This window comes from Rosa rugosa, chromosome 1 (assembly GCF_958449725.1).
Source record: "Rosa rugosa chromosome 1, drRosRugo1.1, whole genome shotgun sequence".
Lineage (NCBI taxonomy): Eukaryota > Viridiplantae > Streptophyta > Magnoliopsida > Rosales > Rosaceae > Rosa > Rosa rugosa.
The window spans coordinates 26,892,277-26,953,224 of record NC_084820.1 but is presented as its reverse complement, the minus strand read 5'-3'; the positions used below and the strand labels follow the sequence as shown (position 1 = coordinate 26,953,224).

General features: G+C 41.2%; 4 protein-coding genes and 7 non-coding genes across 14 annotated transcripts; 10 read left to right on the top strand and 1 right to left on the bottom strand.

Moving 5' to 3' along the window:
• Positions 1-19,969: 19,969 nt before the first annotated feature.
• Positions 19,970-22,270, top strand: LOC133724468 (ethylene-responsive transcription factor ERF110-like). Its single transcript, XM_062151220.1, has 2 exons — positions 19,970-20,997; positions 21,435-22,270. The coding sequence occupies exons 1-2, from the start codon at positions 20,511-20,513 to the stop codon at positions 22,121-22,123; spliced, it is 1,176 nt and encodes a 391-aa protein (XP_062007204.1). The 5' UTR covers positions 19,970-20,510; the 3' UTR covers positions 22,124-22,270.
• A 4,172-nt stretch (positions 22,271-26,442) lies between these two features.
• On the bottom strand, positions 26,443-34,510 carry LOC133724467 (26S proteasome non-ATPase regulatory subunit 12 homolog A-like). Its single transcript, XM_062151219.1, has 12 exons — positions 34,353-34,510; positions 33,810-33,871; positions 33,507-33,701; positions 31,160-31,267; positions 30,969-31,073; positions 30,821-30,877; positions 30,517-30,713; positions 29,076-29,175; positions 28,186-28,298; positions 27,909-28,062; positions 27,737-27,814; positions 26,443-26,951 (listed from the first exon to the last, which is right to left on the bottom strand). Exons 2-12 carry the CDS (start codon positions 33,810-33,812, stop codon positions 26,733-26,735), a joined length of 1,329 nt encoding a protein of 442 aa, XP_062007203.1. The 5' UTR covers positions 33,813-33,871; positions 34,353-34,510; the 3' UTR covers positions 26,443-26,732.
• A 1,908-nt stretch (positions 34,511-36,418) lies between these two features.
• On the top strand, positions 36,419-36,543 carry LOC133727590 (small nucleolar RNA SNORD14). Its single transcript, XR_009855271.1, has one exon. It is a non-coding gene; the product is annotated as a small nucleolar RNA SNORD14 (small nucleolar RNA).
• Positions 36,544-36,659: 116 nt separating this feature from the next.
• On the top strand, positions 36,660-36,767 carry LOC133727594 (small nucleolar RNA snoR99). The gene has a single exon (XR_009855275.1). It is a non-coding gene; the product is annotated as a small nucleolar RNA snoR99 (small nucleolar RNA).
• An 86-nt stretch (positions 36,768-36,853) lies between these two features.
• LOC133727601 (small nucleolar RNA SNORD14) lies at positions 36,854-36,978 on the top strand. Its single transcript, XR_009855282.1, has one exon. It is a non-coding gene; the product is annotated as a small nucleolar RNA SNORD14 (small nucleolar RNA).
• Positions 36,979-37,102: 124 nt separating this feature from the next.
• LOC133727649 (small nucleolar RNA Z103) lies at positions 37,103-37,202 on the top strand. The gene has a single exon (XR_009855326.1). It is a non-coding gene; the product is annotated as a small nucleolar RNA Z103 (small nucleolar RNA).
• Positions 37,203-37,305: 103 nt separating this feature from the next.
• On the top strand, positions 37,306-37,429 carry LOC133727579 (small nucleolar RNA SNORD14). The gene has a single exon (XR_009855260.1). It is a non-coding gene; the product is annotated as a small nucleolar RNA SNORD14 (small nucleolar RNA).
• A 68-nt stretch (positions 37,430-37,497) lies between these two features.
• LOC133727650 (small nucleolar RNA Z103) lies at positions 37,498-37,600 on the top strand. The gene has a single exon (XR_009855327.1). It is a non-coding gene; the product is annotated as a small nucleolar RNA Z103 (small nucleolar RNA).
• Positions 37,601-37,677: 77 nt separating this feature from the next.
• On the top strand, positions 37,678-37,800 carry LOC133727613 (small nucleolar RNA SNORD14). Its single transcript, XR_009855292.1, has one exon. It is a non-coding gene; the product is annotated as a small nucleolar RNA SNORD14 (small nucleolar RNA).
• A 10,309-nt stretch (positions 37,801-48,109) lies between these two features.
• On the top strand, positions 48,110-52,842 carry LOC133724466 (uncharacterized). Of its 2 annotated transcripts, XM_062151217.1 has the most exons (9): positions 48,111-48,422; positions 48,515-48,616; positions 48,693-48,852; positions 48,947-49,126; positions 49,274-49,408; positions 49,653-49,735; positions 50,924-51,017; positions 51,155-51,254; positions 52,704-52,842. In XM_062151217.1, exons 1-8 carry the CDS (start codon positions 48,154-48,156, stop codon positions 51,242-51,244), a joined length of 1,113 nt encoding a protein of 370 aa, XP_062007201.1. In that variant the 5' UTR covers positions 48,111-48,153; the 3' UTR covers positions 51,245-51,254; positions 52,704-52,842. The 2 variants fall into 2 exon arrangements, with proteins under 2 accessions (XP_062007202.1, XP_062007201.1); XM_062151218.1 differs by lacking the exons at positions 50,924-51,017; positions 51,155-51,254; positions 52,704-52,842 and adding an exon at positions 50,050-50,886 and having other exon boundaries at positions 48,110-48,422.
• Positions 52,843-53,566: 724 nt separating this feature from the next.
• On the top strand, positions 53,567-57,348 carry LOC133724465 (bifunctional 3-dehydroquinate dehydratase/shikimate dehydrogenase, chloroplastic-like). 3 transcript variants are annotated; one of them, XM_062151216.1, is made up of 10 exons: positions 53,567-53,711; positions 53,918-54,023; positions 54,285-54,503; positions 54,697-55,043; positions 55,175-55,238; positions 55,327-55,435; positions 55,553-55,699; positions 56,103-56,251; positions 56,615-56,777; positions 56,891-57,348. In XM_062151216.1, exons 2-10 carry the CDS (start codon positions 53,985-53,987, stop codon positions 56,932-56,934), a joined length of 1,281 nt encoding a protein of 426 aa, XP_062007200.1. In that variant the 5' UTR covers positions 53,567-53,711; positions 53,918-53,984; the 3' UTR covers positions 56,935-57,348. The 3 variants fall into 3 exon arrangements, 2 of the variants coding, with proteins under 2 accessions (XP_062007200.1, XP_062007199.1); XR_009853708.1 differs by having other exon boundaries at positions 53,633-53,851; positions 56,674-56,777; XM_062151215.1 differs by having other exon boundaries at positions 53,633-53,851.
• Positions 57,349-60,948: the final 3,600 nt, after the last annotated feature.

Genomic DNA, 60,948 nt, shown 5'->3' with positions numbered 1-60,948 from the left:
AAAATTGAGTTGGTTTCTATGCGTTTATGTTTTTGTAGATACAAAGGTTTAGAAATTGATTCTTTGTTTGGAAATGGGTTCTTCGTTTGATTGTGATGAGAACAAATCTATAACATGGGGTTTGATATGTAATGGACTTCTTATGTTACTTGCTGATGCAAATTTTCGTGAAAATCCTTTGAAGCTTAGTGAATGTGTTGTGAAGATTAGTTGGTGATGAGGACTTTTGAAGATTAGTGAATGTCTTGTTTAATTACTGAATTAAGAAAAATGTGAATTATGAATGTTTGGGCTTAAAAATACATCTAAAACCAGAAATATGTAACACGAAACCAGAAAATGGGCCTTGAAAATGTCCCAAAATGAGAATTTTTGGGCCTTAAAAATAAACCGAAACCGAAGTTGGCCGACCTGAAATTTTGGCCCAGTCCTTTTTAATTCAGTGGTCGCTTTGGATTTGGGCCCAACCGACTACTTCGGGTTAGAAACGGTTTGGGTCTCAAACCGAATCGACTCATCATATTCCCAGCCCTAAGGTTCATGGTGAACTTCATTTACCCAAGTCAAGTGGCTCAAGACCATGGAGCGCGTTTGCAAAGAGGTTGAAACGCTCACTAAAGTGACTACTTGATTGGGAAGGGATAAGTGAATGCCCTCGCGTTTCTATGGCAAGTCCGGATTCTATCGCGGTTCATGTTGGAGACATGATCTTCATTGGAAGTTCTTAAAGAGTTAAGGGAAACCGTTGAACACTTGAATTCTGAGTTTGAGATGAAGGATCTTGGGAGAACACGATTATGTCTCGGTTTGGAACTTGAGCAACGTGTTGATAGATGCTTAGGCGTTTTGATAAGGTCAAGCCTTCAAGCACCCCCATGATCGTCCGTAGTCTTGATCCTGAAAATGTTCCTCTTCGTCAGAAGGATGATGACGAAGTTGTGCTAGAGGCAAAGGTGCCCTACTTGAGTACAATAGGGGCATTATTGTACTTAGCTCAATGCACAAGATCAGACATCTCATTTGCTGTGAACTTGTTAGCTAGGTATAGCTCTGCGCCAACATGACGTCATTGCATTGGTGTAAAAGATATCTTTCGATACTTGAGATGTACGATTGATATGGGCATGTTCTATGCCTATAGAGAGATGATGGATTTGGACCCATCACACACCAAAAACGCCGCCAACACTGGCCTACGTCCTTTATCCCCATCCCAAAACAACATTGGAGTTTTGGATGGTTTTGCTGATACTGGGTATCTCTCTGACCCACACAATGGTCGTCCCAAAACTGGTTATGTTAATGTCTAAGATTGGGCGGTAGCCTAATCTTGGTTAACGCGGGTCCGATGGGCTGACCGCTACTTGTGGTATTCTCGGAGCTTCCGCTATCTGTCAAATAAAATACAAAGTGGCGTCAGAAGGAGACCGTGCTGGGCGGTCTTCTCTTCTCTGATGCCTAAGTTAGTCAATGTATTTATGTTAACAGAATAACCGTAGGTAAGTAGTAAATGCGTAATTAATGAGGAGAGAGGAGTGAACCTTTTATAGGTGGGGAAGAGGTTGACCTCTTCCTTGTTTTTGATGTGGGACTGACATGCTTCAGTTCCCAGTTTGTAGAGCTTCTGATGATGTTTTGGCGCGGCGCGTCAGCGGTGATCTGGGGGTGAGCCGGGGCTCAGGCGGTAGCCTGCTTGGCTGTGTTTCCGTAGGTCACCCCGTTGGTGGTAGTTGGTACCGCTGGCGGTAGCATGAGCGTGGCTCATTATAGCTAATTATGCTTGGCAAATGCTCATGTAAGTACAAGTCCCCCAAGTCCCCAGTCAAGGAGGGCAATCTTGGTTGGGTTATTGCCTAGCGGTTCGAAGCGTTACTTCTGCTAGACTTGCGACAGTATAATTAGCGTCATTGCGGTTTTAATGGTGGATTTACTTAACGAACGCTTTATACCCTTTCGGGTGGGCCCCTGCTAGGCCCCCCAGGGAGTCCCCCACTCCCCTGCTAAGATGGGCCTCCGTTTGGCCGACATTGTTTGATGAGGGGGATCTGTACTGAACAGAGGGTGTTGGGTAGCGAGCCCAATCTTTGATACCCAAGTGTCGGGGGTCAACGTGCCTGATCAGGGCCGTCGAAGACTGTTGATATGTCCCCTTACTTGGCCCGGAGGGACGTAGCTCGACTGTAACGCCGCGTGGCGGCCGTTGTCAGAATGAGGCGTTGCCTCGGGAATCATCGTTGGCAGAAGTCCCTCCGCTGATAAAAAGTGGTAAGAAGCGTTGCGGGGACCTTCTGGCTTCAAGCTCGGCGAGCGGTGTTAAGCTCGGCGAGCGGTGTTACGCTCAGCGAAGGCTGTTGCAAGATGAAGTGAGACATTCCGCTAGCGGTGTTGCGCCTAGCGGATACTGTCACTTGCAAGATTTAAAGGGAGAAGTTCCGCTAGCGGTGTTGCGCTTAGCGGAGACTCTCGCTTGCCAGATGAAAAGGGAGAAGTTCTGCTAGTGGTGTTGCACTTAGCGGAGACTCTCGCTTGCAAGATGAAAAGGGAGAAGTCCCACTAGCGGTGTTGCGCTTAGCGGAGACTCGCTTGCAAGATGAAAATGGAGAAGTTCCGCTAGAGGTGTTGCGCTTAGCGGAGACTCACTTGCAAGATGAAAATGGAGAAGTTCCGCTAGTGGTGCGCTTAGCGGAGATTGTCTCGACGATTGGTATGTTTGCCCTTTTGACGGTTACTTCGGGTAGACACTTCGTCTGACATCTCCCTACACGTGGCCATCATGCATTGGGTTGGCGTGTGAGTGCACGTCGCCTCAGCACGCCCGTCTATTCGCCATTAATGCGAGTAATTATCGACTTTGTAACCGAGGTGATGCCTCTGTTAATCCGGAGAGGCAGTGCGATCGTGGGGAACGTGTATGGCAGTCGTGTGATGTCATTTTTCAGCTGACGGCCTAGATGTGTTTGATGTTGACATAAAAGATAGGGAAACTCAACAGGGTTTTGACATCTTCTAAACTTCAAACTGAACTCGTCGTCTTCAAGCTTTGTGCTCTGAGAGGTAGGGAGGACGTTCTGCAAATCGCGTGAGTGTTGCCATTTGTGGAGGGAGATTCGTCGAAGCAAAAACGAGCATCTCCAAGCGCACAAGGGTTCCCATATTCCAGGTTGGTAATCCGAGTCCCGTCCCTGTTTCATTGATTCTGGTTTCGGTCAGTTTCTAGTTTTGCTATTTGAAGTGATTTCTGCCCTTTCCCGGTGTATCTGAGGGTCTAGAATGATTTTTGAGGATGGGTTTAGGTGCTTGGCAGAGAGTTGAGGTTTACGAATTTGCTAGATGGTCGAATTTGGGTTTTGAGTGTATATGCATTGTGTTCTTGTTTTGGTGTTTTCTTGGTAACTGTTCTTGATGTTCTTGGATGAAAACTGCTGCCAAGTACTCCTTCAAGCTTTGGAACGCCTCCTCACAATCTGGGGTCCAGTCAATTACCTTCTTGTGGGTCCTCTTTAGACCCTTGAAGAATGGGAGACATCTGTCGGTGAGCCTGGAGATGAACCGAGAAAGGGTGGTCAGTTTGCCCTGTAGGCTCTGAACGTGCACCTTCCATTTCGGGGACTTCATGTTAAGGATGGCTTGCACCTTGTCAGGGTTAGCCTCTATGCCTCGTTTACTGACGATGTATCCCAAGAACTTGCTGGTGGTGACGCCAAAGAAACATTTTTTTTGGTTGAGGCGCATACCATAGGCCAAGAGAATGGCGAATATGATGGGGAGATTTGCCACGTGTCCACTAGCCCTGATGCTCTTGACTAGCATATCGTCCACGTAGACCTCTATTATTTTGCCAAGGTGTTCTGCGAATATGGCATTCATCAACCGCTGGTATGTTGCCCCAGCGTTCTTCAAACCGAAAGGCATGACATTGTAACAGTATAGGCCCTTGTCGGTTATGAAGGTAGTGCATTCCTGGTCACCGGGTTACATCTTGATTTGGTTGTATCCTGAGAAGGCATCCATCATACTGAGCAACTCATGTCCCGCTGTAGCGTCAACCAGTTGGTCGATGCGCGATAGCGGGAAGCTATCCTTGAGGCATGCCTTGTTGAGACCCTTGAAGTCTACACACATCCGCCACTTTCCGTTAGGTTTCTTAACCATGACCAAGTTGGAAATCCACTGAGGATAGTTGACTTGGCGGATTAACCCAATGCCCTAGAGCTTGGCGACTTCCTCCCCTATTGCACGATATTTCTCTTCATCGAAGGCCCTTCGCCGCTGCTTGACCGGATAGAAGGATGGTTTGATGCTCAACTTGTGCGTGATGATCTCAAGGGAGATGCCCGGCATATCACCGTAGGACCATACAAAGACGGCGACGTTGTCTCGTAGAAACTGAGTGAGTTCTGCCGCTTTCTCTGGGGCTAGCTGAGCGCCGATGCGGACCGTCCGCTCAGGGTGCTCGTCGAAGATGCTGATAACCCTCAAGGATGTTTCCGGGTTGACAGGCTCCTTTTTTACATATTTCTCCTCGTCATCCCTTGTAAAAGGGAGAATTTCCGCTAGCGGTGTTGCGCTGAGCGGAGACTTTCGCTTGCAAGAAGAAAATGGAGAAGTTCCGCTAGCGGTGTTGCGCTTAGCGGAGACTCTCGCTTGCAAGAAGAAAAGGAAGAATTTCCACTAGCGGTGTTGCGCTGAGCGGAGACTATCGCTTGCAAGAAGAAAAGGGAGAAGTTCCGCTAGCGGTGTTGCGCTTAGCGGAGACTCTCGCTTGCAAGAAGAAAAGGAAGAATTTCCACTAGCGGTGTTGCACTGAGTGGAGACTTTCGCTTGCAAGAAGAAAAGGGAGAAGTTCAGCTAGCGGTGTTGCGCTTAGCGGAGACTCTCGCTTGCAAGAAGAAAAGGAAGAATTTCCACTAGAGGTGTTGCGCTGAGCGGAGATTTTCGCTTGCAAGAAGAAAAGGGAGAAGTTCCGCTAGCGGTGTTGCGCTTAGCAGAGACTCTCGCTTGCAAGAAGAAATGGAGAATTTCCGCTAGCGGTGTTGCGCTGAGCGGAGACTTTCGCTTGCAAGAAGAAAAGGGAGAAGTTCCGCTAGCGGTGTTGCGCTTAGCGGAGACTCTCGCTTGCAAGAAGAAAAGGAAGAATTTCCGCTAGCGGTGTCGCGCTGAGCGGAGACTCTTGCTTGACGGTTTGTGCACCTTCTTTGTGGACGGTTACTTCGGATAGACGCTTCGTTTGACAACGCTCAACACGTGGCCATTGTGCATTAGGTTAACGTGTGGGATAACGTCTCCTCAGCACGCCCGCATCCTCGCCATTAATGCGAGTAATTATGGATTTTGTAACCGAGGCGACGCCTCGGTTAATCCGGAGAGTAAGTGTGATCGTGGGGCATGTGTACGGCTGTCGTGCGATGTCGTTTTGTAGCGGACAGCCTACATTTGTTTGATGTTGACATAAAAGGGAGGTAAACTGAGTGGTTCAACACTTTGCATCTTGAACCAATGTCGTCGTCTTCAAGCTTTGCTCTGAGATCCAAGAAGAAGATTCTGCGATTCCGTGAAGTTATCAATCCGTGGGGGACGAAAACCTCTTGAAGCGAAGACAAGCACCCTCGAGCACACCAGAGCTTCCATCTCTGAGGTTGGTAGCCTGACTCTCGTCCCTGTTTCATTGGATTTTTTGTTGTTTCTGTCAGTTTCTGGTTTTGTGGTTTCGAAGTGGTTTCTGCCATTTCCTGGTGTATATAAGGGTCTAGGATTGTGTTTGGGGGTGGGTTTTAGGTGTTTGACAGAGGGTTGGGGTTTTTCACCTTGCTAGATGGTCGAATCTGGGTTTTAGTGTGGATGCGTTTTGTTCTTGTTTTGGCATTTTCTGGGTTTTCTGGGAATGGGTGTTCTTGATGTTCTTGGCTGCAATCTGACATAGGCACAGTTTAGATCGTTGTTGAACTAACGTACCTGGGTTTTAGGGTTTGTGATGGCTAGCGTCGTAGAGATCTCGAGCAGTGAGGATTCTGGGTCTGACGTGTCGCTCAGCGTGGCGGATAGGATATTTATTGACTCGTTGCGTCCGTCTGCCCATACAGGAACCTCACTGTCCGAACTGCTAGATATTGAGCCGCTACAGACAATACCTTGGGAGGTAGCAATGGGTCGTGTCGGGCGTCCGGAGAGCTCTAGGGCGGGGGAGCAAGCTGCCGCCCGTAATAGGCGTGAAGAGCGGTTACGAGCAATAGCGCCGCTAGCGGTTCCGCTGGCGGGGGAGAGGATGGCGGGGAGGAGACTGAGTCAGCCTGGGTCCTCCGTGATGGTACCCCAGTGGATGAGGCGGGCGGGCCGATGACTATAGGCGCCGTGAATCGACTAAAGCGGGTGTTTCACCTCCCTGGGGTTGTGAAGTTGCGACCGCCGATAAAGGATGAGAGAGCATTGATTTTGCCAGCGGGGTATGCTGCCGTGCACGAGGCAATCTTCCGCCAGGGGGTGACATTTCCCCTACTGCCAAATCTCCAAATTTTGATTTGCGAGTTCGACCTCGCGTTTGGGCAAATTTTCCCCAACATGTGGCGGTTGCTAATGGCGATGAACTAACTCTGGCGTTTGTCAGGATGTGAAGGGCCAACCGTGGCGGAAGTTCTTCACTTCTACAAGCTTGTGTACGTGAGGCGCCAAGGTTGCAGCGGGCAAGTGAACTTGAGCCGCCGCCAAAGGGTGCCCAAGTTAGTCGAGAATCTGAAGGATTCCATGTCTCCTTGGCGGGGGACCTTCTGCATTGCGACCACGGGATGGGAATATGAAGCGGGGTCGAACGATGGGGTGCCGACATTTAAGATTAAGTCAGAGTTCCAACCTATCCAAGGTTGTGGCTAGCTTCCGCTGGTCGGAGTTGGTAATTTTGCTTATATGATATTTCTTTTCTTTTGTTTTAACCATTGCCTCATTTTTTTTTTGGTGTAACGGGTTTGCGTTTTAACCTGACGTGCGAGGAAGAGTGCCGCGTGGCCAGGATTAGAGGTTGTTGGCAGAATCGCAACCTGCTGGACCTTCGCTTGCTCACCGGGTGGGAGTTGTTGGTCGATCAGCAGTTGACGCGCGCCCTTGGTAAGTAGTCTACGCTGACCTGTGCCGTAGTTCCATTTGTTCCAAGCTAACCGTCGTTGTTCTTGCTTTAGATATACCGCCTGGTAACAAAGCGAGTCGGGACGCGTTTAAGAACGCCATGGACTGCACCGAGATCAATAATTTCCTGGAAAGTATGTACGCCGCCGGGCGGGCGGCGCAGCAATCCATCGTCGACCCCCAGACACTGGCAGTGAGCCAGTCGGAGGTTTCGACGGTGATGCCGATGCCCCATTACTCGCATATAACTCCCGCTGACTAGAGCGTGGAGTCTGTCGAGGGTGGCGAAGGGCAAAGGGCTGCTGGTGGGAGTAGAACCCCTGCTGCTCCTGTGCAGCCGAATGAGAAAGTGCCCGCCAATCGGCGTGGGCCCCAGAAGGAGAGGGTGGCGCCCTCGAAGGAACCAGCTACAATTGCGGGGTTGGAGCCGTAGTTGCCTCTCGGCTAGCCACTGTCGCCGCTGGTGCAACACGGGCTGTTCTGCAATGGAAACGGCGGCAGAATGATGCCGACGAAGAAGAAGAGGGCGACGATGCGGAGGTCATCTGCGTCCGCCAGCAAAAGAGGGCGAGACAGGCCCCGCCGAAGGTGACCGTGGCCGTCGCCGGGGAGGTTCATGCGAGTGGCCTAGATTCATTTGGTGCCTACGCCGAATTCCTGACGGATCCGGAGCGGGAGTTCCTTTTTCACCTCTGTAAGCGGTTGGGGTTTGGCGGGCTGGATAGGACTGTGTGCCAGACCGCTATCCAACAATCACCCTTCAGCTCCGCCTTCGGGCACCTGTCCGTTGGGCTGCATGAGATGTTCCTGGCTGCATCGAGCCAACCCCAGGTTGAGTGGCAGCTGAGGGAGGAGATTAAAGGTCTCCAGAGGGAGTTGGATGAGACCAAGGGTAAGCTGACGGATGTTGAGCGGCGCTTGACCGCGGCAGAGTGCGACGCCCTGGATGCCCGCGGCAAGCTGAATGTCGCCAACGAGCGGGACCTCGAGCGGAACGACCATGTGTCCCAACTGGAGCAAGACATAGCTCTGCTGAAGGATCAACTGGCAGCAAAGGTCAAGAAAATTGAGATCTTTCAGCGGGATTCCGCCGCCAAATCCGCGGAGGTGAAGCGGTTGGAGGGCGAGGTTGCCCAGCGGGAAGCGGAGAGGAGCCGCATGGAGTCCGCCGCCGTGGAGGCATTCAAGCAGTCTGCAGAGTACAAGCAGGCAATGATGGAGGCAGCGAAAGCTGGCGCCACCACCAACCTGGAACTGCTTAATCAGAAGGACGCCATTGACTGGGTCAAGGCGTCCTAGTCTGCTGGGCCGTCAGGGCAGAGGGAATCTCCCGCGAGCTGTGTGGTTCCCACCCAAGCTGAGGGTGTCCGCTCAGGAAGTGGCGAGAGCGATGATAGTCCGGCGGATGACGGTTTGCAGACTCCTCCCCCAACTCAATCAGAAGTCTCCCGTGCAAACTTCATGGCGGCTCACACCCACGCAGATGGCACCATGGTGACGCCAAGCCCTACTGCTCACGGGTCTGACCAAACAAGTCGCCTGGTCGATCGACAGTCGCCAGTGGATGGTTAAGTTGCCGTCGCGCCCATCAATCCCTGAAGATCAGTTCGAGCCCTTGTGGCCCGGCGCTTGTTCACTTCTTTTGTTTTTTGTAATGCCGCTAGGGCTTCTCTGCACCTTGACAATATTTTTGGGCGGGAAGTCCCGACCCTAGATAATGAAACGTAGTTTCTCTGAAATTTTCAAAGTGTGGGCTTGTTTATAATGATTGCATTGCTTGCATGTTGACATACCGCTAGAGTTTTGACTTAGGCTTTTGTCAATCAATCGAAACATTAAAGGAATTAAAATTGTTCCAAGTGCACGATGTAGAGGACGTGGTCCGCCGAATATTGTTGGCGTTGCCAGTTAATTCTTGTGCTAGGACTTGGTGACAATGGTTTGAATAATTCCTCGTTTCATTGATAGCTGACAGATCAGCGTTTACAAAAGCGGGATTGTACCCGTTGGGTAGCTTCCCTTAGCTAAACATAGAACAAAAATTTAGCTAAGTCAAGATGCTCTTGGGTAGCGGCATGACTATTTGTAATAATACTGAAGGTGTTCGGTATTCCAAGGGTGGGTCGTTGTGACACCATCCTTGTCCATTAAGTAGAAGGTGCCAGAGCTAACGACTTCCACAATTTTGTATGGTCCTTCCCAAGTTGGGCGGAGTGCCGTTGGCGGTGGAATGACTTCCTTCATTACCCAGTCCCCCAGTTGGAGGTTCCGGGTTTTGACTCTGGCGTTGTAGAAACGTGATACCAGTTGCTTGTTTTGCAAGTTGTGCAAATGGGCCTTGTGTCGTTTCTCCTCGATGAGGTCCTTGTCGAGGCTGATGACCTCGCCGTTGGTCTCGGGGCAGTAGCCCTCGACCCTAGCGGTAGGCTGGGTGACCTCAATGGGTAGGACGACCTCAGTACCGTACATCATACAGAATGGTGTTTCACCAGTGGCGGAAGTTGGGGTAGTCCTGATGGCCCACAGAACTTCCGGGAGTTTTTCCGCCCATAAACCCTTGGCGTCGTCGAGTTTCTTTTTCAGCAGCTTCTTGATTATCTTGTTTGCTACTTCGACTTGGCCGTTGCTTTGTGGGTGAGCGACAGATGCAAAGCTCATCTTGGTGCCCAGGTTAGCGGTGAAAGATATGAGTTCCTTGTTGTTGAACTGCGTGCCATTGTCTGTGATGATGGTATAGGGGACGCCGTAGCGACAATATATGTTCTTCAAGAGGAAGTGGGTTACCTTGGCGGTAGTTATTGCCGTCAGCGGTTCTGTCTCTATCCACTTGCTGTTGTAGTCTATGGCGACAATGTTGTACTTGAACTGACCTCTGGCAGTCGGAAATTTGCCGAGCAAGTCTAGGCCCCACATGGAGTGAATCCATGGACCAATGATGATTGACAAAGGTTCCGCCGGTGCGTGGGGGAGGTCAGCGTACTGTTGGCATTTGTGGCAAGACCTGGAAACCTTCCTGGCGTCGTCGCCGAGCGTGGGCCAGAAGTAGCCCTGTCGCATTGTGCAGTTGGCCAAAGATCTGGCGCCGGAGTGGTTTCCGCATTCTCCTGCGTGTATCATTTCCAGAACAGCCCTTCCTTTCTCTGAGGTAAGACACCGGAGGTTAGGGTGGGTGAATCCCTGGCGGTACAGCTTGCCATTCTGTATGTTGTAGCGGGTTGCTCTCCTCTTTAGCTGCCTTGCCTCGACCCTGTCGGTGGGCAGTGTTCCATTGCGCTTGTATTCGATGATTTCATCCATCCAGCTGGGATTGACCTCAATGTTGAAAATTTCCGCCAGGGTTTTTGTGATGCTTGGCTTGTCAAGGCATTCCACCCTTGTGTCCGCTGGACTTTGGTGAGGTTGGGCGGTTGCTAGTCTTGCCAGTGAATCAGCCTTGGCGTTCTTTTCCCTGGGGATCTGTGTGATGGTGTGAAATTTGAATTTTTTGAGAAGCGTCTTGACGTACCCCAAGTATGCCGCTAATTACTGGTCCTTGGCCTGGAAGCTGTCATTGACCTGGTTAACGACTAGTTGGGAGTCGCTGAATATGTTGACGCTATCAGCCCCTAAGTCGATGGCGAGAAGTAAGCCTGCAATGAGCGTTTCATACTCTGCCATGTTGTTTGAGGCTGTGAAATTGAATTTTAACGCGTATTCCACGTTTAGTCCCCTTGGTCCTGTTAAGATGACTCCGGCGCCACAGGCTTTGGAGCAATCTGAGCCGTCCACATGGAGGTTCCAGTCTGACTGTTGTGGGGCTGGTTCTTCAGCGGCTACCATTTCTGTGCTGGCCTCTGTCCCTGGGTTGGGTTCATCCTGACGCTCGGTGAGCTCAGCGATGAAATCTGCCACCGCCTGACCTTTCATGGCGGTCCTTGGCTTGTAGTCAATATCAAACTTGCTGAGCTCGATGGCCCACTTGCTAAGGCGCCCGAAGTGCTCAAGGTTCTGCATTACCTGCCTCAGCGGTTGATTTGTTAGGACATGAATTGTGTGGGCCTGGAAGTATTGGCAGAGGCGCCTAGCGGCAACAATGAGTACGAGGGCTAGTTGCTCCTCCAGGGGGTATATCTTGTCTCCGCCCCGTTCATGCCTCTGCCGGCATAGAACACTGGGAGTTCTTCCTGGCGCTCCAGCCAATGGCGCAGCTTACCGCCGACTGGGATACCGCTAGGTAAATGTACAGTACCTCGCCTTGTACAGGAATGGAGAGAAGTGGGACTGCCGCTAGGTATTCTTTCAAGCCCTGGAATGCCACCTCGCAGTCTGGGGTCCATTCAACTTCTTTTTTGTGGGTCCTCTTCAGAACTTTGAAAAATGGGAGGCATTTGTCAGTCAGTCTGGAGATGAACCGAGAGAGGGCGGTTAGCTTTCCCTGTAGACTCTGAACGTGCACCTTGTACTCTAGGGTTGTCATGTTAAGGATGGCCTGCACCTTGTCAGGGTTGGCCTCGATGCCTCGTTCGCTGACGATATAGCCCAGAAATTTGCTGGTGGTGACGCCAAAGAAGCATTTTTCTGGGTTGAAGCGCATTCCATAGGCCAAGAGAATTGCGAATATGATGCGGAGGTTTGCCACGTGTCCGCTGGCCTTGATGCTTTTGACTAACATGTCGTCCACGTAGACCTCAATTATTTTGCCGAGGTGCTCAGCGAACATGGCGTTCATCAACCGCTGATACGTTGCCCCAGCGTTCTTCAAACCGAAAGGCATGACATTTTAGCAGTATAGGCCCTTGTCGGTTGTGAAGGTGGTGCATTCTTGGTCGCCAAGGTGCATCTTGATCTAATTATAGCCGGAGAAGGCGTCCATCATGCAGAGTAGCTCGTGTCCAGCGGTTGCATCGACCAGTTGATCAATGCGGGGTAGCGGGAAACTATCCTTGGGACATGCCTTGTTGAGGCCTTTGAAGTCGACACACATCCGCCACTTGCCGCTAGGTTTCTTGACCATGACTAAGTTGGAAATCCACTGAGGATAATTGACTTGGCGGATGAATCCAATTCCCTGGAGCTTGGCGACTTCCTCCCCTATTGCACGATATCTCTCCTCGTCAAAGGCCCTTCGCCGCTGCTTGACCGGATAGAAGGATGGCTTTATGCTCAGCTTGTGCGTGATGATTTCAAGGGAGATACCAGGCATATCAGCGTAGGACCATGCAAAGACAACGACGTTGTCACGTAGAAACTGAGTGAGCTATGCCGCTATATCTGGGGCTAGCTGAGCGCCTATGCAGACTGTCCGCTCAGGATGGTCGTCAGAGATGCTGATAACCTTCAATGACGTCACGGGGTTGACAGGCTCCTTCTTTACATATTTCGCCTCGTCATCCCTAGGGTCCTCAAAGATATTTGGTGCTGGTGCATGGCTTCCTACCGTTAGGATCTCATGGCGGCGCGTTGACCGTGACACAGTTGTTGAATAACACTCTTGTGCCAATTGCTGACTTCCTTTCACACAGCCTGTCCCGTTGGGAGTAGGGAACTTCATGAGAAGCATGTACCCGGCTATGATGCACTTTAGTTTGTTGAGCGCTAGTCGACCGATGATGGCATTGTATGAGCTGAAGCAATCGACAACGATGAACTCTGTATGTATTTCCGCTGTGCATGGGCTTGTGTCAATGACCAGGCTCATGTAGTTAGAACCAAGCGGTTGTGTGACGTCGCCGGAGAAGTTGAGCAGCGACTCATGATCTTGGAGCAATTTTCTATTTCGCTGGAGCTGGTTGTAGCAACCATTGAAGATGACATTGACAGCGGAGCCGCTGTCAAAGAGGACCCTGACCATTTGTCGAGCATGGCGTCGATCAAGAATGGATCATCGTGGGGTAGCCGTACTCCGTACTCTTCTTCCTCCGAGAAGGTGATGGGTTCCCAACCAGATCGTGGGAGCTTAGCGGATCTCTCATAGCGAATGTTGCAAACTTCCTTAGGGTGGTTAGCACGTACGTAGTGCTTTTTTGCTCTATGAGACATGTTGGTGATTGGAGCGCCACCGTCGATGGTGTTGATGCGACGCATGGGCTCGATACTGGCGACCACAGGTGGCGGCTAATGTACCTTGAACTGCTCCAACTTACCATCGCGGTACAAAGTCTCAATTGCCGTTTTGAGAGCGTTGCAGTTGTTGGTGTTGTGACCGCTGTCCTCGTGGTACTTGCACCACTTGCCAGTGTTTCTTGGTTTTCCCACTCTTGGGTACTTTCTTGGGGGTGGCGGTGGGATCTGATCTTTGCACTGGTCGTATATGTCTTCATACGAGGCCGTGAGGACTGTGAACACTGCGTACCGTTGGGAGGACTCCGTCTGTTTGTTACGGTTGTCCTCCTGGGATGAGCGATTACCCTTGTGGTAATGCTAGTCCTTCTGCCGCTTACTCTGGTAGTTGCCATGTTGCCACTCTCTCTTCTTATCAGTTGGCGGCGTAGCAGGGGCTTTGTTAGCGGTCTCCTGATGGCTGGAGGAAGGCTGAGTGGCCTTTGCCGGTGTTGGCGGAGGCGGTGGGGTTTCTCCATATGTAATGAACTCTGCTTGTGCATGGATGACGGCCTCGCCCATGACGTAGTCATACGCAGCATTTGGATGGTTATAATTGAGATGATAGAGGAATGGTCCATTCAGGAGTCCTTGCTTGAAGGCTGCCAGCGCCATTGTTTTGTCAAGATCTCGGCACTGAGATGTCGCCACTCGCCACCTGGTGACGAATGACTTCAATGTTTCCTCTTCACCCTGTTTGATGGTGAACAACTGACTTGTGTTGTGGTGTCCGCCGGCCAATAGGATGAACCGAGAGAGGAAAGCATTTGATAGTGCGTGGAATGAGTCGATTGATCCTGGCGGACACTCAAAGAACCAACTCATTGCCTCGCTATCCAGCTTTTCGCTGAATAAGTGGCAGAAGGTGGCGTCATCGCCCTTGTTGTTGGTGACTTTTTTGAAGGTGTCCATATGGACAAAGGGGTCAGTCATGCCGCTGTAATGTGACATCTTTGATGTCTTCTCATGTGCCTGCCGGATGGCATGCAGAATCCTAGCAGTGAATGGTCCTGGCCTGGACGCAAAGAGTGGATTTGGAATTGGCGCTGGGGCGCCTGCCTCCGCCCGGATTAGCCTTTGCTCTAGTTGTTGCATCCTTTCTAGGATTAGGGTGGTTGTGTCGCCAGTGAGCCTCGCCTAGAGGTTTCGCTGTGTCGGCTCCCGCCTGGGGACAGGTATATTGCCCTCGGTTCTAGCCCTGATTGCCGAGCGGTTAGTGTGTGGTTGTGACTCCGCCTCCTGCTCCAACATTAGTCGGGGTAGGGGAGGTGGTCCCATTCCCAGTAGTTCTGGTGGGTTCAGCGGTACATGCATCTGTATGGTTGGAACGAGTACCAATCTGCCAGTGTTGGGTCGACTGTGTCTGGTGCTCCGCGATTGCTCGCTCTACACTAGGTTAGCGTTTGCTTCCAGCGCCTTCTTCAGCTCGTCAAATCTTGACATCAGCGTGGCCACCTGCTTTTGGGTCTCGGCCTTTTCTCTGCGCTCCTGCTCGCGCTCCTTGTTTGCCTTGTGGAGGTCCGCCAGTGCCAGCTCATACATAGCGGCAAGGTCCTGCACCGGTGGGCGACTGCCACTCGGCCGAGCCTCCGCTGTAGTTTGAGTTGGCGGGACCTGGGGAGTAATCTGGGGTTCCACGCTGGGGTTGACCGGTGTGTTGAATAGTGCCTGGTTAATGTTAATCGCTGGGTTAACGTTAGTCGTTGGGTTGGTGGGATGGGGGTTGGCGGATTGATCGGCCTGCTCCTCAGCGTTTGCCTCGCTACCGTTAGTCATGGTGGATGTTGTGGTGGGATGACCTTTTGTTCAAGGATTCCCACAGACGGCGCCAATGTTAATGTTTAAAGTTCAGCGGTAGCTAAACCTTGATTAACGCTGGTCCGATGGGCGGACTGCTACTTGCAATATGATCGGTACTCCTACTACCTATCAAGTGAAATACAAAGAGGCGTCAAAGGGAGACCGCGCTGAGCGGTCTTCTCTCCTCCGATGCCTAAGTTAGTCAATGTATTTATGTTGACAACGTAACAACAGGTAAGTAGTAAATGTGTAATTAATGAGGAGAGATGAGAGAACTTTTTATAGGTTGGGAAGAGGCTGACCTCTTCCTTGTTTTCGTGTGGGACTGATATGCTTCAGTTCCCAGTTTCTGGAGCTTCTGATGCTATCTTGGTGCAGCGCGTAACGGCGCGTCAACGGTGATCTGGGGGTGAGCCGGGGCTCAGGCGGTAGCCTGCTTGGCTGTGTTTCCGTAGGTCACACAGTTGGTGGTAGTTGGTACCGCTGACGGTAGCATGAGCGTGGCTCATTCTAGCTAATTATGCTTGGCAAATGCTCATGTAAGTACAGTGTGTGTCTATGAAACTATGAATGATTGGATGCAGATTTCTGTGAAATGTGTGTGTCTAACAAAAGTATGAATGCAGGTTTAAGGTTTCTGTTTTGTGCATGAATGCAAGTTTTTTTTTTTTGAAAAAAAAGTATGAATGATTGAATGCAGGTTTCCGTTTTCTATATGAATGCATGGTTTCTATTTTGAAAAAAAAAAAGTATGAATGCAGGTTTCTGTTTTGTGCATGAATGCAGGTTTCTGTTTTGAAAAAAAAAGTATGAATGATTGAATGCAGGTTTCTGTTTTGTGTATGAATGCATGGTTTCTATTTTGAATAAAGAAAAGTATGAATGCAGGGTTTTGTTTTGTGCTTGAATGCATGATTGAGGTCTTGTGAATGCAGGTTCAGTTACTAGTGTGTTGTGAAAGAATTGAAAAGTGTGTTCATATTTAATGCAGGTTGCTGTTTTGAAAAAAACAAAAAGTACGAATGATTGAATGCAGGTTTCTGTATTGTGTAACAATGCCTCTTTTATGATTGAAAAAAAAAAGTATGAATGCAAGTTTCTGTTTTGTGCATGAATGCATGATTGAGGTCTTGTGAATGCAGGTTCAGTTACTAGTGTGTTGTGAAAGAATTGAAAAGTGTGTTCATATTGAATGCAGGAAACTTAGATTGTTTGCTAGGAGGGTTGTTCATAATGAATATTGAATGCAGGAAACGAGGGTTATTCATAATGATATTGCATTATTGCTTGCGTCTTGATTTCAAGTCTGTGGAAATATTGAAGTTGGAGATCTGCTTGCTGCCTTGGAGATCTGCCTGCTGCCTTGCTGCATTCCAACTTCAAGATTCAAATCATGAATTTAACTTATTCGCTTAATGTCTTTTCTGTTTTTCATCTAGGCTTGCAAACTTTCAGTACTTTCACTACTTTGGAAGTTTGGATAATTGGATCTGTTGGTTAATTGTAACTTTGCAATTTGTTAAGTTTGAACTTTGATGTTTGAAATGGCTGTAACTTAAAAGTGAACAAATTTGTATTTCTAATGTCTTTGCACTTTGAAAGTTTTTATGCAGCCACTTATTTGTGTCATTTAGAAACGGTTCCAAGCAGCAAGAACAGGTTCTTAAGGAACCGAAAATAGGCAGGAACCGAACCGTTTAGAGTTGGTTCGGTTCGAAAACGGTTCCAACAAATTTGTTACCAAAACCGAACCGATTATGAGAGTTATGTTTGCTTCTCGGTTCCACACCTTTTGCACACGGATTGACCCAATCCCAGGCCTAACTTGCAATCGTGAGAGTCCTGGAGTCGCAGAGGTAGGAAGAGGTGAGGTGTTAAGGGAGAAAACGAAGGACAAAAGTGAAAGTTTGATGACAAAAATTACTATAGGAGGTCTGAATACTAAACATACTAATATGGGACAAAAATTACTATAGGAGGTCTGAATACTAAACATACTAATATGGGACAAAAATTACTAGAGGAGGTCTAAACACTCATAATGCAATCATATGAACACTTGAAGTTAGTTGAATGTCAACCCGTTAATAAAACAAATGCGGTATATATGTAGGTCATTAAAGAGTTTGAGGGGTGACTTTTAAACCCACCCGTTCATTAATCGTATTTTAGCGGCTTGACCCGCAAATAGCCCTTTTCTAAACAAAAGAATTCAACACCTCATATCGTGTATGAATTTCAAGTCATGTTAGACCTATAAATCAGAAAGAATTAACCTGCTGAAAAAAATAAACAAATATCATGGACAGTGGTGTGTCCATTATTTAACTGCAAATTATGATAAGTACTTACAAAGTATGGAACATTTTTTTTTTTTTTTGGTGATGGAAAGATTTTTATTCAAACAAGAACAATATTATAAACAAAAGACCCAAAACGGGCCAAAATAAAAACCAACAAACAACAACAAACAAAACCAAATAGCCCTACAATCTTCAGCCGCAGTGCAGATCTAACAGGAGAGAGATGACGTAGTGACGTCGCCGCCACCAGCCAAGCCCAAAGGTGACACAGAAACGTCACCAGATCTGCCGACGAAGACTTGGAGTCCAACCAAAACAATCCCGTGCAAGTACAGCAGCATAGAACCCATCGAAATATCTCCATAACCCAAATCTCTAAACCATACAAAACATCCTCAGAAACAAAGACAGTAACCAAAGCAGAAGAAAAAAAGAAAAAGAGATAAGGAGAAGGAGATTGATCCGCAGAGGGATCAAAGGGACAGACGGCCAAAGACCGTGCAGACCCTTGTTGCACTACCGTATTCAAAGGGTTTACGCGCAGGGACGGGAAAAACCCGTTAAAACAGACAATCCAAACAACGCCGACGACAGAGCTCCGATGGACCAAGGAGCAATCGGTGAAGTGGAGTCCGATGGGTGAGGAGGATGTGCATCTTAACCATGATGAATCAGAGATTTGAGACAAAGAGAGATGGGTATGCTGAAAATTAAAGATTAGGAATGGTTGGAAAAGGGAATCTGGGAAGGACAGGAAAGCAAAGACAAAAGGGAAAGCATACTTGCCACCACCGGGGCAGCAGGGAGCTACCACGAGAAGGGTAGGGATAAGCCTCGCGAAGAGGGAAAATATCTCCCCCAACTTTCAAGCCAAAGATCCAGATCAGAGAGATCTAGATCTAGCAAGAAAGGGGGGGGGGGAGGAGGGGGAAAGCTGGAAGCTGGGTTGGCTAGAGAGAAGCAGGAGTTTCTCTCACTAGAAAACGCGTTGGACAATAACTTAAAAAAAAGTATGGAACATTCAAGTCTTCAACTTAAACTTAAAAAAAAAATAAAAAATAAAAAAAATAAAATAAAAAATTAAATAACCCAGTCGACGTTGTTTGTGAGAGATAAAGAAGTGTTCTAATTCGTGAGAGGCAAGGAAGTGTTGTTCTAATTCTCTCCACATTAATAAATGCAATGGCATCTATTATCCGGCCGTACATTTAACTGTAAGAACTAAGACCTAGGTTTCCCATTTGGGGCATGCTGCATGCATCCCACGCTTTTCACTTTCTCCTTGTCTGGTGCTGCAAAATCTTGTAATGAAAAGGCTCCAATCTGGGTGCGTGCATTCAAACCCTCACCCACCTCACCCACTTTCCAATCCCATCGCTCCTTTTCAATTTCCTCCATTCCAAAACCAAAACCAAAACCAAAACCAAAAACCGCGTCAACCTTATCCTTCTCCTCCTCTCCTCGACACAAGTACATGCAAATCAATAAAATCAAAAGTAACAACCTCCCCCAGAACTAGTTCTCTCTATCTTTCTCTCTCATTGTGGGGCCCACAAAATAATGTCGTAGAAGATATCGAATGCTTGATGGTGATGTACACATTAATTGACTGAAGTCAACGTTGACCGGGTTGGATTGGAGGGCGTGGGGGACCAAGGGGGGATGTGATCAACACCGTCGTTCTGTCCTTTTTGGGTCATGCCGGATTTTGGAGTGTTCGCGTCGACAAAGATAGGTCGGCAGAGCCAAACCGAACTTCTCTACTCCTCCTATCGCTACAAGCCTAGAACCTGCAGTAGTGATGATGATGATGATGATCACCACAAAAAAAAACAGAGATGGAGGATGCCCACTAAATATTCTCTATAACAAAAGACCGTGTCAAACCTATCATACCGAACAAATTAGTCAACATCACTGTGAGGAGGTGGAGAGTTGGTTTTGAACGACAATAGAAGGTCCGGAAGCTTTTAGTTACTTTGCGAGTTTGTCAACCCAAGTGCGAGTCGCAAAGTAAATCTAGAACACTGCAACAACTTGTGTATCGGACACAACAGTCTCATTTCAAGTGTGTCTAACTGTCAATTAATTTATGCACCAAAAAAAAAAAACTGTCAATTAATTCATTTTTTAATCATGCGTAGCTGTTGGCGAGTTTGCGGATGTAATGACTCTTTCTTTCTTTTAGAACAAGGAGGCAGATAACTTCACCCAAGTGGTAGGGAGTCGGAAATTAGCTAGATTAGGATTAGTATTTGGTTTAATACAACTAATTATTGAGTAGGACCCTCGGAGAGCAAGAATGAAAGATAAATCATTCTCTTATCCTTCATACGTACTTATTTAAGACATGTCAAGATAGACTTGTATTTGACTTGTATTTGCAGACTATATTGAAGATATATAGAATATCTTTCCTCAAAAAAAAATTATATATAAATTTATGTTTTTCTTGTGTGAAAAAGTACATATAAATAAATGTATTTTTATTTTTTACAGCTAAACTACAACAAAATTTCAATTATACACACATGTATAACACACACTGCATTCCTTACACACTTAGAGGAGCCAGATCGCTACATAACTAATCTGCTTCCCACAAGATTTTCACAGCTACACATCAAAAATACGGCTGGCTCTTCATGTCGGCCCTTGTTCCTCAACACCGACTCATTAAATTCTGGTCGTCATGTTTTTTTGGTTCTCTGCAACTAAATCACAATTATTTTGCACGTTCACACTTCACACATCTCATCGACTCCCTTATGACATAATTAATTCCTATCCAATCCAATGTATCCTTATAATATCCCCATGGATTCTCTTTCCTTTCTTAGCTCAATGGTTACCTACCTCATCATCTCTCAATTCACACACAAGCGAATTTCCCCCAACCATTTCGATGCAACAAAAATAAGAAGAAGACTATATTTTAATTCGACGAATTGCTTCGTCCTGAATTAAGGTTCTGACAGCCCAGCAACAGGGACCGACCGATGTCAATTCAACGTACACTCCCATGGCGGCGTTAAACTAATCCCATCTATTCCACCACCTCCACAACTTGGTGTGTTGCATATATATTTCTACGCCGGTTCAAACCCAAACTTGTTGCAGCTACCTACTGGGGCCTGGTCGTGTTTCGACTACGTACGTAAATTAATAACCCTAGGTTGAAGTCTTAGTACTCCACCGTTTTTCGTTGTGAAATATATGTGTTTTCTAAAGGTGGCGAATCCGAGCAGAGACAGAGACGACGAGCGCGCCGCCGCGGCGGGGCAAGGAAATGAGACTGAGCAAACTCATGAACAGAGAGACCTTATCGAAGAGTGGCTGCTATTTGAGCCCCTGCTTTTTTCTCAGCAACAACGACGTGGTGGTGGTGGTGGTAGTGGTGTTGGTGGAATATTAGCTTCGTCGTCAATGCTGTTGCGATTGGATAGGGAGAGGGAGATGTCGGCAATGGTTTCGGCTCTGACGCAAGTGTTGACAGGAGAGGAGCAGACTAGGTTTGATGTGGTTAACGATTCGGATTCGCCGGCGGGGAATGGTTTGTGCGGTGGCGTTGGGAGTAAGAGAGGAAGAGAAGAGGAAGGAGGTGGTGGTGGACAGAATATGTCTGAGTCGGTTTCAAGTCTTTGCAGAACATTTGGTGATTTTCCACAACAGGGCTCACCTTCATCCTCCTCTGTTTTTCCAGGTTATTATTATTATTATTTTTTTTGGTGTCATTTTTTACTGGTAATTTTTCACGTAATTATCTAGTTCTAGTTGTTGATGGAAAGAAAAATCGTGCACGCATTCAATTGCTTCAAGATGAAGTTGGTACTTTGAATAGTCCAAATTTAGGAAGATGTTCTTCTCGTCTTGGCTCGCAAGATTGACGGAAAAATACATTAAAATTTTAAAACTAAATAGGCATGTATCGTAGAATTATCCAAATAAATATCCGTAGCTAAGAGTGTAATTCCTGACTAGTCTAAAGTTTTCTTTCAACGAAAATGACATAGTTGCATAAAGCTAGTGATCTACCATTGTATTTGAAACCTATATAGGATAAATTAAAGAAAAGAGGTTATAACATTTCTAAGCACGTTCTAACAACTGTTTTGACATTTGTTCTGATGAATTCCATAGAAAACTCGATCACAAGAACTCGAAGGACTACTAGCACTACCCCACCTATACAAACAGCATATGAATATAGTGCACCTCAATTATCAGAACAACCAATAAGGAGAAAATACAGAGGAGTGAGGCAGAGGCCATGGGGAAAATGGGCAGCTGAGATCAGAGACCCGTTCAAGGCTGCCAGAGTCTGGCTAGGCACATTCGACACAGCAGAAGCCGCAGCACAAGCCTACGACACGGCCGCCCTGCGCTTCCGAGGTAACAAGGCCAAACTCAACTTCCCGGAAAACGTCAGACTCCGATCACTACCATCATCAGCTGCAGAAAATCCAATGACGACCCAACCTACAGTTTCGGGTTCTTCGAATGCCCTCCTGTCTATTCCTACATCCACCGAACCTATTGTTCACTCCCAAGCATCTGCTTCATTCCAACAACAACGGCCTATGAGTCTTTATGATCAGATGGTTTTGTTATCTTCGTCTTCATCTCCATCAGCTACTTCTTCTACACTCGCCTCCTCTGTTTCCTCTGCTTCTTCTTCGCCGCCACCGCCTGCCTTTTCGTCACTTTTTAGTGCTCAGGCAACGTCACCGGTTCAGCTCAGACAAGCTACCGGTGATCAGAGTGGCGGAGCTGATTTTTCAGTGCAGCAGCAATGGTCAACGAGCTCCGGTCATTACAGTACTTCCTAGATTATCGATTTTATCATTTTTTTTTTTAGCTTCTTTCTTTTTTCCATTAAACTTGACATTTTTTTCTGTTGTGAAATCCGTTCTCGTTAGTTGCTGTATCATTTCCTTAGCTCGCCCTACTCATAAATAAAATTTTATTTTGTATTCTATCCCTAGTCAGGGGAATTCCGACACGATCCGATAACACGACTCGAAACCCACACGAAATAAAGCGGGTTGAACCCGCACGATTAAAAAGCGGGTCAGCTGTGGGTCAACCCGCGATGACCCATTTAATAAATGGGTCAGCCACGGGTCAACCTACCAACACGAAGTGAACCCATATAACCTGATTATGCTATACTTTTTTTTTGAAATTTTGGACATTAGGAGTATTTGATCATAGGATTAGACAATTTGAAATATTTTACTTTATTATTATTATATTTAATTATTTATAAATTGTATATAATTATTTATATTTTTCGTCTTGTGAAGTTTCTAGTGAATTTAATCAATTTATTCATTTTTTTAGTTAAATGGGTCGCATTGTTAACCCTTAAATGAGTCATTTTGTCTAACACGACACGACCTATTTATTAAATGGGTTAAGCGGGTTGGAAACGGGTAACCCATTTAATAAATAAGTTGGGTTTGAGTTTTAATTTTTGACACGATTATTAAATGGGTTGGGTTTGAGTTTGTATCTTGTGACACGACAAATACATTGACCCTACACAACTCATTGACAGCCCTACGTAGTCTTATTCATTTCCTTTTGACCAACTATTGGAAAATCTATACTAATTAAGGTTACTAGGTAGTTAGTTGTGTGCGGTGATCATCTAAAGATCTTTGACTTGGGGCTGCTGTCCCTTTAGGGACATATCCAATAAAAAATTTGACTTGGGGTTGCTAATTCAAGTTTGATATAGTTGTGGAAAAATTTTATAATATGTTGACATATGACATATATATTATTATCATTTTTATATTTTAATTATTTAATGGATAATTTATTTTACTCTAATGAGGATTTTATTTACCTATATATTGACGGTGAGTAGAATAAATTTGGGGCTAGGCTAACTCATGTATAAAACAATGTGATGCCATGTTTTTGATGAGTATGCATGTTTTGAATCCTTTAGCTACTTTACTTTAATACTTTCTTACATGTGTTTTTGGATTTGTCACCTAGAAGCATGTTGTAGGAATTAATGAAATCGGAAACTTAAGCTTGACAATCTTTTGTAACCGAGAAGCATGTGTAGCTAATAGGGTGGTGGTCTAGCTTATTCTTACGGGAAGAACTAGATTGCTTGGGTTCCTTACCTTAAAATTAATGCTTGGTACCATGAGTTTAAGAGTCGAGAGGCCTTAGGCTTTACGGCATCAAAGCCCTTTTATGTTTTAGCGAATGTAAATGGGACTAAGGTCGTGTGATCTAACTTTGCTGTAGCAACATGGTTAGGTTATATGATTAGTTGGTATCTTGGTTTCTCTAGCGAAAACCGAGGGGGAATTTATCAAAGCATGTTGTTATTAGAAAATGGGTTACATTATATGCATGAGGGAGACTAGATGCAAAAACATATGCTCCTATTTATCTCATTGATCAAAGTCTCTATTTTATTTTATTTTATTTTTATTAGCTTAGTTTATTTTTGTGCAACTTAGTTTACTTTATATAAATTAAAATCAACCAAACCGTTCACTACCACAATTGTAAATACCATCCTCATGATTTTTAGCTTCCAAAGGGCTAAGGTTGTGAATTTGTAAAGAGGTAGACTTTACATGCTTTTTCTAGGTTTCTTTTCACGGTGATCTAGTTAGGGTAGAGTTACTCAATCCCTTGGGTACGATACTCTCACTTTCCTTTTACTAAAACTTGACTTCTTATACTTGGGAGTAGGACACATCATACACAAATTTACACATATCTTTCTACTCAATGATGTCCCCAACAAGTTTTTGTCGTTCATTGATTTAATCGAGTTCGATGCCTTAAACTGAACAGTTAATATGTGAATATGTGATTGAAAAGTGATCAAAATATGGAAATACAGACCTCCTTAGATCAAACGTGAACAGTTCGTGTTCACAATTGTAAATTACAGTTTTGGATGCCTTAACGATCATCAATTTGGCTGAAAATGAAAATACAAGGATGAAACGTTTTTCTGGAAAACGGGGATTGCAAGCTATGGATTAATCCTTACTAGGCAGCAGAAACCAAAATTAATAAACATAACACCAGATTTTGGTCACGCAATGAAAACCTCAAATATGAGATTAAAAACACTGCGGGGCTCTTACTCTTGAGAACCCAAAATAAGAATTAACTTATGATGAAGGATATGTTCTTTACAAACTTGAATAGCACTAGCTCGGCTACAATGATTAGACAAAAACTAATCCAAAGTTTGTCTTCTGTCTCAAACTCCTTCTTCACTTGAACGATCACCAAATATCGCTCTTCTTTCTTCACAGCTCCTCCACTGATCTCAAGAGAAGTTATGCATATGAACCAATGATCAAAAACACTTAAAACATGGACCAAGTGTTTTGACTCCTGTGAAGACTCAATTACAAGCAAGCATGCAAGACACCTAACAATATTCTTGCGTTTCCAAGAGACCTTCTTCTGACCATGTATCTTTGTGTATATATGATTGACCAATGGCCAAGACTCAATAATCCAAGATTCTACCCTAATTAGACTTTTATTAGGAAAGAACTTTTACTCCAAGATATCCACCAAATCTTAAAAATAATCAATTATAAAATCTACAAATCCTAAAATGCCTAGGACTTAAAAACCATGATTTTATCAATCAGAAAGAAATCTTTTAAAAACGTAATTACATAAAACCCAAAACCTACTTTCCAAAATCAGACTCCAAAAAGAAACTGACTACTAACTCGGGGATTGCAACACACGTTGCAATCCCATGCATATGCAGATGCATTTACCTGTGATTCTCCGAGATCAGTAAAGGGACTTTGAGTTTTGTATGGAAATGCCAATACGACATGTACAAGAATTGTACCTACAAAAAATTTGCAAAACTGAATGGTTAAGATGTGAATATGTGATCGAAAAGTAGTCAAAATATTGAAATTCGTTCATTAGCTAAGGAACGGACCTCCTTAGCATAGAAGGCCTATATATATATATAATGCAAAACAGAAAGTATCAAACTAAAGCCAGATAATTTACAAAAGCTTTCTCACACCAGTAATAACTAATAAGACGTCACTTTTTTATGTATGGACAACGTCAAAAAGAGTCATTTTTACTTTTCAACAATTTTATCCGTGGTAGGACCCTGTTTGTAAAATCAATCAAAAACAGAATTTATTATTTGCTTTTTATAATGGCGCTTCAAAACCTTCAATCTTTGCCAAAAAAAAAAGACCTTCAATCTTTAAACGACACAAATTTCCATTTCCTAACCAACTAGAAAATAAACGGTTGGTTACACTAAGTAAACTGATCAAGTTGAAATGAAGCAAGTTCATTTTGCCAAAGACATGTTGAAATGCTTCTGTAGTAAAGTATGAGTTGAAATGATAGTTGAGAGCAACTCCAACAGCTTCTTCATATTTTGATTTTTATTTTATTTTAGGGAAAAATGAGTTTTTTTCGCTCCAACAGATTTTCTAAAACTATCCCTATTTTAAGGATAGTGAGGAAAGAGAAAACAAAATTTCCTAAATTTACAGCAATCTCCAAAATTTTGAGGAAGAATTATGAAGATTTTAGAGATTTTGCTGTAAAATAAGGAATCTGTTAGAATTGGAGAAGAAAAATTGCTTAAAGCTTTAACTTTTAATACATAAATTATAAGAAATCTGTTGGAGTTGCTTTGACAACCATAGATAACTAATTACAAGAGCCCTTCTAATGATGAGCACTAAAATGATGATTAGTTGACGACTTTTGTGTTAGACCTACTTTTTTATTACATTTCCGCAAATCAGCCATTAGATGTTTAGATATTTATGTGTAGATCATTTATGCAAATTTTCAACCAAATTGAAAATCGTTAAGACATTCATAATCGTGATTTATCAATTATGAACATGAACGGTTCATATTTGACAGATTTGATTCGTCCATTGATTTGATCTAATTTGATACCTTAACGATTAACAATTTAAAAGAAAATTTTCAGAAGTAATCTACTCATGGATACATAAACAACTAACGGTTAATTTGCCATAACATAATCGAAAAATAGATCTCTCAAACCGTTGATTAGAAAGTCCTCAACTAGTCCTCATTTTAGTGGTCCTCATTAAAATGACTTCTAACTAATTACAACACGCTATGAATATAACCAAATCAATTTTACGAGAAGAGAAAACTACAAGAAATCTTTTTGTTGCCTGCTGGCACACCAAAGGTATGTGCGAGTATACAATAAGGAATTTAGTTCTAATAAAACAAACAACATACATATACTTTACCAGCCCTCTTCCCTAATAGAGAAAACCCCAGTCTTCCAAAGATTGATTACTAGAATCCGATAACTCTTTAGTCCATGGAATAGAAACTGCGACAATGGTTTAAGAGCATCATTGGTCACGAAAAGACTGAAGACGTGCGACACAAGTCTTCTCACACCTTCAGAGCTGCCTTGTGAACCATTGTTTCTTTGTGTATTTGGTGGCAGCTCTTCTCAACAAGATCAAGCAACTTCTCCAAGTTTGTAGCCCACGAATTAAGAACGTTGTTACTATCTTTTGCAGTTTGGAAACAAATTATGCCTATTGGCCTGTCAATCTTGGCCACCAGCGCCTTGGACACAACCATTTCTGAAAGATGCTTCTCAGCATCCTGAATAGTAAAAAAACAAACTATTGGTAAAGCTAGACTGAAAATATATTAGCAGATTTCAAGTGTGCATGCCAAAAACTGTGATCGAATGCAAAAGTGCCAGCAAACGTCTCAGCATCCTGAATAGTAAAAAAACAAACTATTGGTAAAGCTAGACTGAAAATATATTAGCAGATTTCAAGTGTGCATGCCAAAAACTGTGATCGAATGCAAAAGTGCCAGCAAACAACGTACTAAGACCAATCACAAAACCTTAGAAACTTATATTCTTTTCCTGTACCAACCAAGTCTACCAAGGCCGTGGGCGATCTGTTACACCAGCACAATGGTATGATCGCAGTACAATAGGGATAATCATGGTAATGTTAACTCCAGATTGCTTCCCTCACTTCGTATAATTATTATAATTCTAATTTCTTTGATTTTTAAAAATAAAATTGAAGAAAGGGAGACGAGGATCTTTTTGCATTTATTAATTAAGTAATATAAAGTCTTATGCATCCATGTCAACTAAACTAGTCCAACCAGTGGCCAGAATCAGTTTAATTAATCACCTATAGGGTTATTACGATACTTTTCCTTCTCCCCACTCCTCCCCCCACTTTCCGTGTTCCTTTGGTTAACCAATTATTCTTTTAGCAACTTTGATAAAACCCCTTTTTTCATCCCAGGTAATTGAAACAGGTAGGAAAACTTATCCAGACACAATCACTTGGAATGCATGACAAGCAAAAAAGAATAATGTTATCTACAATAGGAATAAATACAAATTAGCGTCCACAAACCTGGATACTTAGACAGAGCAGCTCTGCAAGTCTCTTCAAGGTAACCCTCGAGTAATACTTTGAAACAACTAGAATATTCTGCAGAAGCATCACATGTCATAAAAGTAGTTGTGGACCAAACAGTGAAATAAAGGGCAGATAAGTAAACGTGTGATGTCTAGGGCAAACCTACATGTTCAATTATCCTCTGCTTTAGATCTTCAGCTGCTTTGTCACCCAAAGAGCCTCCAAGCATGTTCTTCTCATTCTCAAACTCATCCTTGAACTTATTCCAGAGTGTGGTCCATTGTATGACCTCCATAGTTACCACTTGTTTCAAAAGTAACCTAAAAGGGAATAACAAACGCAGGGCTCATATGTCATACTAAGAGCATGTATTAAAGATATGAGTCATAGAGTCATATGACCAAAAGAAGAGCTAGTGCCACAGATGCTAATGTTGAAAATACCTAAAATTTGGAACCTCTGAAAGATTCTTATCCTCCAGGGTGGAATTAAGAAGGCTTGACTGCATTGGATCGTATGGTGACAGAACCAAGTACCAACAGATTTTCCTCAATATCTACAATGAAGAAAATGTTATATTAGTTAAACAAATAAACACAAACAATGAGAGTCTCTCTAAAACTGGTCATTTGGTGTCACAGGCTTCACTAAAGTTTTGTTTACCCAAAATATAGCCTTTTTCAACACAAATTCTCAATGTGAAACAAAAATGTGTAAAGGATAATGCAAAAAGAAACAATGGGGTAATTTCAAAAAAGTAAAAAAAAAAAAGGCCACATTTCCCTGAACTCAGTTGTAATTATGCACCAAAGGATCCACTTCCCCACAAGCTTCCCATTATCCCACCCACATTTACCGATTCAGATAGTTTCTTTATAAAGAGCAATTTTGAATATGGATTTTATCCTTCTCCTATAACAATTTAATCGCTTCAATATACAAGCCAAGTTCCTAATAGGCGATAGAAATCATCAGAGAAAGACAAGTGTTCTCAGGTATTTTTTTTATGGCTCTCTTCTTTTGTAAATGCAGTCACCCCTATTATATTCCTTACTTAATGGGAAAGACGCTTTGCTTGAGGTTTTTGGTTTCTTGTGTTGGCAAAGAAGCCCTTACAAGAAGACTGATCAAAAAGATGCAATAGAGGATCAAGAGGCAGACAGAGTCACAAATGGAGATCTAGGTTTTCCATATGTTTAACTGAGATTATCTGCTATGTAATTTCCATACATTTGCTAACATAATTTTACTTTTAAGAGATTAGACTTAGAGCATGTGTGTAATATTTCACAAGCATGTCGAGAGGCTATAATAGTATAAATGAGATCTTTACCGGTATCCACTGAGCTGGATCCTCTTTAACAGAAGGGATCTCGTATATCGCCTTATAGCAACGGCAAATCTCAAGGTAATCATTGTTATGAGAATAATACCTGCCGACACAATAGTGAAGAAAACATGATTACAGTAAATAAAAACACCCAAAATATGAGGTATCATCAATCCAGATGATCTAAAGAGACCATACACCAAAAATAGCATTAACTTCAAACACCTGCAAACTATCAGATTTGACATTGAACTGGTTTTCATACACCATATGTTCAGTGATATCTATACATTTAGAGACTATTTAGGTAATCCAATGTGTTTGTGAAGTAATCCAACATATAATGTTGCCCAAGAAACTAATACATTTTGACTTTAAATAAATTTGAACATTTAGAGACTATTTAGGTAATTCAATGTGTTTGTGAAGTAATCCAACATATAATGTTGCCCAAGAAATTAATACATTTTGACTTTAAATAAATTTGAACATGTAGAGACTATTTAGGTAATCCAATGTGTTTGTGAAGTAGCATTGACTTCAAACACCTGCAAACTATCAGATTTGACATTGAACTGGTTTTCATACAAGATACACCATATGTTCAGTGATATTTATACATTTAGAGACTATTTAGGTAATCCAATGTGTTTGTGAAGTAATCCAACATATAGTCTTGCCCAAGAAACTAATACATTTTGACTCCAAATAAAATTGAACATTTAGAGACTATTTAACTTCTAGCATCTGGAACTCAAAACAAGAAACATGTGGAGTCATCATCTCATACCTAATTCTACAGAGATAAAATCATCAAACTATTACTGAACTACATATCACTTGGTAAATGTATTATTGACAATACCTAGTTCACAATAGCAAACATTTAGTCCTTTCAAACTGCTGTGGTTTGAATGGAGCTGGGACAGAAATAAATACAAGTTCACCCTAACCAATTTTTTTTTCAAGGGATCAGATTCTACGAATTCCATCTCATTTTCTGGAATGGTGCTTTTGGAAACCCATGGAATCCACAGTTCCCAGCCAGTGTTTGGAAATTATAAGATGGAAATGCTTCTTCAGAGCACCAATGAAGTTTAATTTTTGTTTTTGAAGCCTAAAGATAAGGCCCAAGGGATGGTCATCATTATGATTATATATAGAGTTAAAACAAGGAATGCATTGGGACTTGCCCTTTTGAAATACAAAACATCCATTGTGTCAATCTCATCGCCATTTTCAAGTATCAAAGCAGTTAAACAAACACTGCCTTAAAGGTATCAACACCCAAAATAACCAAATTTCAATAATGAGTAATTCCATTATAATCTATTTCATTCACACAGAACCATTTGTGAAGCTTTAGCAAACTGTAGGGAAAATATTGTAATAAGAAAAAGAGAATAAACACATTGAATAGGGATAAAAACAAATACTAACATACCGTATCATTAATTCATAGTAGATCCGCTTCAACTCCAAGAGCGATGGTACATCAGCAGGAGCTTCTTCAACAACATTATCACCTTCCTTGGGTTTTTTCTTTTCTTTTGAAGTATCAACATCAAACACCCTTGGACTAATCTTCCTCGACAGTATTTGAGCACGAACATAATCCTGACGGTCTTCGCACAAACGAACCTACAAAATCGAATCATTTACAAATGACTCGAATTTCTAACAAAAACAAAAATCTAAACAGCTGTGCTTTAAATTAATGAGTAAATCAAAAGGAAATTGGACCATACTTGTTCAAGAATGAATGCAATCTTCTCAGTTTTTGCCATAGCACCAAATGTTTCCACCTGCGAAGCTTAATGATTTAATATGACTGCTAAAATTATTTTCTTTTCTTTTTCTGGGGTGGGGGAATAAATTATGTATATCTGCACTGACCGCAGTTTCTTGCATCAAATCAGCAGCTTCAGCAATAAGCCCTTGCTCTTCCTTGATCTTTGCAAGTCTTTTGATTAACCGTGCTCTCTCAATTTCAACATATATCTAGAGAACAATAAAGCTCACATTACATAAAGTCAAGTTACATAATTACATATTACAAAACAAGAAACATCCCAGCACTTGTTTACCTTCCCGGCAGAAACATTATTTAGTGTTTTAATCAGCTCTATACGAGTTTCAAGATCAGGTGTCTGATCAATATATTGCATTGCTTGCTGGACCAATGCAGTTACAGCCTGTATAGAAACAAACCCGATCACAATAACAATTGTAGCACATAAACTTATAAACTTATTTTAATATACTATATTATCCATGAAAACTAGAAACATACAATCAGAACTATTAAGCTATACACCACACTATTATCAATACAGGATTATTAAGAATACTAGATAAGACGAGGCCACAGATAACTACATTCCAAATAGTCTTCGGATTTAATATGAAGTCTCTAACCACTAGATCAAAAACATGTATTTACACAATAATAAATACATATCCACAGAATATTCTTCTTTAAAGATAAGAAAGCCTAATGGGAGGAAACGCAATCACAAGTGTAGCTGCTCCTTCAAAAGGGACCACCAAATAATACTCTAACTGATATATCTATATATATGTATACATGTAAAGCAACTATCTATATATAACTTACAAGAGACGAATGCCTTTTCACTGAAAAAGAAATAGGAACAATATAAACTATTCGTAAACTGTAACTATACAAGATAATTAAAACAGACATGAAAACACCATAAGAAGTTAAAAAACTGAGTTTTCTACTTTTCTGAACAAAAATACTCAATGGCAAAAGCGCTGTACATTACTGATTATCAGAGACTCCAGACATTTTTGAGTGGCAAAATCTTGTGTCTACATTTCTCATTTATTTTTTGTTGATGACCTCACCTTGTTTGGTGAAACTACTTTTTGTAAGTTCAGAGTACTAAGCTATGAATTTTGTCTTCTTTTGGGCAACGAGTGAATTCTGACAACTGTAGATTGTATGTTCCTCATAAAACCAACAAAGACCTTGTTCATAAATAAGTGATGATTATGGCATTCTTAGTTGAGGAACATCTTGGTTTTTCCCTGACTGAGAGTCGAGTTAATAAAGCAACTTAAAGTGCTGTGGTTGACAAGATAAAAGCCAAGTGGTCATCTAGGAACAGTCAGCTTTTGAGTATGCCAGGTAAACTTACTCTAACTCAGACTGTCATTCTTCCATTCTCAATACTCCATGTCATCTGCCACACTTCCTATCGCGATTTGTGCCATTGAGAGATTAATTAGAATATGTTAAGTGGGATTCTCTTTCTCATAACCATACTTGCATGAGAAAGACTTCTAGCTAAGCAGTTTGGTGATCTTAGGATTAAGATATCTTATGTGAAGAATAAAGCTTATACTGAAAGGCCGGCTGAAGGAAACCCTTTTTTTTTTTTTTCCAAGCTGAAGGGATCCAAATCCAATCAGCGGGCCAATATGTTTCGTATCTAAAGGCTCTGGTTGTGATATGGATGCTTGATGCTTCTAGTCCTGCTTCTAGCACTTGAAAGGCATTGACTCCCTTTGGGATTGCTTCTAAAATGGGCTAAAGCGCTTTCAGACTAACAAAAGAGCTTTTGGCAGCGTTTGCCAAAAAAAGTTACAAGTACTATTTGAGTCATAGAAGCACTTGGCATGAGCTTCCTTAAAGAAGCACTTCAAGTACTTTTCTGAGTGCTAATCTGAAAATAGGATGCTGTTGGGTATTTGAATCTGAATTTAACTTCCCTGTTCTCCAACTGGTAGTCCGGGTGGATGGCAATGAGTCATCTTCTAGCAAGCCCCCTTGCAAGTAAGTTTTGATTAATTGGAAGCCTCCCCCCACTGGTTTTGTTTAAACAGAAGGTAGATGGATCCAGAATTGATAATTCTGGTTATACTGTAGCTGGAGGATTGCTTAAATATTGGGGATTGGATTCCTTGTTTCTGTTGATTTGGGAGCTGGTGAAGTACTTAAAGCTTGGCTGTTGGTTAGATTACAGGCTTAAGTTGGCTTAGGAGTGGGAATTTAAGTACCTGAAGGTTAGGGTACATTGGTACAACGATTGACTCTTCACTTGGGGTCAACCTCTTATTTGGGCATTGGAAGAACTCTACTTTCTAAATGTAGACTAACGCAAATGTTGGATTTGGTCATGCAGCATATTTAAAGGCTTCTGCAGATGGGCATGCCCGGGTCATTCCCTTGAACTGGGTATTCAAGGCATTACTACTCCCCCTATTTCCTTTCTACCGCTGTTCTAGTTGTTTGATGATCTTTTGGTCTTCCTAAACCTAGTGGTTTTGTGATAGTTGTTTGTTGGGCTCAATGCCCGGATGAAACCTAAAGAGACATTGTAACTAGCTAGGTACTAATACAACCTTAAACTTCACAAAACTAAACAGCATAGATGCCAAACAATCAAAGTTTTACTAAATAGGCACCTGCTTGAGCTGACCACGGCGTTTGGACAAGACCAGAATCTGGTCATTGAGGGTCTTCCAAGCACCTGCTTTAAAGCAAAGCTCAAGAATGTCAGTGACAGCCTTCTTGGTTCCCGCCACATCACCAGAGAGCCTCATTTGTTTCTCCACATTCAGCAATTTCTCTATTTGGGCATCTAAGTCACTTCCTCCTTCCTGAAAGTTCAAAAATTTCACAGAAACGATAACAACTCAGGATCAACAGCAACAAATTTTAAAACTTCCATTTTTCAGATCTGCAGAAAAAGGGGCTAACTGCCTCACCATTGTTCGAGATCAAGCGGTGAACGAAACCTTCGCAGATGCCTTCCAGGAGAAACTCTTACCTGAAACAAGTGAAGAGCATCGATTAGTGACTAATTACAACAAGCCAGTAGAGTATGATCCAATGAGAAGATCAAAAATTAAAACAAACAGTCAAACACATTGCATTATGATTATCTCCCTAGAAAACTGATAAAGTAGCCCTAATTTCTGAATAAAATAACAAATAATCAGCAAAAATTAAAGAAAAAAAAAACTAAAATATAACCGGCAAAACCCCAAGTATATAACAGTTTTAAGTGTGCTTGTAGTAACACAAGACTGAAGCAATTGTAAGCAATTCAGTTTGCTTTGAATTTTCCAAGAACCAGACTACCACAGAAAACCAAATCCAGTTCATGAAACTCTAATTCAAATCGCCGAAATTCTCTAGACCCGCTCAGCTCAAGTACACAAGTTGATTCTAGTTCTCCGAATTTTAGCAAATTGAATAGCTAATTTCATCTCAATTCGCCAAAAACAAGAATGAGAGATGAAGCATACCTCTAGTTCCGTAAAGTAAATACTTGAGCGAATTTCTATGCTGGTTTGAATCTGGGCTTTGATCGTTCTGCTGCTCGGTCCTGTTTTTTTTGGTTGTTGAGCACCGTTGTGTTCTGACGGGAGAGCCGGTGGTTTTGGTTTTGGTTTTTAAACCAAAACAACCCCTTGAACACGAAAGGTATTTTTTTTTTTTTTTTTTTTGGGTATTAAGTTGTTATTTTTTTTTTTTTTTTGGATAGTAAGTTGTTATTTTTTAAAGTACTTGAAATATTGAGTTTTTGTAAAAGCTGTTAGTCTCAACGATATGCGATTTTCGCCTGATACTTGAGGCATCCAAAGACATTAACCATAGATGCTTTGCATTCGCATTCATCCTGTATTTATGATGAAATTTACTTAACTTACTTATTATCCTTGAGAGAGAGTGGTTGTGATCCGAAATATTTGAGAAGCGACTTAACCGAAGATTGATACTCAAAAGCTTTAGGAGCAACTAGACCTGTAAATAGACCGGATTTTGATCCGGACCCGCTCCAGATCCGTGGCTATTGGACGGGTTTGGATCGAAAATTTTGATCCGTTGATCCGTTAATGATCCGAATCCGTTAACCCGTTTATTTAACGGATCAAATACGGATTTAGGTCGATCCGATCCGTTAATGATCCGGCCCGTTTTTGTAATAATAAAATATTATTTTTTATTAATATATTATTATTATTTAAAAATATAAAATATGAATAATTTCTAGTACAAATTTTTTGCAGAAATCTAAGGGACAGTCCATCACCCAAGATTCCAAGAAGTATTAAGAATTTTGATAATGTAATTCTACTTTTGGTGATAATTTTCATGTTGTTTTAATATGTTATTAATATCTTATGAGGTATCATGATATAAATTTAATATTACTATTTAAAATTTTAAAATATTTGAAATTATAAACGGGTCGGATTAGCGGATCGGGTATCCGTTAATCCGGCGGATACGGATTTGGATCGAGCTATCAATGATCCGCCGGGTTAACGGAGCGGGTTTGGATCGATTTTTTTTTAAGTAAACGGATTTGGATTTGGATTTAGGTCGATCCAATCCAAATCCGGTCCATTTAAAGGTCTAGGAGCAACTGAGAGCCTCAGATGTTGCGGAGACAACAAACTCACCGATCAGACTGACCTATGAGATATTTTGATTGCAATTATTTTTGAAGAAATAGTTCTATTTTTAAGGCAAATGTATTAAATTGTTTACACCAAAAAAAAAATGTATTAAATTGTAGAATGAGTTCAAATTTACGTAAGAGATCTTGGGTTGAAAATTTTATACTACCAATTTTACTTGCTGAGCTTGCGTACCAAATGGCCTAAATTTCTATGATTAAGGGTAGTCGGATCCAACCAATTTTTTTTTTTTAAAGACAAGTATCAATTTAAGAGGCATAATAGCTAATATAATACGACTGTATGAGACATAACATAAACATTCAACTGTACTACCATTCATGTAAGTGATGTGACCGTATCCATATAAACATGACATTTTGCCATGTAGGATAAAATATGAGAAAATTTATTTTTGATCCTTACAGTCATGAAAAAAGTTGCAATTAATTTTCTATTAACAAAATAAAAGAAAAATTATAGCTCGAACCTTTTGGAATTTGGATATGTAGTCGGACTCGGGTATGTCTCAACCTACCCTTTGGAATTTGGATATATTGGCCCAATGACAAACTGACTTTGGTGCAGCCCAAGTTCTCAAATAATCTAGACACTTCCATGAACCCATTCCTAGCCGTCCGATCCGGCAAAACCCTAAACCCCCGCTCCTCCTATAAATATACCCCATCTTTCACTTCCACCTCCAGATCTCATATATCCCTAGCCTTCTAATCCCGCAAAACCCTAAACCCACCCACCACCTCCTGAAGCTATCTCGTTCTAATCGTCTCAATGGGTTTGCCTCCTCATTCGTAATTCATCATATAGATTCGATAATTTCACAGAGGCAGTTTCATGCTTGCTTGTTGCTCTGTGTTTTTGGATTGTTTAGTGGTTTTGTGCAATTGAGTCTATGATGATAAATCCAAAGGCTTGTTTCTCATGAACATTCGCAGTGGCCGCCTAAGAGCTTTCGCCTTTCGCCGGGCTTGAGAGCTAATGCTGCTCTATCCTTCCTTGGATGTCTGAGACTACTCTTTCCCTTCACCATTTTTTTTGGTTTCTACATCTAATTGTTCAATTAGGGTTAGGGTTTAGGGGATTTGAATTGTTGGGGACTTTATGTCTGCTCCTCTAGCATTGATTTGGGTGCTTTAGGGATGAACAGGTCCCCAAATTAATCTTACTCCATCCTTTTTCACTTTGTCAGCTGTCTTTGTTTATGTGTGTTGCTGATCATTGTTGGATGGAATAGGTTAATTCTATAATGAGCTTTGATTGTGCATTTTGTTTTAGTAATTTTGAATTTTGCCACTAGGGTTTTTGAAGTTTGATTGAATTGCTATCGATGATGACAAATTCTAAGGCTTGTTTCTCAAGAACATTCGTAGTGGCCGCCTGAGAGCTTTCGCCTACGCCAGGCTTGAGAGCTAATGCTGCTTTTATCCTTCCTTGGATGTCTGAGATTGGTTTTATTCCACTTGTGCTGTTTCCAATTTTGAAGTTTGATCTTTGTTATTCCTAATTTCAGTCCTTTTTTAAAAAAAATATGTTTAGGTTTTCAATTTTCATTGGTAAATATTGTCTGTGAGATGGAAGTGATGACTATTTCCCCAGATGATCGAAGCTGAACAAACTGTGCTATTACATCTCTGTTACACAGAGATACCAAGCCAGGTGTATCTGATCCATCTAGTATATAATCTGTTTTGAAAATTTGAATTGCTGTCTTTTGATTGTTAGAACTGTATTTCTTTAGGTGCCACTTTGGGTTTTGATGGTTTAATTGAATTGCTATTGATGATGACAAATTCTAAGGCTTGTTTCTCAAGAACATTCGCAGTTGCCGCCTGAGAGCTTTCGCCTTCGCCAGGCTTGAGAGCTTATGCTGCTTTATCCTTCCTTGGATGTCTGAGATTGCTTTTCCTAATTCCCCTACATGCTTTGGTTTCAATTTTTTTTTTTAAAGTTCAATATTACAATACAGATGGAAGTGATGACTATTTCCCCAGATGATCGAAGCTGAACAAACTGAGCTATTTACATCTCTGTTTTACACAGAGATACCAAGCCAGGTGTTTCTGATCCATCTGCAATTGACAAGCTTTGTTTTCTAAAAACTTTAGAATTTCTGGTCTTAATAGTTTAATAGTTTTACCAATCATTCAGCAATGATGACAAACTCTAAGGCTTGTTTCTCAAAACATTCGCAGTGGCCGCCTAAGAGCTTTCGCCTTCGCCAGGCTTGAGAGTTTATGCTGCTTTTATCCTTCCTTGGATGTCTGATGCTGATTTTTTGAATATATATGCTTTTTTATGTATGTTAACGTTGTTGGAATATTTAAGTTTCATATCTTCTCTGGCTACGAAGTTGAGGGTGGCCATAAGAGTACCTATCAAGTGCCTTTTTTGATTGGGATTCAGAAGCAGCAAATGACAGAGCAACAGTTATTGTAATTGATCTTCACACTAGAACCTAGATGCTTGATTCATGTAATCCAGATTCCTGGCAGAAAATATTGTAATTTATCTCTTAAATGCAAATGCAATGGTTATCCAATTTGTCAATTTGAGATTATCTCTTTCATCTCCCACAACTGATCAATTTACTGTTACTTTCTGGTAATAAAAGACAAATAGGAAGGTAAAGACTCATTGTTACCAAATGTTCGGGAATTGTGATATTCTGGATGAAAAAAAACAAAACAACTCGGTTAGCTCAATGAAGACTAGAAATTTTTTTTGAAAAAAAAAGAAAAAAGAAGACTAAAAATTTTCTTTTTGAACCCAATTCAGGCTGAGAAAAGAAAACGTCATAGTGACAAAAAAGGGAAATAAGACCCTAGCAAACGGGGGTCTCAAATCTAGAGACCAATTGATGCAAAAACCTGACCTTACTCTACACCCTTTTGGCTCTAATTGTTGGCTGCCTTAATTTTTTTTTTTTTTTTTCCGCTAAAACAGAGTTCGCATATCTTTGGTAGCATCAATATGATCAAGATGTCAGAGGACCATGTCAGAGGTTCTCTATGTTCAAAGACTAAGCATGTTAGCTTCTGGTAAAAAATGTTTTTTGGCATTGAAAATTGATCTCTCCAAAGCCTACGATAGACTGAATTGGAACTTTATTGAATCTGTTCTGTATGAGGCGCATTTCCCTGATGAAATTGTCAGAGGCGCATTTCCCTGATGAAATTGTCAGACTAATAATGGATTGTGCGACTTCTACAAGTTTCCAGTTTTGTCTCAATGGTGAACTTTCCATCAAGTTCAAGGCTAGTAGGGGTATTAGGCAAGGTGATCCCTTGTCTCCCTACCTTTTTGTCCTTTGTATGGAAAAACTTTCACATCTTATGGCTGGGCAATGGAAACCTGTTCGTGCTTCTGGCTCTGGACCTTTTATCTCCCACCTATTTTTTACAGATGATCTGATCCTATTTGCTGAAGCCACTTGTGAACAAGCCAAGGTTCTAAAAAATTGTCTTGATCTGTTTTTTGAAATTTCTGGGCAAGAAGTTAGCTACAACAAATCTGTGCTTTTTTGCTCTCCCAACAAAAGCAAGACTCTAGCCAGTCATATTAGTCAAATTTGTGGCTCTGCTCTCACCAATAACCTGGGGAAGTATTTAGGAATGCCTTTAATTCACTCCAAAGTTGTTAAACGTACCTATGCTTCTATAATTGATAAAGTTCAATGCAGACTTGCAAGTTGGAAGAGTAAGCTGTTGAATCTTGCTGGTAGAGCAACCCTCATCAATTCAGTCACCTCCTCTATGCCTGTTTATGCCATGCAAACAATAAAAATTCCAGCCTCTGTGTGTGATTTTATTGAAAAGTTAAAACATAGATTTTCTATGGGGAGATTGTGATGGCAAGAAGAAAACTCATCTTGCGAATTGGGATTTGGTATGTTTTTTTTTTTTGAAATGGGGGATTTGGTATGTAGACCTAAGGAGTATGGTGGTTTAGGAATTAAAGGAATTAGACAAATGAATCAAGCCATGCTTGCTAAAGTGGGTTGGAGGATGTTTCGAGACGATCCAAGGCTATGGAGTCAAGTTCTCTTTCAAAAGTATGTTAAGAAGCTTCCTCTGTTTCACCCCCAGTATAGGTATCCCTCTGGCAGCTCAAGTACTTGGCGCAGTATTGTTCATGGAGTGTAGCTTTTAAAGAAAGGCTTAATTTGGAGAATTGGTGATGGTTGTTCTGTCAATTTTTGGAATGATACCTGGTTATCTATTGGTCCCCTAAGTCCATATGCCTCTAATGCTGCTACTATTAATAATGATTTGAAAATCAAGGATTGTTGGAGTGGTGATAGCTGGAATTTGGTATTCCTCAAATCCCAGTTGAGTGATGATATTGTTAATCAGATCGTTAAAGTGTCTCCAGGTTTTGTGGGTTGTGGTTCTGATAAAGTTATTTGGAATGGTACTAGCAATGGCCACTTTACTGTGAAATCAGCTTACTCTATCATCATCCAGGAGGAAAATCTTGCCAAGTTTCCTTAGTTTTTCTTGTGGAAATTGCCCGTCCCTCCTAAATTGAAGTATTTTTTGCGGCTCTTCTATCATGGTAAGCTTCTTACCAATGTTGAAAGAACTAAAAGAAAGATGACTACTGTTTCATCTTGCCCTGCTTGTCAAAGAGAATCTGAAACTTTACTCCACTTATTTCATGATTGTCCTGTGGCTCAAGCGGTTTGGAATGGTATTATATGCTTGGATACCATTGCTAGAACCAAGGATCTTGATTGGTCTGCTTGGATTTCTGCAAATGATTGTTATGGTGGATTAAAATGATGTTCAGTTTTTGTTTTCACTTGTTGATTTCTATGGAAATGGAGAAACAAATTGGTTTTTGATCCTGAATTCCATTTTCCATATAATCCTAGCAAATTGATCAGCTATCAAAGAATGGACCTCTGCTAATGTGACCAAGGCCAATTCTGAATTTCTGATGGTAGAATTAATATCAACATGGTGTGGAGTAAACCTCCAGTCAACTTTTACAAACTTAATGTTGATGGTGCCCGAAATCGGAATGGACAAATCGGAGCTGGTGGAGTTTTGAGGGATCACTATGGTAATTGGATTTCTGGATTCAGTGCTAATTTGGGGTGTGGATCTATTCTTAATGCTGAAATTTAGGGTCTTCTTCTTGGATTAAGATTGGCTCATAATCTTTCATGCCTATATCTGATGGTTGAAAGTGATTCTGAAGTTCTAGTTAACATGATCAAGCAGGGTGTGAATGATTTACATCCTTCTAAAACTCTTATTGATTGCTGCCAATTTTTGATTAGACAGTTTCCTCACTGTGAAGTTAGCCACTTAATCAGGTTGTTGATGTGCTTTCTAAATCTGGAGTGGATGTTGAGACTAGAGTGCATGTTATGGAGCAACCTCCTCCACAAGTTACTTCCTTCTTGTTGGATGACTTGTGTGAATATCCTAGATCTAGGACGGCAGTTCCTAGCGTGTAATTTTTCTTTTCTTTGTTGCTGAGTCGTTTGGTCCCCATTTATTCAAAAAAAAAAAAAAAAAAAAAAACTAAGCATGTTAGAGGATCATGCTAGAACGTTTTCTCTTCGCTGATCACCAATGGATTGAGATTTAACTTCAATCAATGTTGACGAGATTCGAACGCGGGTGAGTGGCCGGAGGCTTTTACAAGTCGAAAGTTTGGGGCTTTTGAGCTAAAAAAAAAGAAAAAAAACTATTGACTGTTTAAGGACAAGCAAAATTGACAGAGAGAGAGAGGGAATAGAGATTCAAGTGTGTGTTTCATTTCATTCAATAGGAGGTATTTATAGGGATACATTTGAAGTAAATAATGATACAACTTGATGGCATCTTCATTTGTAGCCTTCCATTGTGGCATCTCCATTTGCAGCTCCACATTGTGGTTTGTGATGATGATTGCCACACTTGTTCCCCATTGGCATAAAGCTTGACTCACAAGTCACTATACCTATGCTATTCACTCAAATACTTATCTTATACATGACATAGACATTTTATACAATGAACAATACAACATGTTTCATATATACTACAACACTCCCCCTTGGATATTTCATGTCGATAGTATTTGTCTAAGCCGTGCGCTTCGAAATTGCCTCGTTAAAAACCTTGCCAAGTAATAAAACCCTGTGGGAAAAAACAACCTTGGTCGAAGGAGAAAAAGAGTGCAACGCGCATTAAGTGTGGAGTATGTTTCTAGATACTCCCCCTGATTTATTCTCCCCCTGAAGATCATGGGAGTTCGGATAACCTTCTTAATCCGATGCTCTTCACATGCTTCTCGAAAGGGCTTTTTGGTAGCGACTTAGTAAATAAGTCCGCTACATTATCCTCTGATCGGATTTGATTTACTTCAATGTTTAGAAGTGTTTGCTATTGCTGATTGTAGAAGAATTTCGGTGATATATGTTTAGTATTGTCACCCTTGATGAAACCTAATTTCATTTGCTCAATACAAGCTGCATTATCTTCATAAATGCATGTAGGTTTATCTGTGGTAAACTTCAAACCACAAGTTCCTCGAATGTGTCTATTTATAGACCTTAGCCATATGCATTCACGCACAGCTTCATGTAGAGCAATAATCTCTGCATGATTTGAGGAAGTAGCGACAAGGGTCTGTTTTGTAGATCTCCAAGATATCGCCGTGCTTCCCATGGTAAAGACATAACCTGTTTGGGAGCGACCTTTATGGGGGTCAGAGAGATACCCCGCATCAGCAAATCCCATCAAAACATTATTTTTATTTTGATGGAGGGGAGGAGGAGAACGTCGGTCACCATTGATGGTGTCGCCGGCGTCTACATTACGGAAGGTGGCTTTTTGCCTCATGGGGTCTGATCTCATGCTTCCGTCTTTTCTTTTCTCTTTGTAGGGATAAAACAAGCCCATATCAATCGTACCCTTTAAGTATCGAAAGATTGTCTTTATGCCAATCCAATGGCGGCGTGTTGGCGCAGAACTATGTCGAGCTAACAAGTTCACTGCGAATGAGATATCCGGTCTTATGCATTGAGCTAAATACAATAATGCGCCTATCGCACTTAGATAGGGTACTTCAGCCTCTAATAATTCTTCGTCCTCATCCCTTGGACGAAACGGATCTTTTGTGGGCTCAAGACTTCGGCCGATCATGGGAGTACTTACAGGCTTTGCTTTATCTTCATTAAAGCGCCTTAGTAATTTTTGAGTATATGCTGACTGATGGATCATAATCCCATCACTACGGTGCTCGAGTTCTATTCCGAGGAAAAACCGTGTTTTCCCAAGATCTTTCATCTCAAACTCGGATTCCAAATATTTAGCAGTTTCTTTTAACTCATCTAGAGTTCCAATTAGGTTCATGTCATCGACATAAACTGCTACAATTGCAAATCCGGAACTTGTTCTTTTAATGAACACGCAAGGGCATATTTCATTGTTAACATATCCCTTTCCAATCAAGTAGTCACTTAGACGGTTATACCACATCCGTCCGGATTGTTTCAATCCATATAGTGAGCGTCTTAATTTTATTGAAAACGCGCTCCGTGGTTTAGAACCACTTGATTTTGGTAATTGAAGTCCATCAGGAACCTTCATATATATCTCTGAATCTAGATCCCCATAGAGATATGCTGTAACCACATCCATAAGCTGCATGTCAAGTTTTTCGGAAACTACCAAACTGACAAGGTAGCGGAACGTTATAACGTCCATTACGGGAGAGTATGTCTCCTCGTAGTCGATTCCAGGGCGTTGTGAGAAACCTTGTGCCACAAGGCGGGCTTTATATCTCATCACCTCATTTTTCTCATTACGCTTTCTAACAAAGACCCATTTATGGCCAACAGGCTTTATATTTGGTGGTGTCAGCATTATAGACCCAAATACCTGTCTCTTTGTTAGTGAATCCAATTCAGTCTGGATCGCATTTTTCCATTTAGGCCAATCCGCTCTTCGTTGACATTCTTCAACAGAGCGAGGCTCGATATCATCATATTCTATGATTCCTTTTGCAACATGATATGCAAACGCATCATCAATTGCCATAGAATTTCTATCCATCATCTCATGTACACTATTGTAATTTATGGAGATCAATCCTTGCAGGTATATTTGCAGCAGGTATGTGTGATCTCGTCACTTTAGCGATATCAGAAAACGCATCAGGCATCGATTCTGCTACGTTCTGAAGATCGAGAATTCTCTGCACTTCTTTTTCAGATTGTGCGGTTCGGGGATCAAGATGGGACAAAGTGGGGACAAACCACGACAATTCCTGTCCTTTTTGATGAACATTAGTGTTCATGTCTCCCCCTAAAGGCGGGAAGACTGTCTCATCAAAGTGACAATCCGCAAATCTAGCGGTAAATAGATCACTTGTCAAGGGTTCTATGTAGCGGATTATGGTTGGAGAGTCATAGCCAACATAAAGGCCTAATCGTCTTTGAGGACCCATTTTAGTGCGCTGTGGTGGCGCAATTGGCACATAGACTGCACACCCAAATATGCGTAAATGTGAGATATTAGGCTCATACCCAGTTACCATCTGGGACGCAGAAAAAGGTTGGGTGGCAGTGGGCCTTAGACGAATAAGCACAGCTGCGTGTAATATTGCATAGCCCCAAGCAGAAATAGGGAGATTGGTGCGCATAACCAATGCCCTAGCAATCATTTGAAGTCTTTTAATGGCAGCTTCTGCGAGACCATTTTGGGTATGTACATGAGGGACATGATGTTCAACCTCGATCCCAATGGACATGCAATAATCATCAAAAGTTTTTGATGTAAATTCCCCAGCATTGTCAAGACGAATTGACTTAATAGGATGATCAGGGTGGTGAGCCCTTAACTTAATGATTTGTGCTAGGAGTTTAGCAAATGCAGCATTTCTTGTGGATAAGAGCATGACATGTGACCAATGTGTCGATGCATCAACCAACACCATAAAATATCTAAATGGTCCGCAAGTTGGATGTATAGGTCCACAGATATCACCTTTTATTCTTTGCAAGAATGGTATATTTTCTTTAATGTCTTTTGCATAGGATGGTCTCGATCCTACTTTTGCTAAAGAGCAAGCTTTGCAAAACGAATGATATGCTTCAGAAGTAATTCTTTGAACCTTTCTTTGGTTCGTACTTCCTTTTGTTTTAAAGAATGGATGTCCGTGTGAAGTTTTTAATATACGGAGCATCATATCTCGACCTGGGTGTCCCAAACGGTCGTGCCAAAGTTTGTATGTGTCGAAATCCCATAAATTTTCATTCATGACATGGTTGGATTCAATGACTCTAATAGTGGTTGCGTACAATCCACTAGAGCGACACATGAGTTTCTCTAATACTCGTGTATTTCCGTAGTTATTAGAGGTGATGTAAAGGAACTCTTGTCCATTCTCACAATGTGTTTTCACATGAAAATCATTGGCTCTTATATCTTTAAAACTTAATAGGGTTCTTCCAGCCCTTGGAGCATATAAAGCTTCGGCGACATTAATATTTGTGCTATTTGGCAATAGAAATTGAGCTGGTCCACGACCATGAATCAATTGAGATGGTCCTGCCATCGTGGTCACTGAAGATTGACTAGGCGTCATCCATAAGAATAATTGCCTATGTCGTAATATAGTATGTGTGGTGCCACTATCAAGAAGGCATTTCAATTCTCCCGAAGACATACTGAAAAAATAAAGTTCGGAATATTAACACATGTCAATGACATTGATAATGCGATACTTTATTAATAGGGAAAATAGTCAATGATTACATCAAAGTTTCCAAAGTTTATTCCAATATAAAATTAAACTTTATACAAATTGTAATTGCTCAATCCGTTTGGTAATTCCAATAAAATATGACCAGGTAAGTAGAGAGATGTTGGTGGAGCGAGGCTCGCTTAAATACCCCGATCTCAATTACTTGCCTAGACATCATACTTCATTGGGTACGCCACATGAGAAAGAGTCAATTCAATTGTTATTTGACTAAGGCACATTTGCCGTTTTATTGGAAAATAGAAAAGACTATTTTAATCAAAGTCTGCGGCATCCTCGTGCTTTTCATTTTCAGCTTTGAAGTCTTTTATGGTGAGAATAACATCTTCACCATCTTCTTCTTCAGCAAGGTGAGCTTCTTGCTCCCTCATTTCCCTGTACTCCTTGTAGCGTGCAGCTAGTTGAGTACTTGCTTGACATTGCTTAAACCAATGCTCGATTGATCCACACCTATGACACACGTCATTGTGGTTGACTTTCTTTATTTGAGGTGCACGTTGTGGATATTCCCTAGGCGGGTTGTTGCTGCTACTACCACGGCGTATTATGCGACCTCCACGGCCCACAGTGTTACGGCCCATGGTGTTGTTATATTCTCTTTTCCCACGTGTGGAATTGCCACCACGTGTACCCGCTCCAAAGTTGCGGTTTCCTTCCTTATTGGGGCGGTTGTATGGACCCATTCGTCCGTCATGTCCCCTGTTATTAGGGTATACATGCCCCTTATTAGTAGGGTACCGCTCCTTGCGCCCTTTCTTGGGTGCATTATAATTTGCCTCATGAACGCTTTTGGTTCCTACGGGCCTTGAATTATAATTCTTCACAAGGATATTGTCGTGCTTCTCAGACACCGACAAAATATTGATAAGCTCATTGAACTTCGTAAGTCGTCCAGCATTAAATTCAGTGCGATATTGCTTTGATAGTATAATTGCTGCGACGGGGAAGGTGGAGAGAGTCTTCTCAATTAGCTCTTCTTCTGTGAGAGGTTTTCCACAGAACTTCAGCATGGCTTTTAGTCGAAGAGCTTCTGAATTGTATTCAGCAACAGACTTGAAGTCGGAGAAGCGTATATTGTTCCATTGAACCTTCAAGTCAGGGAGGAGGGAATCTTGGATATTATCAAAGCGTTCTTCTAGCGCTACCCATAGGTCCCTTGCATCTTTGATGGACATATACTCTAATCTGAGTGCTCTGTCCATATGGCGTCGCATCAAGATAATTGCTTGTGCATGCTTTATGGGTGTTCGTTGGAACACAAGGCCCGCGTTTGGTGCCTGGATTATGGGCAATATCCCTTTTGATGTGAGATGGTTCTCAACGTCAGTTTTCCAACTATGGTAATCCGAACCAGTTGAGTCAAGGATTTGAAATTCGAGTCTAGGTTCATTCGACATCCTTGAAATATAAGAAGAAAAAGATGTATTAGTTTCGGAGTTTAAAACTTCCACGAAAAACTAAAACAATAAGATTTCCGAGCTATGCTACCAAGAAATCAATTTCCAAGAATATTTGGATTAGACCGAAACAATGATGTTTAATAGGGTCATAAGTCGATGCTTGCGGACGCTCTTAGTCCGAATATTATGAACACTCTTAGTTCATTGACTACGAACGCTCTTAGTTCGTTTAGCGTGAATTTCTATAATTCCGCTTTTTAATTGTAAGTTCCCAAAAAGAAAAAGGAGGAGAAAAATAAATAAAAACTCAAAAGCGGGAACTTTTAGTAAAGAATACCTTGAAATAGTGTTGTCGGAAATGACCGAAAAAGTTGCCCAAAAGTTGCCGGAAAAGTCACCGGAAAATGGCCGGAAAAGTCGCCGGAAAAGTTGTAGAAAAGTCGCCGGAAAAGTTGTCGAAAAGTCGCCGGAAAAGTGTCCGGAGAGTGGCCGGAAAAGTTGCCGGAGAAGTGGCCGGAGAGTTGCCGGAAAGTTACTCGACAGATCTGTCGACAGCTGCTCGGCAGATGGCTCGGCAGCTGCCGCGCAGGTCCTCGGCGGGTGCTCGGCAGCTGCTGCGCAGGTCCTCGGCAGGTGCTCGGCAGCTGCTGCGCAGGGGCTTCGGCAGGACTCGGCAGGTGCTGCGCAGGGGTCTCGGCAGGTCTCGGCAGCACTTCGGCAGGTCTCGGCAGCACTTCGGCAGGGGCTCGGCAGGACTCGGCAGGTCTCGGCAGCTGCTCGGCAGCACTTCGGCAGGACTCGACAGCGGTCCGGCAGCGGTTCAATTTTTCAGGTGGCCGGTTCAGGCGGTTTCCGGCCGGTTCTGGAGGTTCTAAAACCGGTTCTGGGCTTCTTGGATCAAGGGCTTTGATATGAGCTAGGGTTTGGAGGTTTTTTGTTGGTTTGGAAAAATGACTTCGATCGGATTTTGAACTCCTTTACTCTTTTCAATTTCGATTCTAATTCTAGAGCAATTTCGTGCTGATAACGTGTTTAAGGACAAGCAAAATTGACAGAGAGAGAGAGGGAATAGAGATTCAAGTGTGTGTTTCATTTCATTCAATAGGAGGTATTTATAGGGATACATTTGAAGTAAATAATGATACAACTTGATGGCATCTTCATTTGTAGCCTTCCATTGTGGCATCTCCATTTGCAGCTCCACATTGTGGTTTGTGATGATGATTGCCACACTTGTTCCCCATTGGCATAAAGCTTGACTCACAAGTCACTATACCTATGCTATTCACTCAAATACTTATCTTATACATGACATAGACATTTTATACAATGAACAATACAACATGTTTCATATATACTACAACATTGACTTCGTAAGGTTTGGTATAAAGCAGGGACTTTTTGACCTCCAGTTTGGCAATTTATACCCTGTTCACTCTGAGTGACTGAGTCTCTCGTGAATGGCTCTTTCTTCCGTTGGAAAATGGAGGAGAACCATAGCAGTCTCAGCAGCAATGGCTCCTCTTCCTCTATCACATACCCGAAGCTTCCGATCAGACGCCGCCTTAGAAGCTCTATCCAAAGCCTCCGACGAAAAAGTCCCCTACTTGCTTCTCTACAACTACCCTTCTTTCTCCGGCGCCTTCTCCGCTCTCTTCGCTCACCTCTTCCACTCTCGCCTTAACCTCCCTCTCCTCTCCCTCCCTTTCTCCTCCGTCGAACCCTTCAGGTCCCATCCAATCCAAGCCAATTCCTCTCTCTATCTTTCTCATCATCCAGAAATGCCCTTTCAACTCATTCTTATTTACTTTGCTTTTACAGGGTCGATGATTTGTGTACTCGAGGACTGGAGAGGTGCTACTTCCTTGATTTTCTTGGCCCCAAAGGATTTGCGGTCGAGTTTGCAAGGAGAGCTTCGTGCGAGTGAGTTTTCGGTATTGGGACTCTGTACTTATGGTTGTGATGATTGGAAATGATTGATGTTTCGAGTTCTAATTAGGGTAATTGCTTTTGATCATCGAAAATCTGTACTACCGGAGATGCCCTCGGATGAGGATTGCCCGGACAATCTCACATTTCGAGTGAATACTGAAAAGAGTAGCTCTAGTGCTGTGTATGATTACTTCTCTGCTAAGCTTGCTGATGTTGAATGTCATAATGTAAGTTGTAGTTTTGAGTGTTTCACTTGCAATTTAGGTGTAGGTCTCTGGGGATGTTAAGATAATGTTTCGATTTGGTTTTGTTTGAAATTAGGGAATGGATGCAAGTTTGTTACAAGTTGAGGACAGGGATCGTGTGGAGATGGTGCTTAAGTACATTGAGGATGGAGATCTCCGTCGCTGGAGCTTACCGGATATCAGGGCGTTTAATATTGGACTTAGTGAATGGCGCTCAAAGTTGAATTGCTTTACTAATCCATACATGTATGAACAGGTTTGGAATGTAATGCAGTCGGGATGGTTATTTTTGGTTTTTGAACACAAGTACACACACCCGTCCTCCTGAAATACCCATCACTTGCTTGCAGTTTTTCTCATTCAGTTCTGACTGTTGACTTGTTTAAAATCAATCTTGCTGCAGTTACTGGAGATAAGTGCTACGGATGTTATTGCTAAGGGAAAGTCATATATATCTGCTCGCCAAAAGGCTGCAAATAAGTTACTGGACAACGCTCTGAAAATAAGGTTGGGCAGAGGATTTTACGGGGAGTGTCTGGTAATTTTTTTTTGTCCTTTTCAAGTCATTTTTTTTTTCCTTTTTCTGCAGCTGCTACTTTCTTATGATTTTTGTACTCGATATTGGTATGCTAGGACAGTCTCTAGTGTTTGTCTGCTAGACATGCAATTATTTTGTGCCATTTATTTTAATGGGATTAAGAACTACTACTTTCTTCCTGAATCCATCACTCTTTTCTCTGGATGATCCTGTGAATATCTAAGCACATGTTTATTCATTGTAGGGAGTGAGAGCTGATGGGAATTCCGAGTTAAGTGATGAAATTGGCAAGCAACTTAGTGTAAAAAGTGCCGCTGCTGGCCTAAGGTAAATCAACTAAGAGAAAGTGCTCCTGTGTTTCCATTTTTGATATAAAATGATTTCTGCACATACATTTAGATGCCCATTAATACATTAAGTGTTGAATTGGTTTATGGATCTTCCATGGACTTGGAGTGTATGTGGTTATCGGGCCCCACACTATGCACTCTACTAGTTGACTGGATATCTCTAATCAGACGGCTCTAGAGCCATACAACTAGAATGATCTTTATGTTCGTTTCTTTGTTGTCAACGCTTGTAATAAGATATGTGTGGCGTTTCATTTAGGCTTTCATATAGTTCGACTTTTGTTGAGACAGTTTTGGAGGCCCTCAATATGTCAGAATTGATTCTACAAACATTTTCAAACAGCTCTGGAGCTCACTCCTTTTCTCATGCCAGGGTGATCTTTTAGTAGTTGTGTCATGCATTGTTCTTGATAACACTTACAGATAACCTTTAGCTTCTCTAATTCTTCTTTTGTTCTGGAATCAGCTTCTCTCATTCATTTCACTTAAATTTCTACATTTTGAAGTTATTACCCAGACAGAATTTGCCTTTGGTTAGGAAACAATGGTACTGGCAGAGAAACTTTCATGTATCACTGTGTCATTAACAGACTTTTGGTTTAGTAACTTTTGAGATGAAATGCAAGCACGTTAATTTTCATTCTTGAAACTTGTTCAAATCATATTGGTTATTGACCCAAAGAAATTAATTGCATTTTAATATAGTCATTTACGAGTAAAAACTGATAGCTTAACATGTAATGTAGGTTTTCCATGCATACATTTTGGGTAATTGGATTTTAGAGTTCCATTTGAAATGTTTCTTGGCCTCTTATATGCTATTGCCTGTAAGCTTGATTGCTCTTTATTTGCTATCAATTACCACTTATAGTTTACAACTCATCAAATTTTAAGATACCATGTAGGTTTTATGGAATATTGTCATTGTCTGTCAAGTGAATTCCTTGTCTTCTATTTCTTGACTTCCAACTGTTCTTAATAAAAGTATGTTTCTAATTTAAAAAAATGAACAGAACAAAGAGAAGTCATGTCAATAATCAAATACATTGTATTTAATGTTTTGTGGTTTTTTTAATAAATTGTGGCTTTGTTCTCATATACCTATCCTTCTTTTGAAATGACTCCATCCAAACGGACCTAATAGTAACTCCATTCTTAATGCAAGGCCTATAGGAGCTGTTATATTCATGCAACGAAGAAACCTCAAAATGTGCTTAAGGAGTACTGATACTGCTACTGATACCTGTGAAGTTGCAAAGGTGTGACTTCAGTGTCAGTGTGATCACATATTGTCTATGGTTTTGTTTTGTTTCAATAAATATAAGGGTATTTGACTATTTGTTGTTGTTGCTGTTTATCATATCTAACAATGGAACTTCTAACTTATTATGTGAAGGCATATGGAGGAGGGGGCACCCCAAGTTCGAGTTCCTTTATTATAAGGATGGATGAGTACAATCATTGGGTTTCAGGAAACTCAAGATGAACATGTCAAGGTGTGAACCAGTATCATAGTGTGAATTCCCCAAGTTGTTGAATTACCTGATCTTCTTAGTTTCTCATTGATTCTATTACTGCTATAAATTCCTGGGTCATTTTTCACACGGGCAATTTCATATATACCTGCACCCACTTTTGAGTTATTCTCTTTTGGAGAAGAAACTGATACAGTATTAGTGAAGCCAAATCCAATAGAGCACGCATCTCTTTCCAAGTGAAAACAGTACCATCAAGGAAATATACAGTTCCAAGATAACATCACTTTAGCACCTATCTGTAGCTTTCTGATTTAACAATAATTTTGATAGAATCAATGTCTAAACTCTACAGGAACTGACACCATAGAGCTTTTACACACCCATCTGCTATTATGTGATAAAAGTCCTATTCACTCCATCCGAAAAACCCAAGAAATGCCAATTTCCTCATCCACCTTTTCATCTTCTTATTTCTTCCCGGACCCTTAAATACGTACATATAAACTGATAACACCCGCTTGGAATGGTAGCACCCTCTTCCCTGCCTTGAAAACGATACACCCTTGGGGATTAATATGAAATAATGGCCTTCGTTTTTCAACTGTCACAAGTACTTTCCCATGAGCCGCCAACCAAGTAAGCACTTGAACCTAGGACGAATGCTCTCAAATTACAACACACCAAACAGGAAAAATTCCAGTAGATATGTCTTTTCACACACTTGGACTGGAACCTTTAACATGGGTCTAGCATTCTATTCATTGTAGTCCATATTTGCTCCAAAGAGTATTTCCATAATCACTTGCAAGCACGGTCTTTTGAACCAAGTCATCCACTCCTAGACCCCTTCTGCTATTTTATCAAGTTTTCTTTCTTTCCTGCCTCTCTACCCTCCGAAATCCGACTCTTTCTCACACAAACAAAAATTTGATTCATAAAACATCTCCATCACTAGAATAGCAGTCTGTTTTGGTTAAATCTAGTGAGTATAATGGGTAAATACTTTAATTTCAATGTTTCAAGTGGTTGTCAATAACAAGGTGTGGGACATGGTGAGTGGCTCGTCAGAATATGGGTTGGATCATAAATATCAAACTGTGGAAAATGAGATTGGTTGCATATCATTCAAGTACCACGAGTTGAGGTTATATATGAGGGCTCTGAGTGAATAGGTTGCCCATTGGTAGGAGACTGCGGGTCTTAGAATTCTTTTCAAGTGCTCAGTTCTCATTGATAGTTAACAAAAGAATTTAACCGTAGGTAATTTGATAAAAGGATTTAGATATATCATACTGGTTATGCATTTATAGTAGTCAGGGAATCATCTTAATCTTAGGACACAAAAAAGCCTCCTCTTCTCTGTTCGATACATTTAATATTCTTATACTTGTTGTTTTTGTTCTGTGCTTGTCAAAAAGAGAATGAAGTCCCATTCACTCCCACACAATTGCTTTGACTATACTGCAGGAATTGTAATTTGATGCTGTTGGTGGCATATATGGACTGGAAGAAGGCTGCTACTGTACCTCCCAAGGAAGAACCTCTTCATTGCACCTTAGTCTCCAAGGGTTCCAAATGTCTTGCCAAACCCAAGATCACAGATGCATCAGGGCCGACTTGGTCACCTGGGCTGTCTTGGAACTATATGACGAGGTTTATTCAAGCATGAATGGAGTTCAGCAGCCAATATGCTTCCACAAGATTGATGGTACCAGCAAGAAGAGTTGTTTATGAAAATCTAGACAGATCTTGTGCTAATGCTAGCTGGATTAATCTCTTTCCTGATATGGTAATAGAAAATCTACCTATTATCGGTTCAGATCATGGACCTATCACCTATCTGTGTTTCTCTTAGAGCAAGGCTAACAGTGCTCGTCTTTCAAGTTTGAAGCTAGGGCTTCAAAACCTTTTGTTATTGAAACCTGGCAAGAGTTGATGACAATGACCCTACTAAGAATGTTGTCGGTAGTTAGTTTCACTTTTTACAGTTTATTTCTCTATATGCAGCTACTCTAGCTAGGTTGTGGCAACGGACATTGAATAGGTTGCTTATTTTGATTGGATTCGCTAAGAGGACTATTCTTTCTCGGTCATTTTCTTGATTTGGAACTGTTGTGTCTACAGGTTTGATTTGGACTATTCGCTAACCTCTTTTAATAAAAGACGACGAAGCTTATTAGTTGACTTATAGGTTTGATAGCTTAGAATTAAATTAAAGTGGACCCCTGTGCTTATGACGGCTTGGACTCTACACCTTGTTGGGAAGGATAAGTAGGCTGTTTTGGCCGAAGAAACAGATATCTGAACTTTCTTAGATCAGATCAGATTCAGAGTACGTGAGTGGTGTAGCCTCAATTAATATTTTGAGTATTCTGTCGTTTCTCACTTTGGGGAATTTCGGCTTGCTTATAAGGAATGATGGGGACTTCAACACTAGTTTGCGCTCCGATAATGGCGGAAACGGTTCGCAAGATGGTGAGTGATATGGGCAAGGCAACAGCCCTTGGTGCTGATCTAGTGGAGATTAGATTGGATTATTTGAAGGTCTTCAATAGCAATGAAGATCTTAAGACCCTAATTAAAGAATCCCCTTTGCCAACTCTTTTCACTTATAGGTAAATTTACCAAGAATTTCTTACCTGATACAGCTTGTTTTCCCATCTGATATTTTGTTTTTCTAGACCAAAGTGGCAAGGTGGTCAGTATGATGGTGATGAAAAACATCGACTGGATGCTCTTCGATTAGCGATGGAGCTTGGAGCTGATTACGTTGATGTCGAGTTTCAGGTTCTGGCGTTCTGCTCCCTTATGCATATGTAACTTTGAAAAGTTATCTATGAACATTATCTCATCAATGAACTGTAGACAGAACTCTAGAGAAGCATGTTAAATACAATTTTTAAGCACCTAAAATTTAAACAAACTACCCTTGCATTGGTACTAGGATGTTAATTAGAAAACTCATTTATATTCTGTTCTGTTTAAACTTTGACACTAGGATTGTAGATCATGAATTACCTTTTACTAATGCTATTACCTGTGACGAAGGTTGCTCATGAATTCATCGACTCCATATATGGAAAGAAGCCTGACAAGTTTAAAGCTATTGTTTCTTCTCACAACTATCAAGATACTCCATCTGTCGAGGATCTCAGAGATCTTGTTGCTAGAATGCAAGCCACTGGAGCTGACATAGTCAGCATCACAACCACTGCCTTGGATATTACTGACGTAGCACGCATTTTTCAGATAACTGTGCATTCTCAAGTAAGCGGCATAGGTGGTGTGAAATTGCATTGTACTTTTAAGCTTTGTTCATAGTTTCTTTCCATGCTGAGCTGAATTGTAATCTATGGTTTTGTAGTTATCCTCTTACATTGCTGGTATATAGGAATTGAAGTTGATGGGTTCCATGCTAAGTTCCACTTTTCATGATTTAAGATTTATACATGAATTTCAGGTCCCAGTAATAGGACTTGCAATGGGTGAGAGGGGCTTGATTTCTCGGATACTCTGCGCAAAATTTGGTGGTTACCTTACTTCTGGTACACTCGATTCAGGAATTGTTTCAGTTCCTGGAGAACCTGCCATCAAGGATATATTACATGTATACAACTTCAGACTGATAAGACCTGGTACAAAACTGTTTGGTGTTATTGGAAAGCCTATCAGCCACAGCAAATCTCCTCTTCTCTACAATGAAGGATTCAAGTCAGTAGGTTTCGATGGAGTTTATCTACATCTTTTGGTAGATGACATTGCAAATTTTCTCCGTACTTACTCATCAACTGACTTTTCTGGATTCAGGTTCACATTTGTACCAAGTTAATATATCCTTAGTATAGACTTGAAACAGAAATATCTTTATGCAAGTGTTTCTTGCTGTTTTTATCTCAATTAAGATAACAGTTTGTAGTCTTTGTTTAATTCCACCACAGCGTTGGAATTCCTCACAAGGAAGCTGCAGTTAAGTGCTGTGATGAGGTTGATCCAGTTGCCAAGGTAGTGAACAAATCATTTATATTTCAATGTGACGTCCTTCGTTGGTGTACTTCGCTGACCTTTGCTCTTGATTGATCAAACTATTCAGTCAATAGGAGCTGTTAACTGCATTGTAAGGAGGCCAACTGATGGGAAGTTATTTGGCTTAAATACTGACTATTTTGGGTCTATTTCTGCTATCGAGGATGGACTTCGAGGTTTCTAATTTGTTGTACTAGCTAAGTTATATCTTCTTTCTTTATTGTGGCAAGAGCCGGGCTTTCTCTTCCTAAGGTGATCCCCCCCCCCCCCCCCCCCCTCTCATGTTTTTACAGGTTCACATGATAGAGGCAATACCACTGGTTCACCTTTAGCTGGTAGGTTGTTTGTTGTCATGGGTGCCGGAGGTGCTGGAAAGGCGCTTGCTTATGGTGCAAAGCAGAAGGGAGCTAGAATTGTTATTATTGCCGACCGCGAATATGGTACATTTCTATCTTTCTTTCTTTTGTTCTAGTTAGCTCATGAATTATTTGTTTTTTCTGTTATGCACATATGGTATACGTTGTCATCTGCAATGTTTTGCTTCATCCGTAGTTGATGCATTGATAGAAATTCTGAAAACTACGCCAGATAATTTATAGGACCACTCTTTCTTTGAAATACATGAGCATATATACACTTTGAACATGTAACTTTTTGTTATCTTTGAGTCGATTAGTATATATAAACTCGCTATGCATGGTATGATATTTGATATTTGAACCTTTGCACACCCTGATAACTGCAGTTTTTCCTATATCTTACTTTCACACTTTCATTGTTCATTGTTAATAAAATCACCATGATTTCTTAGTTCCTAGCATTTATATCTTCTTTTTCTTCAAGATCGAGCCAGAAAACTTGCAGACGAAGTTGGAGGAGATGCTTTGTCTTTTGCTGAATTAGAAAATTTCCACCCAGAGGACGGCACGGTTCTTGCAAATGCAACACCTGTCGGAATGCAACCGAATATTGATGAGACACCTATTCCTAAGGTTTGCTAGCTAGTTGCTACTCTCCGATTCCATTACATTATCAACAATCAGTAGAGCTTGATATAATATTTATCATCGTATATGAATATGTGCCTATAATTAGTATGAACTTCTTGATGAGCTCACTGAGCCATAACCTTAACAAAACCAACTCATTTACGTTTTGAAAAGGATTGGAATAGCTTTTGGTCTCAAGTGATGATGGTTTGTGAGAGTTGAACGTGGAAACTCTAGCTACCAAACCAAGTTACACAATCTTCCATTTATGTTCCCTGTTTGAAAAACTTCATCAAATGCTAATTGATTCATCAAACTTGTAGTCACTTCTAAAGGCAAGAGCTTTTTTTTTTTTTTTTTTCATAGCATGCTCTGAGATCATATTCGTTGGTGTTTGATGCCGTTTACAACCCCAAAATGACTAGACTTTTGAGCGAAGCTGCGGAGTCCGGTGTCACAGTTGTTAGTGGGGTTGAGATGCTCATTGGACAGGCATATGAACAGTTTGAGAGGTTCACCGGATTGCCTGGTAAGACTATTTGTATCAGTTAAAGAAAGAACTCGCATTCTATTCAACAACATATGGTATACCTACTAGGATCTCTTATTTGTTTTTTTTTTTTAATTGTCAATGCAATGCAGCACCAAAGGAACTGTTTAGGAAAGTTATGGAAAATTGCCTTTGAGGTTTGCTTGCTTCTGCTGTGTGCTGGTCCCTCTCATCATGTCTTTGATGGAGTCATTGAGGCCAGCAGATCGGCACTGTTTGTGATGATTCCCTTGCATGGGGTGTTTCTGAGCAATAAGCAGGGTTGCTTTTATTATTTGTTAATGAGTTTTCCTCGCTCCATCGAGGCTCAGTTGAGAAATAATGTAGAAGATTTGTGATGATTCCCTTGCATGGGGTGTTTCTGAGCAATAAGGGTTCTGTCACCTCAATCTGGTGTCTGTAACATTGCTTTTATTATTTGTTAACGAGTTTTCCTCGCTCCATCGAGGTTCAGTTGAGAAATAATGTAGACAATTTGTGTGATTCGTGCCTTGGATCACTCTTCACTTGAGAATATTGACAAATTTATTTGAAGGTACTGTTTGAGCAAGTCTGTGTACATCATGCTTAAAATTTTAAAACCTCTTTCTTCGGGCATAAAGTACTTATCAGTCCTTATGCTAATGTGTTCACGGTTGCTAATATGCTATGACAAGATTAACCGAATCATTACAAGATGTTGTCCGGAAAATACATGTACGTATGTCTTTCGAATTATAATTTTATCAACAGAGATGACCAGATAGAAGTTCAGGTGCTAAAGTGATAACAGACCAAATGGTATTGCAAAATTGAGAAATCTTAAATTGACTAAAACAATTCGAAAGTAGATTGCTACATAAACAGATCAATCGAGAATACACATTACCGCCATTTCATGAATCCTGGAACTAGTTTTATGACAGCAAATGGCTGTTATTTTACACCCCTGTGCATTGTAGAACTGGTAGGGATGCTCTGATATCAGCTTCGTATCATATAGCTCTTGAACAAGTCAAACTAGAGTTGTTCCATTGCCTTTTATGCAGATGTTCTGGGTGAGTGAAGAAAACTATCCCTGCTCCACATTGAATATGAAAAGGCTAGCTGTCTGGTTAACATTAGCAAAGATAGGAGGAAGGCAGGAAGCATACATTTCTCTATGCTTTAGTAAACATCAATCAGGTGTGGGCATTCATCAGTTTACATTAATGGGTCATTATTCAATTTGCTTCTATCTTGTAACTATTGCACAGAAAGGAGGATACATGGAGACAGCTCTTAACATACAATTTCCTCCAGCAAAACATCACTCCACCTTTATTGTGTTGCAATAAAAATGCCACCTTCTATGTACACAATACAACACTATAACTTCTGCCAGGAAGCTTTCATTTCTAGTTTTCCCTTGAAAGACTTTCTAAGCTGCAGCAATGTTCCTGCATCCTTACATTGCCTCAAATAGAACCCGATGCTCTAGTAGTTCAGATAAAACACTTCTCAGTTTATCAACTGAAACAGGTTTTAGTATAACTCCGTCCATACCAACCCTCATGCAGCTCTCCTTTGTCATCTTGTTAATGTTTCCAGTAAGTGCAACTAATACTGGTCGTTCATGACGTTTTGTAAACTTTTCATGAATCTGGACAGCTAGTTCATACCCATCTATGCCGGGCATGCACACATCCATGAACACCACCTTGTGCTCCTGTGAAATAACTTGCAAGAACTCATCAGTTGAGCTTACGGTTGTTACCAGTGGCGGACGCAGAAACTTTTGGCTATGGGGGCGGAAAAAAAATGAACAACCACACAACCAAATTTTGATGAATACAAAAATGGAAATTATTCTATGTACCGACGGTGCAAATGACTCAACACTTATAAGATGATCTCAACCTTTGATATTTATAATTAGTATTTTTATTAATAACCTAAGAGTATATGTATAGCAAGCTCATGGCAGTGGTTTCCAATAACAAGAATTTGAGATATTTTCTTAAAATACTGACTTCCTCTTTTACCCTTATTTCTTCTCGATAACACCACACCACCATGTGCAAATCTGCAAATCTGATTAATCCTTTCTGCCTCTACGTACTACCCGTCAAGGCATCAACCCAGAAACTCTCGTCTACGGTCTATCTCTCATCTCTCTCTCTCTCTCTCTGCAAACCATTTCTCCCTTTATTTTTGTCAATCAAAAAATACAACTGGCCATCTAAGAAACTTTTACAGTAGCTTCCAAATCGAACAACAAATTTATATTCCCCTAGAATTTCTCTAGTTTCTCTTTCTTTTTCTATTTTTGGAAGGAAACTTTCCATAGAAGCTCAAATTAACCCAGAACCAACTAATCCGATCGCATGAGGGAATATAAAGTCTAAACTCTAAACTTCCTCTTAATTTTGGAATTGATTCTATCTTTTTCTAGATTTTTTCAAGATGCATTTTGCAGAATCGTTGAAAGAGAAGCCACTGGGAGCATTGCTCTCAATAAAATATGAAGCCAGTTCAAAAAAAATGAAAAGCCACTGGGGGCAGTTGCCCCCACTCGTCCCTACGTGCGTCCGTCCCTGGTTGTTACATCACATCCCAGGTGCTCAAGGAGTCCCTTTGTCACTGATCTGCTGACTCTGCGTAGTTGATGGAGAAAAGAAGATTATACAACCATCAGTAACCATATATTTGTTTGTATTTCTTATATCTTGAATACATCAAAACTTGTTCATATCCAAGTTGAAAATGGTCTCAAAGGACATGGAAAGTAAGAAGAGTACAAACTTTGATCATTAAGAAAAAATTCCTCTTCCACATAAATTAACTGCTGCACTGCTACTTTGCTTTTCTTCCAATAAGAACAACTTCAACTAAGAGAATAAATAGACATACTTGGGGTGGTTTTTATATCATTATATGCACCCATGAAACTACTACTCAACACACCCAGCGCCTTGAGAAAAAAAGTAAACTATTTAACTTCCACATTCTACTTACTTTTTCTTTAACTATGGAAAAATATGAAGTTAAAAAGGAAAACTGGCTGATCCAGCAAGTGTCTCCAACCATGGCCAAATCAAGCACACCACAACAAGTTCTTGCTACATATATTTTTTTTCATTTTATTTTCTATAATATATGTGTATATATGTACTGAAATTGTTGACTTAATTTATCATCATTTTATATTTACTCTCTTACATGAGAATGAGAAGTTCCATCTTATCAGTACAATGGATTGATGATTTGCATGTTGTCGTGTAAATACAATTTTTGTTTATGTATCTGCAGAAGATGTATAGTACGTGGTTAAGCTTTCAACTTTGTTTTAGACATATATGGTCACTTAAATACGTGTTAGAGGTATAATATTTAAGTGAGTCGTATATGTGTTTGTTATGCAATATATGATACACATCATATGAAAAATTTCTAGTGATATATAAATAAAAAGTTACCTCTTTATGAGGTGAAATAATTATACCTCTATACGAGGTTAAACATTCTAGTTTGTATATTATTTCTTTATGTTTATTCCTTACAAAGAAAAACTGACTGAACTGCATCCATTATCATCCATGACAATGGACCTTAATTTAAAAATCCTCTAGTTAATGAGTAAGAAAGGTGGCTGTTACTGACCCATTATCATCCATGACAAGAACTTTCAACCCTGGAAAGTTTGTTTGACCATGAGTTGCTTGCATCTTAGGCAGAAAAGGCAGCTTAGACTCATTTGATCGCTCCGGATAGCCGAGCTTCACATTGAAATTGGCAGTGCATCCCTTGCATAACAAACACATATATGACTCACTTAAATATTAAAAAAAAAAAAGGATTGTACATGCATATCTAAAAACTGCAAACACCATAAACCAATAAAGACAATGTTACATCCCGAATCCTAAATTTACCGGTTTACTAGTCATTTGGGCAGTTTTATGCAATAAATTTGCTTTTGTTATTAATTTATGGAATAAGGATGTCTTTGGTAATCTTTTCAAAAAGATTAAAGATCTACAAGACAATATAATTCAACAACAATTGATGCCTATCCCTTCTGTTGTTTATTTGCAGCAAAGTAATAGTGATCTTAAATCATGAACTCAAAAACTTGTACCATGAGGAGGAAATTTTATGAGCACAAAATGCTAGAGCAAACTAGCTCTCT

Excerpts from the sequence above, each read along its gene's own strand:
- LOC133724468 (XM_062151220.1), top strand. The coding sequence starts at position 20,511 with ATGTGTTTTCTAAAGGTGGCGAATCCGAGCAGAGACAGAGACGACGAG. Across the intron at positions 20,998-21,434 it reads ATCCTCCTCTGTTTTTCCAG|AAAACTCGATCACAAGAACT; the intron begins GTTATTATTATT and ends TGAATTCCATAG.
- LOC133724467 (XM_062151219.1), bottom strand. Across the intron at positions 28,299-29,075 it reads ATCCAGCTCAGTGGATACCG|ATATTGAGGAAAATCTGTTG; the intron begins GTAAAGATCTCA and ends TCTTCATTGTAG. Across the intron at positions 28,063-28,185 it reads TCAGAGGTTCCAAATTTTAG|GTTACTTTTGAAACAAGTGG; the intron begins GTATTTTCAACA and ends ATTCCCTTTTAG.
- LOC133724466 (XM_062151217.1), top strand. The coding sequence starts at position 48,154 with ATGGCTCTTTCTTCCGTTGGAAAATGGAGGAGAACCATAGCAGTCTCA. Across the intron at positions 49,409-49,652 it reads GATTTTACGGGGAGTGTCTG|GGAGTGAGAGCTGATGGGAA; the intron begins GTAATTTTTTTT and ends TATTCATTGTAG. Across the intron at positions 49,736-50,923 it reads AGTGCCGCTGCTGGCCTAAG|GCCTATAGGAGCTGTTATAT; the intron begins GTAAATCAACTA and ends TCTTAATGCAAG.
- LOC133724465 (XM_062151215.1), top strand. The coding sequence starts at position 53,652 with ATGATGGGGACTTCAACACTAGTTTGCGCTCCGATAATGGCGGAAACG. Across the intron at positions 55,700-56,102 it reads TATTGCCGACCGCGAATATG|ATCGAGCCAGAAAACTTGCA; the intron begins GTACATTTCTAT and ends TTTTTCTTCAAG. Across the intron at positions 56,252-56,614 it reads ATGAGACACCTATTCCTAAG|CATGCTCTGAGATCATATTC; the intron begins GTTTGCTAGCTA and ends TTTTTTTCATAG.